At 44.2% G+C, this 72,089-nt stretch overlaps 2 protein-coding genes and 1 long non-coding RNA gene across 3 annotated transcripts; 2 read left to right on the top strand and 1 right to left on the bottom strand.

Moving 5' to 3' along the window:
• The first annotated feature begins 27,870 nt into the window (after nucleotides 1–27,870).
• On the top strand, nucleotides 27,871–28,398 carry LOC127323310 (uncharacterized). Its single transcript, XM_051351475.1, has one exon. It carries the CDS (start codon nucleotides 27,871–27,873, stop codon nucleotides 28,396–28,398), a length of 528 nt encoding a protein of 175 aa, XP_051207435.1.
• Nucleotides 28,399–31,523: 3,125 nt separating this feature from the next.
• Nucleotides 31,524–33,015, top strand: LOC127323246 (uncharacterized). The gene has a single exon (XM_051351413.2). It carries the CDS (start codon nucleotides 31,780–31,782, stop codon nucleotides 32,728–32,730), a length of 951 nt encoding a protein of 316 aa, XP_051207373.1. The 5' UTR covers nucleotides 31,524–31,779; the 3' UTR covers nucleotides 32,731–33,015.
• A 4,721-nt stretch (nucleotides 33,016–37,736) lies between these two features.
• Nucleotides 37,737–44,294, bottom strand: LOC139830607 (uncharacterized). Its single transcript, XR_011743373.1, has 2 exons — nucleotides 44,090–44,294; nucleotides 37,737–37,972 (listed from the first exon to the last, which is right to left on the bottom strand). It is a non-coding gene; the product is annotated as an uncharacterized lncRNA (long non-coding RNA).
• Between the last annotated feature and the right edge of the window lie 27,795 nt (nucleotides 44,295–72,089).

Here is a 72,089-nt window from a genome sequence, read left to right as displayed (position 1 = left end):
GTTTTAACCAAGTGTCACAAAGGGGTACCTCTATGCCGCCTGTACAAAGGTCTAAGGAGAAAGCTCGCATTGGATTTCTCGCTATTGATTATTCTCAACTTAGACATCTGATGCGTGTGGTTGGCACGTCCGTTGGGAACCCCAAGAGGAAGGTGTGATGCGCACAGCGGCAAGTTTCCCTCAGTAAGAAACCAAGGTTTAATCGGACCAGTAGGAGTCAAGAAGCACGTTGAAGGTTGATGGCGGCGAGATGTAGTGCGGCGCAACACCAGGGATTCCGGCGCCAACGTGGAACCTGCACAACACAACCAAAGTACTTTGCCCCAACGAAACAGTGAGGTTGTCAATCTCACCGGCTTGCTGTAACAAAGGATTAACCGTATTGTGTGGAAGATGATTGTTTGCAGAAAACAGTAGAACAAGTATTGCAGTAGGTTGTATTTCAGTAAAGAGAATTGGACCGGGGTCCACAGTTCACTAGAGGTGTCTCTCCCATAAGACGAATAGCATGTTGGGTGAACAAATTACAGTTGGGCAATTGACAAATAAAGAGAGCATGACCATGCACATACATATCATGATGAGTATAGTGAGATTTAATTGGGCATTACGACAAAGTACATAGACCGCCATCCAGCATGCATCTATGCCTAAAAAGTCCACCTTCAGGTTATCATCCGAACCCCATCCAGTATTAAGTTGCTAACAACAGACAATTGCATTAAGTATTGCGCGTAATGTAACTAGTGACTACATCCTTGAACATAGCACTAATGTTTTATCCCTAGTGGCAACAGCACATCCATAACCTTAGAGGTTCTTGTCACCCCTCCAGATTCACGGAGACATGAACCCACTATCGAGCATAAATACTCCCTCTTGGAGTTACTAGCATCAACTTGGCCAGAGCATCTACTAATAACGGAGAGCATGCAAGATCATAAACAACACATAGATATAACTTTGATAATCAACATAACAAGTATTCTCTATTCATCGGATCCCAACAAACGCAACATATAGAATTACAGATAGACGATCTTGATCATGTTAGGCAGCTCACAAGATCCGACAATGATAGCACAATGGGGAGAAGACAACCATCTAGCTACTGCTATGGACCCATAGTCCAGGGGTAGACTACTCACACATCACACCGGAGGCGACCATGGCGGCGTAGAGTCCTCCGGGAGATGATTCCCCTCTCCGGCAGGTGCCGGAGAGGCGATCTCTGGATCCCCGAGATGGGATCGGCGTTGGCGGCGTCTCTGGAAGGTTTTCCGTATCGTGGCTCTCGGTACTGGGGGTTTCGTCACGGAGGCTATTTGTAGGCGGAAGGGCAGGTCAAGAGGCGGCACGGGGGCCCCACACCACAGGGCCGCGCGGCCAAGGGGGGGGCTGCGCCGCCCTAGGGTGTGGCCCCCTCGTGGCCCCTCTTCGTCTCTCCTTCGGACTTCTGGAAGCTTCGTGGAAAAATAGGCCCCTGGGCTTTGATTTCGTCCAATTCCGAGAATATTTCCTTACTAGGATTTCTGAAACCAAAAACAGCAGAAAACAGCAACTGGCACTTCGGCATCTTGTTAATAGGTTAGTTCCAGAAAATGCACGAATATGACATAAAGTGTGCATAAAACATGTAGATAACATCAATAATGTGGCATGGAACATAAGAAATTATCGATACGTCGGAGACGTATCAGCATCCCCAAGCTTAGTTCTGCTCGTCCCGAGCAGGTAAAACGATAACACAGATAATTTCTGGAGTGACATGCCATCATAATCTTGATCATACTATTTGTAAAGCATATGTAGTGAATGCAGCGATCAAAACAATGTATATGACATGAGTAAACAAGTGAACCATAAAGCAAAGACTTTTCATGAATAGCACTTCAAGACAAGCATCAATTAAGTCTTGCATAAGAGTTAACTCATAAAGCAATAATTCAAAGTAAAGGCATTGAAGCAACACAAAAGAAGATTAAGTTTCAGCGGTTGCTTTCAACTTGTAACATGTATATCTCATGGATATTGTCAACATAGAGTAATATAATAAGTGCAATAAGCAAGTATGTAGGAATCAATGCACAGTTCACACAAGTGTTTGCTTCTTGAAGTGGAGAGAAATAGGTGAACTGACTCAACATTGAAAGTAAAAGAATGGTCCTCCATAGAGGAAAAGCATCGATTGCTATATTTGTGCTAGAGCTTTGATTTTGAAAACATGAAACAATTTTGTCAACGGTAGTAATAAAGCATATGCATCATGTAAATTATATCTTATAAGTTGCAAGCCTCATGCATAGTGTACTAATAGTGCCCGCACCTTGTCCTAATTAGCTTGGACTACCGGATCATCACAATGCACTGTTTTAACCAAGTGTCACAAATGGGTACCTCTATGCCGCCTGTACAAAGGTCTAAGGAGAAAGCTCGCATTGGATTTCTCGCTATTGATTATTCTTCAACTTAGACATCCATACCGGGACAACATAGACAACAGATAATGGACTCCTCTTTTATGCATAAGCATATAACAACAATTAATAATTTTCTCATTTGAGATTGAGGATATATGTCCAGAACTGAAACTTCCACCATGGATCATGGCTTTAGTTAGCGGCCCAATGTTCTTCTCTAACATATGCATGCTTAACCATAAGGTGGTAGATCTCTCTTACTTCAGACAAGACGGACATGCATAGCAACTCACATGAAATTCAACAATGAATAGTTGATGGCGTCCCCAGTGAACATGGTTATCGCACAACAAGCAACTTAATAAGAGATAAAGTGCATAATTACATATTCAATACCACAATAGTTTTTAAGCTATTTGTCCCATGAGCTATATATTACAAAGGTGAATGATGGAATTTTAAAGGTAGCACTCAAGCAATTTACTTTGGAATGGCGGAAAATACCATGTAGTAGGTAGGTATGGTGGACACAAATGGCATAGTGGTTGGCTCAAGTATTTTGGATGCATGAGAAGTATTCCCTCTCGATACAAGGTTTAGGCTAGCAAGGCTTATTTGAAACAAACACAAGGATGAACCGGTGCAGCAAAACTCACATAAAAGTCATATTGAAAACATTATAAGACTCTACACCGTCTTCCTTGTTGTTCAAACTCAATACTAGAAATTATCTAGACCTTAGAGAAACCAAATATGCAAACCAAATTTTAGCATGCTCTATGTATTTCTTCATTAATGGGTGCAAAGCATATGATGCAAGAGGTTAATCATGAGCACAAAAATTGCCAAGTATCACATTACCCAAGACATTAATAGCAATTACTACATGTATCATTTTCCAATTCCAACCATATAACAATTTAACGAAGGAGAAACTTCGCCATGAATACTATGAGTAGAAACCAAGGATATACTTGTCCATATGCTACAGCGGAGCGTGTCTCTCTCCCATAAAGTGAATGCTAGGATCCATTTTATTCAAACAAAACAAAAAACAAAAACAAACCGACGCTCCAAGAAAAAGCACATAAGATGTGATGGAATAAAAATATAGTTTCAGGGGAGGAACCTGATAATGTTGTCGATGAAGAAGGGGATGCCTTGGGCATCCCCAAGCTTAGACGCTTGAGTCTTCTTGATATATGCAGGGGTGAACCACCGGGGCATCCCCAAGCTTAGAGCTTTCACTCTCCTTGATCATGTTGCATCATACTCCTCTCTTGATCCTTGAAAACTTCCTCCACACCAAACTCGAAACAACTCATTAGAGGGTTAGTGCACAATATAAATTGACATATTCAGAGGTGACACAATCATTCTTAACACTTCTGGACATTGCATAATGCTACTGGACATTAGTGGATCAAAGAAATTCATCCAACATAGCAAAAGAGGCAATGCGAAATAAAAGGCAGAATCTGTCAAAACAGAACAGTTCGTATTGACGAATTTTAAAATGGCATCAGACTTGCTCAGATGAAAATGCTCAAATTGAATGAAAGTTGCGTACATATCTGAGGATCATGCACGTAAATTGGCTTAATTTTCTGAGCTACCTACAGGGAGGTGGACCCAGATTCGTGACAGCAAAGAAATCTGGAACTGTGCAGTAATCCAAATCTAGTACTTACTTTTCTATCAACGGCTTAACTTGGCACAACAAAACACAAAACTAAGATAAGGAGAGGTTGCTACAGTAGTAAACAACTTCCAAGACACAAAATAAAAACAAAGTACTGTAGGTAAAAACATGGGTTGTCTCCCATAAGCGCTTTTCTTTAACGCCTTTCAGCTAGGCGCAGAAAGTGTGCATCAAGTATTATCAAGAGACGAAGTGTCAACATCATAATTTGTTCTCATAATAGAATCAAAAGGGTACTTCATTCTCTTTCTAGGGAAGTGTTCCATACCTTTCTTGAGAGGAAATTGATATTTTATATTACCTTCCTTCATATCAATAATAGCACCAACAGTTCGAAGAAAAGGTCTTCCCAATATAATGGGACAAGATGCATTGCATTCAATATCCAAGACAACAAAATCAACGGGGACAAGGTTATTGTTAACGGTAATGCGAACATTATCAACTTTCCCCAAAGGTTTCTTTGTAGAATGATCAGCAAGATTAACATCCAAATAACAATTTTTCAGCGGTGTCAAGTCAAGCATATTATAAATTTTCTTAGGCATAACAGAAATACTTGCACCAAGATCACATAAAGCATTACAATCAAAATCTTTAACCTTCATCTTAATGATGGGCTCCCAACCATCCTCTAGCTTTTTAGGAATAGAGGCTTCGCGCTCTAATTTCTCTTCTCTAGCTTTTATGAGAGCATTTGTAATATGATGCGTGAAAGCCAAATTTATAGCACTAGCATTAGGACTTTTAGCAAGTTTTTGCAAGAACTTTATAACTTCAGAGATGTGGCAATCATCAAAATTCAAACCATTATAATCTAAAGCAATGGGATCATCATCCCCAATGTTGGAAAAAATTTCAGCAGCTTTATCACAGGCAGTTTCAGCGATTTTAGCGATTTCGAGCAATTTTTCGCGCTTTGCATTAGAAGTGGAAACATTGCTAACACCAATTCTTTTATTAGTATTAGTAGGGGGTGCAGCAACATGTGTAGCATTAGCATTACTAGTGGTGGTAATAGTCCAAACTTTAGCTACATTCTTCTCTTTAGCTAGTTTTTCATTTTCTTCTCTATCCCACCTAGCACGCAGTTCAGCCATTAATCTTATATTCTCATTAATTCTAACTTGAATGGCATTTGCTGTAGTAACAATTTTATTATGATGATTCTCATTAGGCAAAACTTTTGATTTCAAAAGATCAACTTCAGCAGCAAGACTATCGACTTTAGAAGCAGGTATATCAATTTTCCCAAGCTTTTCTTCAACAGATTTGTTAAAAGCAGTTTGTGTACTAATAAATTCCTTAAGCATGGCTTCAAGTCCAGGGGGTGAACTCCTATTATTGTTGTAAGAATTCCCATAAGAATTACCATAGCCGTTGCCATTATTATAAGGATATGGCCTATAGTTGTTACTAGAATTGTTCCGGTAAGCATTGTTGTTGAAATTATTATTTTTAATGAAGTTTACATCAACATGTTCTTCTTGTGCAACCAATGAAGCTAACGGAACATTATTAGGATCAATATTAGCCCTATCATTCACAATCATAGACATAATAGCATCAATCTTATCACTCAAGGAAGAGGTTTCTTCGACAGAATTTACCTTCTTACCTTGTGGAGCTCTTTCCGTGTGCCATTCAGAGTAATTGATCATCATATTACCAAGAAGCTTTGTTGCTTCACCAAGAGTGATGGACATAAAGGTACCTCCAGCAGCTGAATCCAATAAATTCCGTGAAGAAAAATTTAGTCCTGCATAGAAGGTTTGGATGATCATCCAAGTAGTCAGTCCATGGGTTGGGCAATTTTTAACCAGAGATTTCATTCTTTCCCAAGCTTGAGCAACATGTTCAGTATCTAATTGTTTAAAATTCATTATGCTACTCCTCAAAGATATAATTTTAGCAGGGGGATAATATCTACCAATAAAAGCATCCTTGCATTTAGTCCATGAATCAATACTATTCTTAGGCAGAGATAGCAACCAATCTTTAGCTCTTCCTCTTAATGAGAAAGGGAACAATTTTAGTTTAATAATATCACCATCTACATCTTTATATTTTTGCATTTCACATAATTCAACAAAATTATTAAGATGGGAAGCAGCATCATCAGAACTAACACCAGAAAATTGCTCTCGCATAACAAGATTCAGTAAAGCAGGTTTAATTTCAAAGAATTCTGCTGTAGTAGCAGGTGGAGCAATAGGTGTGCATAAGAAATCATTATTATTTGTGGTTGTGAAGTCACACAACTTAGTATTTTCAGCGTTGGCCATTTTAGCAACAGTAAATAAAGCAAACTAGATAAAGTAAATGCAAGTAACTAATTTTTTTGTGTTTTTGATATAGCAAACAAGATAGCAAATAAAGTAAAACTAGCAACTAATTTTTTTGTATTTTGATTTAGTGCAGCAAACAAAGTAGTAAATAAAACTAAGCAAGACAAAAACAAAGTAAAGAGATTGAGAAGTGGAGACTCCCCTTGCAGCGTGTCTTGATCTCCCAGAGCAACGGCGCCAGAAATGTGCTTGATGCGTGTGGTTGGCACGTCCGTTGGGAACCCCAAGAGGAAGGTGTGATGCGCACAGCGGCAAGTTTCCCTCAGTAAGAAACCAAGGTTTAATCGGACCAGTAGGAGTCAAGAAGCACGTTGAAGGTTGATGGCGGCGAGATGTAGTGCGGCGCAACACCAGGGATTCCGGCGCCAACGTGGAACCTGCACAACACAACCAAAGTACTTTGCCCCAACGAAACAGTGAGGTTGTCAATCTCACCGGCTTGCTGTAACAAAGGATTAACCGTATTGTGTGGAAGATGATTGTTTGCAGAAAACAGTAGAACAAGTATTGCGGTAGGTTGTATTTGGTAAAGAGAATTGGATTTGGGGTCCACGATTCACTAGAGGTGTCTCTCCCATAAGACGAATATCATGTTGGGTGAACAAATTACAGTTGGGCAATTGACAAATAAAGAGAGCATGACCATGCACATACATATCATGATGAGTATAGTGAGATTTAATTGGGCATTACGACAAAGTACATAGACCGCCATCCAGCATGCATCTATGCCTAAAAGTCCACCTTCGAGGTTATCATCCGAACCCCCTCCGGTATTAAGTTGCTAACAACGAGACAATTGCATTAAGTATTGCGCGTAATGTAACTAGTGACTACATCCTTGAACATAGCACTAATGTTTTATCCCTAGTGGCAACAGCACATCCATAACCTTAGAGGTTCTTGTCACCCCTCCAGATTCACGGAGACATGAACCCACTATCGAGCATAAATACTCCCTCTTGGAGTTACTAGCATCAACTTGGCCAGAGCATCTACTAATAACGGAGAGCATGCAAGATCATAAACAACACATAGATATAACTTTGATAATCAACATAACAAGTATTCTCTATTCATCGGATCCCAACAAACGCAACATATAGAATTACAGATAGACGATCTTGATCATGTTAGGCAGCTCACAAGATCCGACAATGATAGCACAATGGGGAGAAGACAACCATCTAGCTACTGCTATGGACCCATAGTCCAGGGGTAGACTACTCACACATCACACCGGAGGCGACCATGGCGGCGTAGAGTCCTCCGGGAGATGATTCCCCTCTCCGGCAGGGTGCCGGAGGCGATCTCCTGGATCCCCCGAGATGCGATCGGCGTTGGCGGCGTCTCTGGAAGGTTTTCCGTATCGTGGCTCTCGGTACTGGGGGTTTCGTCACGGAGGCTATTTGTAGGCGGAAGGGCAGGTCAAGAGGCGGCACGGGGGCCCCACACCACAGGGCCACGCGGCCAAGGGGGGGGCCGCGCCGCCCTAGGGTGTGGCCCCCTCGTGGCCCCTCTTCGTCTCTCCTTCGGACTTCTGGAAGCTTCGTGGAAAAATAGGCCCCTGGGCTTTGATTTCGTCCAATTCCGAGAATATTTCCTTACTAGGATTTCTGAAACCAAAAACAGCAAAAAACAGCAACTGGCACTTCGGCATCTTGTTAATAGGTTAGTTCCAGAAAATGCACGAATATGACATAAAGTGTGCATAAAACATGTAGATAACATCAATAATGTGGCATGGAACATAAGAAATTATCGATACGTCGGAGACGTATCAACATCCATACCGGGACAACATAGACAACAGATAATGGACTCCTCTTTTATGCATAAGCATGTAACAACAATTAATAATTCTTCTCATATGAGATTGAGGATATATGTCCAAAACTGAAACTTCCACCATGGATCATGGCTTTAGTTAGCGGCCCAATGTTCTTCTCTAACAATATGCATGCTTAACCATAAGGTGGTAGATCGCTCTTACTTCAGACAAGACGAACATGCATAGCAACTCACATGAAATTCAACAAAGAGTAGTTGATGGCGTCCCCAGTGAACATGGTTATCGCACAACAAGCAACTTAATAAGAGATAAAATGCATAATTACATATTCAATACCACAATAGTTTTTAAGCTATTTGTCCCATGAGCTATATATTGCAAAGGTGAATGATGGAATTTTAAAGGTAGCACTCAAGCAATTTACTTTGGAATGACGGAAAATACCATGTAGTAGGTAGGTATGGTGGACACAAATGGCATAGTGGTTGGCTCAAGTATTTTGGATGCATGAGAAGTATTCCCTCTCGATACAAGGTTTAGGCTAGCAAGGCTTATTTGAAACAAACACAAGGATGAACCGGTGCAGCAAAACTCACATAAAAGACATATTGTAAACATTATAAGACTCTACACCGTCTTCCTTGTTGTTCAAACTCAATACTAGAAATTATCTAGACCTTAGAGAAACCAAATATGCAAACCAAATTTTAGCATGCTCTATGTATTTCTTCATTAATGGGTGCAAAGCATATGATGCAAGAGCTTAAACATGAGCACAACAATTGCCAAGTATCACATTACCCAAGACATTATAGCAAATTACTACACGTATCATTTTCCAATTCCAACCATATAACAATTTAACGAAGAAGAAACTTCGCCATGAATACTATGAGTAGAAACTAAGGACATACTTGTCCATATGCTACAGCGGAGCGTGTCTCTCTCACATAAAGTGAATGCTAGGATCCATTTTATTCAAACAAAACAAAAACAAAAACAAACCGACGCTCCAAGCAAAGCACATAAGATGTGATGGAATAAAAATATAGTTTCAGGGGAGGAACCTGATAATGTTGTCGATGAAGAAGGGGATGCCTTGGGCATCCCCAAGCTTAGATGCTTGAGTCTTCTTAGAATATGCAGGGGTGAACCACCGGGGCATCCCCAAGCTTAGAGCTTTCACTCTCCTTGATCATGTTGCATCATACTCCTCTCTTGATCCTTGAAAACTTCCTCCACACCAAACTTAGAACAACTCATTAGAGGGTTAGCGACAATAAAAATTAACATATTCAGAGGTGACACAATCATTCTTAACACTTTTTCACATTGCATAAAGCTACTGGACATTAATGGATCAAAGAAATTCATCCAACATAGCAAAAGAGGCAATGCGAAATAAAAGGCAGAATCTGTCAAAACAGAACAGTTCGTATTGACGAATTTTATCGAGGCACCAGACTTGCTCAAATGAAAATGCTCAAATTGAATGAAAGTTGCGTACATATCTGAGGATCACTCACGTAAATTGGCATAATTTTATGAGTTACCTACAGGGAAAACAGCCCAGATTGGTGACAGCAAAGAAATCTGTTTCTGCGCAGTAATCCAAATCTAGTATGAACTTTTCTATCAACGACTTTACTTGGCACAACAAAACATAAAACTAAGATAAGGAGAGGTTGCTACAGTAGTAAACAACTTCCAAGACACAAAATAAAAACAAAGTACTGTAGGTAAAAACCATGGGTTGTCTCCCATAAGCGCTTTTCTTTAACGCCTTTCAGCTAGGCGCAGAAAGTGTATATCAAGTATTATCAAGAGACGAAGTGTCAACATCATAATTTTTTCTAATAATAGAATCAAAAGGTAACTTCATTCTCTTTCTAGGGAAGTGTTCCATACCTTTCTTGAGAGGAAATTGATATTTTATATTACCTTCCTTCATATCAATGATAGCACCAACAGTTCGAAGAAAAGGTCTTCCCAATATAATGGGACAAGATGCATTGCATTCAATATCCAAGACAACAAAATCAACGGGGACAAGGTTATTGTTAACGGTAATGCGAACATTATCAACTTTCCCCAAAGGTTTCTTTGTAGAATGATCAGCAAGATTAACATCCAAATAACAATTTTTCAGCGGTGGCAAGTCAAGCATATTATAAATTTTCTTAGGCATAACGGAAATACTTGCACCAAGATCACATAAAGCATTACAATCAAAATCTTTAACCTTCATCTTAATGATGGGCTCCCAACCATCCTCTAGCTTTCTAGGAATAGAGGCTTCGCGCTCTAGTTTCTCTTCTCTAGCTTTTATGAGAGCATTTGTAATATGTTGTGTGAAAGCCAAATTTATAGCACTAGCATTAGGACTTTTAGCAAGTTTTTGCAAGAACTTTATAACTTCAGAGATGTGGCAATCATCAAAATTCAAACCATTATAATCTAAAGCAATGGGATCATCATCCCCAATGTTGGAAAAAATTTCAGCAGCTTTATCACATGCAGTTTCAGCAGTTTTAGCAGTTTCGGGCAGTTTCTCGCGCTTTGCATTAGAAGTGGAAACATTGCTAACACCAATTCTTTTATTAGTATTAGTAGGAGGTGCAGCAACATGTGTAGCATTAGCATTACTAGTGGTGGTAATAGTCCAAACTTTAGCTACATTCTTCTCTTTAGCTAGTTTTTCATTTTCTTCTCTATCCCACCTAGCACGCAGTTCAGCCATTAATCTTATATTCTCATTAATTCTAACTTGGATGGCATTTGCTGTAGTAGTAATTTTATCATCTAAATCCTCAGGTTTAGCAGCCATTTTATTAATTAAAGAAGATTGTGATGCAGACATGTATGAGATTCGGTTTTCAGCATTAGCAAGTTTAGTTTGCAACCCCGAGATCTCCCTATTCAGATTTTCAAGTTGATTCCCTATATTCTTCAACAAGGTAGATTGCTAATTCATAGTTTTAGTAAACAATTTATTTTGCTCATATTGTGATTGCATAAAGCTCTTGGTGGATCTTTCAATTTCTAGCATCTTTTCTTCATTAGGTGAAACATATCTACCATAAGAGTTACCATTAGCAGGATATGGCCTAGAATCATTGTGATTGTTATTTTTAATGAAATTCATATCAACATATTCTTTTTGAGCAACCAATGACGCTAACAGAACATTATTAGAATTAACATTAGGCCTACCATTCACAAGCATAGACATAATAGCATCAATCTTATCACTCAAGGAAGAGGTTTCTTCGACAGAATTTACCTTCTTACCTTGTGGAGCTCTTTCCGTGTGCCATTCAGAGTAGTTGATCATCATATTATCAAGAAGCTTTGTTGCTTCACCAAGAGTGATGGACATAAAGGTACCTCCAGCAGCTGAATCCAATAAATTCCGTGAAGAAAAATTTAGTCCTGCATAGAAGGTTTGGATGATCATCCAAGTAGTCAGTCCATGGGTTGGGCAATTTTTAACCAAAGATTTCATTCTTTCCCATGCTTGTGCAACATGTTCAGTATCTAATTGTTTAAAATTCATTATGCTACTCCTCAAAGATATAATTTTAGCAGGGGGATAATATCTACCAATAAAAGCATCCTTGCATTTAGTCCATGAATCAATACTATTCTTAGGCAGAGATAGCAACCAATCTTTAGCTCTTCCTCTTAATGAGAAAGGGAACAATTTTAATTTTATAATGTCACCATCTACATCTTTATATTTTTGCATTTCACACAATTCAACAAAATTATTAAGATGGGCAGCAGCATCATCAGAACTAACACCAGAAAATTGCTCTCGCATAACAAGATTCAGTAAAGCAGGTTTAATTTCAAAGAATTTTGCTGTAGTAGCAGGTGGAGCAATAGGTGTGCATAAGAAATCATTATTATTTGTGGTTGTGAAGTCACACAACTTAGTATTTTCAGGGTTGGCCATCTTAGCAACAGTAAATAAAGCAAACTAGATAAAGTAAATGCAAGTAACTAATTTTTTTGTGTTTTTGATATAGCAAACAAGATAGCAAATAAAGTAAAACTAGCAACTAATTTTTTGTATTTTGATTTAGTGCAGCAAACAAAGTAGTAAATAAAACTAAGCAAGACAAAAACAAAGTAAAGAGATTGGGAAGTGGAGACTCCCCTTGCGGCGTGTCTTGATCTCCCGGCAGCGGCGCCGAAAAAGAGCTTGATGGCGTGTAACTCACACGTTCGTTGGGAACCCCAAGAGGAAGGTATGATGCGCACAGCAGCAAGTTTTCCCTCAGAAAGAAACCAAGGTTTATCGAACCAGGAGGAGCCAAGAAGCACGTTGAAGGTTGATGGCGGCGGGATGTAGTGCGGCGCAACACCAGGGATTCCGGCGCCAACGTGGAACCTGCACAACACAACCAAAGTACTTTGCCCCAACGAAACAGTGAGGTTGTCAATCTCACCGGCTTGCTGTAACAAAGGATTAACCGTATTGTGTGGAAGATGATTGTTTGCAGAAAACAGTAGAACAGTATTGCAGTAGATTGTATTTCAGTACAGAGAATTGGACCGGGGTCCACAGTTCACTAGAGGTGTCTCTCCCATAAGATAAACAACATGTTGGGTGAACAAATTACAGTTGGGCAATTGACAAATAAAGAGGGCATGACCATGCACATACATATTATGATGAGTATAGTGAGATTTAATTGGGCATTACGACAAAGTACATAGACCGCCATCCAGCATGCATCTATGCCTAAAAAGTCCACCTTCAGGTTATCATCCGAACCCCCTCCAGTATTAAGTTGCAAAGCAACAGACAATTGCATTAAGTATGGTGCGTAATGTAATCAACAACTACATCCTTAGACATAGCATCAATGTTTAATCCCTAGTGGCAACAGCACAACACAACCTTAGAACTTTCTGTCCTTTGTCCCGGTGTCAATGTAGGCATGAACCCACTATCGAGCATAAATACTCCCTCTTGGAGTTACAAGCATCTACTTGGCCAGAGCATCTACTAGTAACGGAGAGCATGCAAGATCATAAACAACACATAGACATAACTTTGATAATCAACATAACAAGTATTCTCTATTCATCGGATCCCAACAAACGCAACATATAGAATTACAGATAGATGATCTTGATCATGTTAGGCAGCTCACAAGACCCGACAATGAAGCACAATGGGGAGAAGACAACCATCTAGCTACTGCTATGGACCCATAGTCCAGGGGTAGACTACTCACACATCACTCCGGAGGCGACCATGGCGGCGTAGAGTCCTCCGGGAGATGATTCCCCTCTCCGGCAGGGTGCCGGAGGCGATCTCCTGGATCCCCCGAGATGGGATCGGCGGCGGCGGCGTCTCTAGAAGGTTTTCCGTATCGTGGCTCTCGGTACTGGGGGTTTCGCAACGGAGGCTTTAAGTAGGCGGAAGGGCAGGTCAGGAGGCGGCACGAGGGTCCCACACCACAGGGCCGCGCGGGCAAGGGGGGGCCGCGCCGCCCTAGGGTGTGGCCCCCTCGTGGCCCCACTTCGTCTCCTCTTCGGACTTCTGGAAGCTTCGTGGCAAAATAGGACCCTGGGCGTTGATTTCGTCCAATTCCGAGAATATTTCCTTACTAGGATTTCTGAAACAAAAAACAGCAGAAAACAGCAACTGGCACTTCGGCATCTTGTTAATAGGTTAGTTCCAGAAAATGCACGAATATGACATAAAGTGTGCATAAAACATGTAGATAACATCAATAATGTGGCATGGAACATAAGAAATTATCGATACGTCGGAGACGTATCAGCGATGGAGAGAATTTATAGGCGAAGGGGCAGAGTCGGGAGGCGCCCGAGGGGCCCACCCCATAGGGCGGCGCGCCCAAGGGTGGGGCCGCGCCCCCTAGGGTGTGGCCGCCTCGTCGCCCCTCTTCGTCTCCTCTTCGGACTTCTGGAAGGCTCCGTGGAAAATAAGACCGTGGGCTTTTGTTTCGTCCAATTCCGAGAATATTTTCTGTGTAGGATTTCTGAAACCAAAAATAGCAGAAAACAGGAACTGGCGCTTCGGCATCTTGTTAATAGGTTAGTGCTGGAAAATGCATCAAAATGATGTAAAGTGTATATAAAACATGTGAGTATTGTCATATAACTAGCATGGAACATAAGAAATTATAGATACGTTTGAGACGTATCAAACACGCACCCGATAAGGAAGATGCTACTATTACAAGAAGGTCAAGATTTTTCTGGTGAAAATGAAGATTCAAGCAGAAGACACATTTTTAGTCCCTGCCCGAAGAAACTTCGGCCAGTCACTCGGGGGCTACTGATGTGGGCATTACCCTTCGGGTAACTATTATTGTACTACCTCCTACGGCCCAGCTAGGGGCCCATGAAGAGACTCGACGACCAGGTGGGCCGTAGCGTCGGTTCCGAAGAAGGATTCTTGAAAGATAAGGCAAGAAGACGAAGAATACAAGGAAAGTTTAGATCTAGGGCTCTTTGTAACCTAGTCGTACCCGGACAGTACTCTCGAGACCTGGCTCCCAATATAAGGGCCAGGAGAGGGGCTGCCGAGGGACACGCACAACCATAGTAATCATAGCCACCGTAAGTCTAGAGTCTCTCGACGAGATCACAGCCGAAACCTTCGGCACCCCATTGTAACCCGATATTTTCATAATCAAGATCAGACAGGCAGGACATAAGGGTTTTACCTCATCGAGGGTCCCGAAGCTGGGTAAATTGCTCTCCCCGCTTGTTTGATAACCGATGTCTCGTGTCAGCCTACAAGATTCCATCAAGCCTAAGCCCCGCACGGAGGGCATTGCCGAGGAGTACCCTCGACATGCTTGTTTTACACCAATTCATATATGTTTTGTTTACACTTCGTTGCACTTTTACATGATTTCCGGCACTAACCTATTAACAAGATGCCACAGTGCCAGTTCCCTGTTTTTTGCTATTTTTGTATTTCAGAAAAGTTGTACAGGAAATATTCTCGGAATTGGACAAAACAAAAACCTAAGTCAATATTTTACCGAAACGAAGACGAAGTCCAGAGGGGGGACGATGATGTGGGCATAGCCCTTTGGGTACTCGACATTGGCATACCCGATGCTAATTATGAAGATGGACCAGCACAAGGACTTGACAAGCTGGACCCGCAACGAATATCAACTTGGACTACAAGGAAAGAAGACTCCAATACGAATCCTACTAGGACTCTTGTAAACCCTAGCTTGGCTGATATATAAAGCCAGGCAGGGGCACCCCTGAGGACACGCATATTCAGAAACATAAATATAGAGGCGACTCGCCTAGACATCGCAACCCGCGAACTAGAACTAGACTAGATACAACCACTCCGCCTATGGCGGCCCCCTGTACACATATATTCATATAGTGGATTGCTAGCAGGACGTAGCGATTCTCCACTGATGTCTACTTCCCCCTCCTTTTCCTGTAGACAGTGTTGGGCCTCCAAGAGCAGAGGTTTGTAGAACAGCAGCAAGTTTTCCCTTAAGTGGATCATCCAAGGTTTATCGAACTCAGGGAGGAAGAGGTCAAAGATATCCCTCTCATGCAACCCTGCAACCACAAAGCAAGAAGTCTCTTGTGTCCCCAACACACCTAATAGGTGCACTAGTTCGGCGAAGAGATAGTGAAATACAGGTGGTATAAATATATATGAGCAGTAGCAACGGTGCCAGAAAATAGCTTGCTGGCGTGTAGTTGATGGTGGTAGTATTGCGACGTGATAGTAACGCAGTAAAACAGTAAACAAGTAGCGATAGCAGTATTTAGGAACAAGGCCTAGGGATTAGACTTTCACTAGTGGACACTCTCAACATTGATCACATAACAGAATAGATAAATGCATACTCTACACTTTTGTTGGATGATGAACACATTGCGTAGGATTACACGAACCCTCAATGCCGGAGTTAACAAGCTCCACAATTAATGTTCATATTTTAGTAACCTTATAGTGTAAGATAGATCAAAATACTAAACCAAGTACTAACATAGCATGCACACTGTCACCTTCATGCATATGTAGGAGGAATAGATCACATCAATACTATCATAGCAATAGTTAACTTCATAATCTACAAGAGATCATAATCATAGCATAAACCAAGTACTAACACGGATGCACACACTGTCACCATTACATCGTGCAGGAGGAATAATACTACTTTAATAACATTGCTAGAGTAGCACATAGATAAATTGTGATACAAACACATTGCAATCATAAAGAGATATAAATAAGCACCTCACTATGCCATTCATCAGTGAATAAGTATTCTGTGAAATATAGCCTAAGAGACCCACACGGTGCACACACTGTCACCTTTACACACGTGGGACAAGAAGTCTCCGGAGATCACATAAGTAAAACTCACTTGACTAGCATAATGATATCTAGATTACAAGCATCATCATATGAATCTCAATCATGTAAAGCAGCTCATGAGATTATTGTATTGAAGCACATAGGAGAGAGATGAACCACATAGCTACCGGTACAGCCCCGAGCCTCGATGGAGAACTACTCCCTCCTCATGGGAGCAGCAGCGGTGATGAAGATGGCGGTGGAGATGGCAGCGGTGTCGATGGAGAAGCCTTAGGGGCACTTCCCCGTTCCGGCGGCGTGCCGGAACAGAGACTCCTGTCCCCCAGATCTTGGCCTCGCGATGGCGGCGGCTCTGGAAGGTTTCTGTGGGTTTCGTCGAACGTATCAGGGTTTTCGATCCAGGGGCTTTATATAGGCGAAGAGGCGGCGCAGGAGGGTCGAAGGGGCGACGACACCATAGGGCGGCGCGGCCAGGGCCTGGGCCGCGCCGGCCTATGGTGCAGGGGCCCAGTGCCCCCTACGGTCCTTCCGGGTGTTACGGATGCTTCCGGTGAAAATAGGAACTTGGGCGTTGATTTCGTCCGATTCGAGAATATTTCGTTACTAGGATTTCTGAAACCAAAAACAGCAGAAACGAGGCGGCACTTCGGCATCTTGTTAATAGGTTAGTTCCAGAAAATGCACGAATATGACATAAAGTGTGCATATAACATGTAGAAATCATCAATAATGTGGCATGGAACATAAGAAATTATCGATACGTCGGAGACGTATCAGCATCCCCAAGCTTAGTTCTGCTCGTCCCGAGCAGGTAAAACGATAACACAGATAATTTCTGGAGTGACATGCCATCATAACCTTGATCATACTATTTGTAAAGCATATGTAGTGAATGCAGCGATCAAAACAATGTATATGACATGAGTAAAAAAGTGAATCATATAGCAAAGACTTTTCATGAATAGCACTTCAAGACAAGCATCAATAAGTCTTGCATAAGAGTTAACTCATAAAGCAATAATTCAAAGTAAAGGCATTGAAGCAACACAATGGAAGATTAAGTTTCAGCGGTTGCTTTCAACTTATAACATGTATATCTCATGGATAATTGTCAATGTAAAGCAATATAACAAATGCAATATGCAAATATGTAGGAATCAATGCACAGTTCACACAAGTGTTTGCTTCTTGAGGTGGAGAGAAATAGGTGAACTGACTCAACATTGAAAGTAAAAGAATTGTCCTCCACAGAGGAAAAGCATCGATTGCTATATTTGTGCTAGAGCTTTGATTTTGAAAACATGAAACAATTTTGTCAACGGTAGTAATAAAGCATATGTATCATGTAGATTATATCTTACAAGTTGCAAGCCTCATGCATAGTATACTAATAGTGCCCGCACCTTGTCCTAATTAGCTTGGACTATCGGATCATCACAATGCACATGTTTTAACCAAGTGTCACAAAGGGGTACCTCTATGCACTTTGTACAAAGGTCTAAGGAGAAAGCTCGCATTGGATTTCTCGCTATTGATTATTCTTCAACTTAGACATCCATACCGGGACAACATAGACAACAGATAATGGACTCCTCTTTTATGCATAAGCATGTAACAACAATTAATAATTCTTTCTCATATGAGATTGAGGATATATGTCCAAAACTGAAACTTCCACCATGGATCATGGCTTTAGTTAGCGGCCCAATGCTCTTCTCTAACAATATGCATGCTTAACCATAAAGTGGTAGATCTCTCTTACTTCAGACAAGACGAACATGCATAGCAACTCACATGAAATTCAACAAAGAGTAGTTGATGGCGTCCCCAGTAAACATGGTTATCGCACAACAAGCAACTTAATAAGAGATAAAGTGCATAATTACATATTCAATACCACAATAGTTTTTAAGCTATTTGTCCCATGAGCTATATATTGCAAAGGTGAATGATGGAATTTTAAAGGTAGCACTCAAGCAATTTACTTTGGAATGGCGGAAAATACCATGTAGTAGGTAGGTATGGTGGACACAAATGGCATAGTGTTGTTTGGCTCAAGGATTTGGATGCATGAGAAGTATTCCCTCTCGATACAAGGTTTAGGCTAGCAAGGCTATTTGAAACAAACACAAGGATGAACCGGTGCAGCAAAACTCACATAAAAGACATATTGAAAACATTATAAGACTCTACACCGTCTTCCTTGTTGTTCAAACTCAATACTAGAAATTATCTAGACCTTAGAGAAACCAAATATGCAAACCAAATTTTAGCAAGCTCTATGTATTTCTTCATTAATGGGTGCAAAGTATATGATGCAAGAGCTTAAACATGAGCACAACAATTGCCAAGTATCACATTACCCAAGACATTATAGCAATTACTACATGTATTATTTTCCAATTCCAACCATATAACAATTTAACGAAGAAGAAACTTCGCCATGAATACTAAAAGCCAAGAACACATGTGTTCATATGCAACAGCGGAGCGTGTCTCTCTCCCACACAAGCATGATGTAATCCAATTTATTCAAACACAAACAAAAATAAAAGCATACAGACGCTCCAAGTAAAGCACATAAGATGTGACCGAATAAAAATATAGTTTCAAGAGAAGGAACCTGATAATTTGTCGATGAAGAAGGGGATGCCTTGGGCATCCCCAAGCTTAGACGCTTGAGTCTTCTTGATATATGCAGGGGTGAACCACCGGGGCATCCCCAAGCTTAGAGCTTTCACTCTCCTTGATCATGTTGCATCATACTCCTCTCTTGATCCTTGAAAACTTCCTCCACACCAAACTTAGAACAACTCATTAGAGGGTTAGTGCACAATAAAAATTAACATATTCAGAGGTGACACAATCATTCTTAACACTTCTGGACATTGTATAATGCTACTGGACATTAATGGATCAAAGAAATTCATCCAACATAGCAAAAGAGGCAATGCGAAATAAAAGGCAGAATCTGTCAAAACAGAACAGTTTGTATTGACGAATTATAAAATGGCACCAGACTTGCTCAAATGAAAATGCCCAAATTGAATGAAAGTTGCGTACATATCTGAGGATCACTCACGTAAATTGGCATAATTTTCTGAGTTACCTACATGGGAAAACAGCCCAGATTCGTGACAGCAAAGAAATCTGTTTCTGCGCAGTAATCCAAATCTAGTATGAACTTTTCTATCAACGGCTTTACTTGGCACAACAAAACACAAAACTAAGATAAGGAGAGGTTGCTACAGTAGTAAACAACTTCCAAGACACAAATATAAAACAAAGTACTGTAGCAAAATAACACATGGGTTATCTCCCAAGAAGTTCTTTTCTTTATAGCCATTAAGATGGGCTCAGCAGTTTTAATGATGCACTCGCAAGAAATAGTATTTGAAGAAAAAGAGAGCATCAAGAGGCAAATTCAAAACACATTTAAGTCTAACATGCTTCCTATGCAAAGGAATCTTGTAAATAAACAAGTTCATGAAGAGCAAAGTAACAAGCATAGGAAGATAAAACAAGTGTAGCTTCAAAAATTTCAGCACATAGAGAGGCATTTTAGTAACATGAAAATTTCTACAACCATATTTTCCTCTCTCATAATAACTTTCAGTAGCATCATGAGCAAACTCAACAATATAACTATCACATAAAGCATTCTTATCATGAGTCTCATGCATAAAATTATTACTCTCCACATAGGCATAATCAATTTTATTAGTTGTAGTGGGAGCAAATTCAACAAAGTAGCTATCATTATTATTCTCATCATCAAATATAGGAGGCATATTGTAATCATAATAAAATTTATCCTCCATAACAGGCGGTAACAAAAGACTTCTATCATTATAATTATCATAAATAGGAGGCAAAGTGTCATCAAAGAAAATTTTCTCCTCAATGCTTGGGGGACTAAAAAGATCATGAAAACCAGCTTTCCCAAGCTTAGAACTTTCTATATCATTATCAACAATGGTGTTCAAAGCGTTCATACTAATATTACTACCAGCATGCAAATAAGATTCCATAGGTTTTTTAATTTTCGCATCAAACAATCCATGTTTTAAATCAGGAAACAGAAATAGAAGCTCATTCTTGTCCATTATGCCAAACTAGTGTAAACAAGAAACAAAAAGATGCAATTGCAGGATCTAAAGGAAATAGCTTTGAGTACTTACGGCGCCGGGAAATAGCTTAGTAGCCGAGGTCCGGAGTGTGAGTACCTTTTACCTTTCCTCCCCGGCAACGGCGCCAGAAAATAGCTTGATGTCTACTTCCCCCTCCTTTTCCTGTAGACAGTGTTGGGCCTCCAAGAGCAGAGGTTTGTAGAACAGCAGCAAGTTTTCCCTTAAGTGGATCACCCAAGGTTTATCGAACTCAGGGAGGAAGAGGTCAAAGATATCCCTCTCATGCAACCCTGCAACCACAAAGCAAGAAGTCTCTTGTGTCCCCAACACACCTAATAGGTGCACTAGTTCGGCGAAGAGATAGTGAAATACAGGTGGTATAAATATATATGAGCAGTAGCAACGGTGCCAGAAAATAGCTTGCTGGCGTGTAGTTGATGGTGGTAGTATTGCGACGGTAGTAATGCTTGTGATAAAACAGTAAACAAGTAGCGATAGCAGTATTTAGGAACAAGGCCTAGGGATTAGACTTTCACTAGTGGACACTCTCAACATTGATCACATAATAGAATAGATAAATGCATACTCTACACTTTTGTTGGATGATGAACACATTGCGTAGGATTACACAAACCCTCAATGCCGGAGTTAACAAGCTCCACAATTAATGTTCATATTTTAGTAACCTTATAGTGTAAGATAGATCAAAATACTAAACCAAGTACTAACATAGAATGCACACTGTCACCTTCATGCATATGTAGGAGGAATAGATCACATCAATACTATCATAGCAATATTTAACTTCATAATCTACAAGAGATCATAATCATAGCATAAACCAAGTACTAACACGGATGCACACACTGTCACCATTACATCGTGCAGGAGGAATAATACTACTTTAATAACATTGCTAGAGTAGCACATAGATAAATTGTGATACAAACACATTGCAATCATAAAGAGATATAAATAAGCACCTCACTATGCCATTCATCAGTGAATAAGTATTCTGTGAAATATAGCCTAAGAGACCCACACGGTGCACACACTGTCACCTTTACACACGTGGGACAAGGAGTCTCCGGAGATCACATAAGTAAAACTCACTTGACTAGCATAATGACATCTAGATTACAAGCATCATCATATGAATCTCAATCATGTAAAGCAGCTCATGAGATTATTGTATTGAAGCACATAGGAGAGAGATGAACCACATAGCTACCGGTACAGCCCCGAGCCTCGATGGAGAACTACTCCCTCCTCATGGGAGCAGCAGCGGTGATGAAGATGGCGGTGGAGATGGCAGCGGTGTCGATGGAGAAGCCTTCCGGGGGCACTTCCCCGTTCCGGCGGCGTGCTTGGAACGAGAGACTCTGTCCCCGGATCTTGGCCTCGCGATGGCGGTGACTACGGAAGGTTTACGTGGGTTTCGTCGAACGTATCGGGGTTTTCGATCCGGGGGCTTTATATAGGCGAAGAGGCGGCGCGGGAGGGTCGAAGGGCGACGACACCATAGGGCGGCGCGGCCGGGGCACAGGCCGCGCCGGCCTATGGTCTGGGGGCCCAGTGCCCCCCCTCTGGTCCTTCCCGGGTGTTCTGGATGCTTCCGGTGAAAATAGGAACTTGGGCGTTGATTTCGTCCGATTCCGAGAATATTTCGTTACTAGGATTTCTGAAACCAAAAACAGCAGAAAACAGGAACTGGCACTTCGGCATCTTGTTAATAGGTTAGTTCCAGAAAATGCACGAATATGACATAAAGTGTGCATATAACATGTAGAAATCATCAATAATGTGGCATGGAACATAAGAAATTATCGATACGTCGGAGACGTATCATCCACCGCGGGGACGTGAACCTGGGTACGTCGTGTACCGCCTCACTCCCGGAACTTTCGTCGTCGCCTTTCTCTAAAAACCCAAGCCCCTCATGGTGGGCATTGCCGAGGAGCCGCCTCGTCAATTGGCACCGTCTGTGGGAATCGCGACGCTGGATTTTGTCATCTGGACGGGATCCTTCGTTATCAACAACATCTGAATCGTGTCTGCAGCACTTCTGATATGCGTCGGCCCACGCGCCTCGAAGCGCCCAATTCCGTCATCGACATGCAGCGCAACTTCGTCGTCAAGCGTCCGGAAAATGAAGGCCACCTGCGATTGAATTTATTGATGGCGCTTCTTCCGCAGCGCCCTGCTCCAATCAAGTTTTCAATGACAGCAGCAAGTTCCAAGGAAAAGACATTCACGTGAAAGCTGGGAAATCAATTCTTGATTAGCTACTGGAAGGAAGTATCACGTAACTAGGAGCTTGACAAAAATCGAGTATGGACTCGTCGGAACAAACCATGGCAGCGCTACTCTAGAAGCGGCATTGCACAACATCAACAACCACCTCAGCCAGATCCGTCCATCTCGTCGTTCGCGAATTTACTAAAGAAAAGAAGAAGATGAGGAGTATAATAAATCTGTCGTCGATTGCACACATCCGGCCGGCACGCAGCAGCCATGAACCCGATATCAATACTGGATGACACCTTAACCGATCGGATCAATCAGCGTATCACAGGTCTCACAAGGAAAAAAGAGCAAGAAACGGTATTCATGTACGGTGCATGAGAATCAATTATCGCAGATCCTGCACAAGCCACGTGTGCGCGTGAAATTCCCTTCATACGCGCCCATGAGATTTGCAAGAGAAACAATACGAGAATATATCATCTAGAGAACTACATCGTGGGGATCAGTTCTGGTTTTTGTTGAGGCCGACTTTACTTGCCGTCCAGATAAATATTGTTTCATCACCAACGGCTCCGACGGGATTGCTGATCGAGCTTCAAACCCTCCATCAACAAAGTGCATCGCGCCAACTACTCCAGATTAAAACAAAGTTTTGACTGCTCTGCTCGGTCGGCCGCGCCCGCCATCGCGCACTCAGGGCTCGCCTATCTTGGACCCAATATTGCGGACTCGACTTCTCGGGAGCTCGCCTGCTGCGGACCCGACGTTATGGACTCGATATATTCGGGTGCTCGCCCGTGGCGGATTGGACATATCGACTGCACCCGCCGTATGGACTATCTTTGGCGGCGCAACTATTTCGGCTGCGCCAGCAGCATGGACTATCTTTGGCGGCGCAACTATTTCGGCTGCGCCCGCCGCATGGACTATCTTTGGTGGCGCAACTATTTCGGCTGCGCCCGCCTCATGGACTATCTTTGGTGGCACAATTATTTCGGCTGCGCCCGACACCTCAAATATTGATTACTTCGCCTGCGTCCGCAATGCGACCTGCTGGCCTCGCTGCAGCCGAGCTAATGGACCTGACTTCTTCGGCTCTGGTTATAATTTGTTCGGCTCTGGATATATCATCCATGATTACTCGATGGACTTATCTTCTTCGGCTCTGGATATATCTTCTTTCGATGCACTCTCGGGTCAGTGGATTCATCGTCTGGAATATTTAATGGATATCATCTTAAATAAATGATCCGATGCACTCCCGGGTCGATGGCTTCATCATCTATGGTTATCAATGGATATCATCTTATATAAATGATCCGATGTACTCCCGACACTGGAATTACTCGGAGCTCCTGGAAGATCTTCAACTATTATGTCTATTCCCATTGGGAGCGCCGGTTCGCTGGGCGCTGGTTCGCTGGGCGCTGGTTCGCTGGAACCCAAAAAGATATGAAGACTATTACTCCCATCGGGAGCGCCGGTTCGCTGGAACCCAAGAAGATATGAAAACTATTACTCCCATCGGGAGCGCCGGTTCGCTGGAACCCAAGAAGATATGAAGACTATTACTCCCATCGGGAGCGCCGGTTCGCTGGAACCCAAGAAGATATGAAGACTATTACTCCCATCGGGAGCGCCGGTTCGCTGGAACCCAAGAAGATATGAAGACTATTACTCCCATCGGGAGCGCCGGTTCACTGGAATTCAAGAAGATATGAAGACTCAAGTTTTGAAGAATTGCAGTAATTCGGGACACCCGAACTACATCGTCAGGATCCTTGTTCGTATATTACAACGAACATCGGTGCGATGGAAAACACGCCCAGAGATTGCACTCTAAAAAAGCCTCTGAAACTACGAGTGCTATGATGCAAAATCGACGGGGACCTTGCTCTTTTCCTTTGCTATAGATGCCTCAAAGAGTGCCGCAGATAGCAAGGATCATGAAACACGTACGAAAACGACCCACGCTCGATACTTTAAATTACAGAATTATCAAAGAGCGACGGAGTCATCGGCAGATCTAGTGCCACCGATCTATTCGGGAGCTGCTATCAAGTCATACATCGGTTGAAAGCAAAGTTGCACATACAACAGGTTTAGCAAAACCTGCAACACGAGCTGATCACTCAAATAATTTGCTGCCGATAAACTTACAAACAATGGCATCAACGATGCTCAAGGTAAATTAAGAATTGCCCCTTGAAATAAACAACAATGTGTCAACAGCACCTGAAGAAAACTATAAACATCGGGTTGCTCGACTTGAGTCTACTCACGGTTGCAAGCATCCGTGCCCAGACTTGGGGGCTACATCCATCGGGAGCGCTGGACGCGCACCCGATAAAATTATCAGTTCCCCCTAGATATCACCCAAATCATCGGCTCCTCTGGGACATCATCCAAATCATCGGCTCCTCTGGGATATCACCCAAATTATCATCTCCTCTGAGATATCACCCCAATCATCAGCTCCTCTGGCACATCATCCAAATCATCCGCTCCTCTGAGATATCACCCCAATCATCGGCTCCTCTGGGACATCATCCAAATCATCGACTCCTCCGAGACATCTACGGTATTTGACTTAGCATTTTTTACACCCTATACATAACTATTTCATATTCATCTACAGGCTCGGGGGCTACTCCCATCGGGAGCGCTAGTTGCGCACCCGATAAAAAATGGAAGCCTCGTCGACAATGAAGAATAAACCCGAAGACATCAACATCAAGATCTTCGAGTAGTACAACTTGAGTCTATGCGTGGCTGCAAGCATCCGCCCATAGACTCGGGGGCTACTCCCATCGGGAGCGCTTCGCGCACCCGACAAAAAGAAACTTCGACTCTGCATCAAGCAAAAGATTCAAAACTCAGCAGATGATCAAGACATTCGGACGATGACAACTTTAGTCCCTACCCAAAGCTTCACTTCGGCTAGACACTCGGGGGCTACTTATGTGGGCATAACCCTTTGGGTACTCGACATTGGCATACCCGATGAAAATTATGAAGATGGACCAGCACAAGGACTCGACGAGCTGGACCCGCAAGGAATATCAACTTGGACTACAAGGAAAGAAGACTCCAATACGAATCCTACTAGGACTCTTGTAAACCCTAGTTTGGCTGATATATAAAGCCAGGCATGGGCACCCCTGAGGACACGCATATTCAGAAATATAAATATAGAGGCGACTCGCCTAGACATCGCAACCCGCGAACTAGAACTAGACTAGATACAACCACTCCACCTATGGCGGCCCCCTGTACACATATATTCATATAGTGGATTGCTAGCAGGACGTACCGATCCTCCACCGCGGGGACGTGAACCTGGGTACGTCGTGTACCGCCTCGCTCCCGGAACTTCCGTCGTCGCCTTTCTCTAAAAACCCAAGCCCCTCATGGTGGGCATTGCCGAGGAGCCACCTCGTCAGACAAAGAGGCGCAATAGGTCGGCCAGACCACCCCTAGGCGCGGCCTAGACCTGGCCCGCGCCTAGGGTAGGTCTGGGTCCACCAGGCGCCCAATTGACCTCAATCCTCCGCCTAGTTGCACATCTTCTCGGGAAAACCCTGGATACCCGAGCCTCCATCCACAAAAAATTCTGTCGCGGCCGGCATCGCCGAAACCATCTCGGGGGGTTTTGAAGCTCTTCCCGGCACCCTGCCAGAGGGGGAAATCATCGCCGGAGGCATCTACATCGCCATGCCCGCCTCCGAAGTGATGCGTGAGTAGTTCATCCCTGGACTATGGGTCCATAGCAGTAGCTAGATGGTTGTATTCTCCACTTTGTGCTTCATTTATCGATCTTGTCAGTTGCCCTATATGATCAAGATCATCTTTATGCAATCCTCTATGTTTGGTTTGCTGGGACCCAATGAATGTTGAATGCTATGTTGAGATTGATTATATATTCATGTCATATGTTATTTCTGATCTTGCATGCTCTCCGTTGCTAGTAGAAACTCTGGCCAAGTGGACACTTGTGACTCCAAGAGGGGGTATTTATGCTCGATAGTAGGTTCATGCCTCTAGTTTCCTGAGAGAGAGAGAGACTTTATAACTTCTAAGGTTGTAGATGTGTTATTTCTACTAGGGAGAAAACAACAATGTTTTATCCAAGGATAATTCTATAGTTTACTTTACACATATTGCTTAATGCGATAGTCTGTTGCTTGCAACTTTATACTGGAAGGGGCGCGGACGCTAACCTGAAGGTGGATTATTAGTCATAGACGCAGTTGGATTACAGTCTATGTATTATGTTGTAATTCCCAATACCAGATATCACAGTGATCATCTTATCATGTATCGATCGATATTCTGTCAATTACTCAGCTGTAATTTGTTCACTCAACATGCTATTTCTTTATGGAGAGACACATCTAGTGAACTGTTTACTTTCTGCAAACATCTACTTCCATTCGATACGTCTAATCCTTTGTGTTCAACAAACCGGTGAGATTGACAACCTCACTGTAAGTTGGGGCGCAGTACTTTGATTGTGTTGTGTGCAGGTTCCACGTTATTGCTGACGCCGGTAGTGCGCCCTGCCACTAGTCAGCCAGCAACACCTTCAGAAGTCACGCTTTTATCCTACTGGTCGATTAAACCTTGATTTCTTACTGAGGGAAAACTTCCTGCTGTGCTCATCACACCTTCCTCTTGGGGTTCCCCAATAGTGTGTCCGCATACGCCGAGTACACGCCATCACCAGCCACAAGAATTGATCACCGGTGGCGGGCCCTGTTCATCTTCCTCTTCCAATGCTTTATATGCTCCACCATTCTTCACCATTGCCACACACACTCTCTCCATCCTCCTCTCCTCATCCACCATTGCAAAAGCTCTCTCCCCTCTTCGTCGATGGAGCACCTCGTGCGCGACCCGGATCTTCGGTCTCGGGTGTACCACCTCAAGGCCGAAGGGATGGCGTTCAAGGTCACGGTCGCGCTCCGTGCAAGAAGGGTGGAGAAGTGGATCCGCGGCGTGAAGAGGGACTTTCTCGGCGCCGCAACGACCAAGTGCGTCGGCTTGGACTGCGAGTTCACCGACCCTCGCATGGGTAATCAGCGCGTCGCCGTCCTTCAACTCTCGGTGGCGTCCAAGACGTTGGTGTTCCAGATTATTCATGCCGATGAAGTGCCACAAGTGCTCAAGGATTTCTTGCAGGACGAGAACATCAGATTCTACGGCATTCATATCACTTCCACGCACGACCTCCAGAAGGCAGTCCCGAACCCCACCAACAATCCCATTCCAAGTCTATATGATTTGGAAACTATACCATTGAGACAAACCTTGAGAAGAAGAAGTACAACAAGAAGAAGATGGACGTCGCCACGTAATAAAAAGAAGATGAACTCATTTTTGGATGGGCCAATTATCCATTGAGCTACGAGCAAATGCACTATGCAGCTCTAGACGCTTGCCTGGGCTTCGAGATTGCTAGGAAGCATTGGATGCTAGTTGGCTACAATAGCCATGTTGATCGTCTCAATATTTAGAGATGATGAGTAGTGGTGGTCTTCTATATTTGTATGAACTATGAATCGTTTCAATATATATGAACTATGTGTCTTTCAACATATATATATGAACTATGTGTCTTTCATATATATGAACTATGTGTCTTTCATATATATGAACTATATGTGTCTTTCAATATATATGAAGTATGTGTCTTTCAATATATTCACTCCATGCCGCCTCCTCCACATCCACATTATATGAATCATATATTCGCTACTTCGCCGTCTTTTTGGTGAACGGATGAAGCCTGGTTATCAGGGGGATACGTGAGCACCCCTTCTCTGCTCGACAAGTGTCTAACGACGTTTGCATTGTACACACATCGACGCGGTCCAACGCGTTGAGTGGAAGGGCGGAGAGACGCGGGAAAGGTGCACGGAGATGCGCTTGGCCGGGGAGACACTGGCGCAATCTCAGATGCACGAGGTGGAGGCCGGCGAGGTGGAGGCCAGCGAGGTAGTGGCCGTTAGTGGCCGAGCGTGTTCTACCCCGACATGGAGAACATGATGAACCTTGGCGCCCTGCTCATTCAGCACTTCCGCCGACAGAGAGCGGCAAACTCAGGTGATATCCGTTGTGGTGGGTTAGTTGCCCAAATTGCTTACTCTCGTCATCTCACGATGCCTTCGTGCAATCAGATAATGGGCAATAAGTATTTGGATGCTAACCATATGGCTAGCACCAAGTTTCTTGGGGTTTACAGGGAGAACTCCCATTATCGTGCATATAAGTTTTATTTTGAGGTCAACGGTGAAATAGTCCGTGAAATACCGGTGCTTTTGGTCTTCCAGTGAAGAACACTTGGGTGCTTTCACCGGAAGAGTTCCATGCTTTGAGGGTGGCAGCTAGACGAGCGCCTACCCCCGGAGGAGACGCTGCCTGGGAGCAGCATAATGATGTTTTTATAGATTTCAAGATATTAATTATTTTGCCATATTATATGAATAATGCATATATTATTTGATAATAATAATAATAAATGAATAAAAACATAATTACTTCATATTCAAACACACTCATATTTTTATAATAATAAATCATATATTATTTGTCCAATTTCGATTTACAGATTTCAAGATATTAATTATTTGGCCATATTATATGAATAATGCATATATTATTTTATAATAATAATAATAAATGAATAAAAACATAATTAGTTCATATTCAAATCACTCACATTTTTCTAATAATAAATCATATATTATTTGTCCAATTCCGGTTTATAGATTTCAAGATATTAATTATTTGGGCATATTATATGAATAATGCATATATTATTTGATAATAATAATAAATGAACAAAAACATAATTATTTCACATTCAAATCACTCACATTTTTCTAATAATAAAGCATATATAATTTGTCCCATTCCGGTTTATAGATTTCAGATATTAATTATTTGGCCATATTATATGAATAATGTATATATTATTTGATAATAATAATAAATGAATGAAAACATAATTTTTTCATATTCATATCACTCACATTTTTCTAATAATGAAGCATATATTATTTGTTCAATTTTGGTTTATAGATTTCAGTATATTAATTATTTGGCCATATTATATGAATAATGCATATATTATTTGATAATAATAATAAATGAATAAAAACATAATTATTTCATATTCAAATCACTCATATTTTTCTAATAATAAATCATATATTATTTATCCAATTCCGGTTTATAGATCTCAAGATATTAATTATTTAGCCATATTATATGAAAAATGCATATATTATTTGATATAACAATAATAAATGAATAAAAACATAATTATTTCATATTCAAATCACTCACATTTTATAATAATAAATCATATATTATTTGTCCAATTCCAGTTTACAGATTGTTTTTGGTTTCAAAAAATACAGAAATATGACACAATGGTATAAGAGTTAATATGATTGATATGGTAGTATTTACAACAAGATACAACCACATTCGCGGGAGCGCAGCATGAAAGAACCAAGGAGTTAAACGTGCTGAGGGTGGAGTAGTGTGCGGATAAGTGACCGACCGAAAAGTGATGACCAAGTCTACAAGTTGACTATAGATTAAGTGTATTAAAAATGGTCCAAGTGAGAGAGTAACAAATCAAACAAAAAGAAAAAATGAAAAATAAAAGTAGGAAAATAAAATTAGAAAAATGAAAACCATAATTATTGAAAATAATATTTAGTCGCAGTTGGGATTGCGGGCCGGGACCAAAGGTTTTCCAGCCAAACCCTGTATCGCTGCCATGTGGAGAACTATTTATCCCGGCTGGTAACTGGACCAGGACTAAAAGCTTCCCGCATGTATAGTCTCGTTTGGCTAACCAGGACTAGAATCCGTTACAGACGGCGGCTGAATACTCTGTCTCCACTAGTGTATCTAATATAATATGTATCAGAGTAATATTTGTTGGTATATCAATTTTAAATATGTGCTACAGTTCATAAAAAATAAACTGGACCGTGATACGCGGGCCTTGTGTATTCAGATGGATACGGTACTAGAGTGGGTAGCGAGTTAATGCGTTGCTCAGTTCCCCATGGTGCATGGGTGATTGGCTGATTGCTTCTCTACCTTGTCTCAATAACAGCGCGATTCAAGCTATATTACCTGCCGTACCTAATCATTGTTAATCCCTTGAGGGACCCGCTGACTCCAACATCAACATGCATTGGCCTAGCATTGATGCGGCTATGTATACGTGGCGCACTATAATACCAACAATTGCTGGCTAATTAATTTTGTTCCCCTTTAATTGTTTGATCGCGACCGTTTATTTGTTGATCACGTATGAAAGTAGTATGGGTTTTCATTCACGTATAGTACGAGCTGTACTATACGTACGTACTCCTACCCACTGGTGTAGTAGGCTGTTGCAGCGCAGCCCGGATGATTGAGCAGTACTGTGCCCAGCAGCGGAAGTAATAGCATGCACAGCTGCTGGGAGTTAGAGCAGTGATGGCGCCAGCTCGCTGGCGGATTGACCACAGTTATTGTAAAGCAACTAACGTGCAGCGAGAGAGATGAGGGCGGTAGTTGACCCCATGGATTTATAGGCATCAATGGCCGATCCCGATTCCTTCCTCCACCTCCTGCAGATGCCTTCATCATCTCGATGAGCGCCATCGTCTAATTGACTCTGACCTACCACCCTCCCGCGCGCGCCACCGCCGCATCGCCATTACTCTCTCTCCATCCATTGCATTATTCCTTGTGAAGCATATAGGCACGCCGGCCATGGGTAGCTGCGTGAGCAAGAAGGCCGCCCGCGCCGGTGCTGGAGCCAAGGTGGCGGCACCGCTCCTGCCAGAGAAGGACAATGCCCTGCCGCCGCCCGTGGTGGTGGTTGAGGAAGAGGTCAAAGAGGTGCTGCCAGAGACGGCAGTGCAGCGGCCAAGGCCGCCGGAGCCGGAGCCGGAACCGGAGCACGAGAAGGTGAAGAGGATCCAAGAACACGAAGAAGGCGAGGCATCCGATACCGTGTCGGTGGGGTCCTCCTCTGTGGTGGACAAGCCGATGGTCAAGTCCGGAAGCGAGCAGGAGGTGGAGAAGAGGACGCTGGACGTGCCGGAGAAGGAGAAGGCTAAAATGAAGAAGGCACCGGATCAGAGGAATCCCAATGACGTCACCAACGGGAGGGCGAGGTCGCCGTCTCCTGCGTCGAAGCAGAGGAGGCAGTCGGGGGTAGCTGTTGTCGAGCAGCCGGTGGCGGCGCGGCCGCGGCGCGAGCAGCCCGCGGTGGTGTCCGGCATCGGGTGCCGGAGCGGCAGGTTCTCCCCTTCCGCGGCGAGGAGGGCCGCCGAGAGCGCTGTCAGGCGGACCTACTCCGCCAGGGAGGCCGACATGGCGCTGCCGTCGTCGACTGCCAAGCGATCGCTCAACGCGAGCATCACCGGCGTCAGGAGGGATCCCGGGGAGCGCTCAGGCAGGAGGCCGGACTCCCCGGCTCGGCGCACACCTTCTTCTCCTGCTGCGAACGGCACCATCAGCCGCCAATCCAGCGCCACGCGTAAGGTGCCCAAGGAGAATACCAGTCCGGAGCAACCCAAGCGACAATGTAGCCGCGCACGGCCCACAGAGGAGATCGGACTTGGAGACGAACACGACGAGGCGCCACTGGCAGGAAAAGGGCACAAGGAGGCGGCGGAGAACCCCTCGGTGGCCATGGAGTGCTTCATCTTCCTCTAGCGCTCTTTCCATTGATTCCTTGATGTTCCTTTTCTTTCACTCACTGTGCCACTCTCGTTAGTTGTTGTATAATTTCTTGGTCGCAATCTCTTTTTTACCATAGATTTGAAGTTTCCCACCACGGTCGCTATCCCGCCGTCGTTATCAGTTATCACGGCTGCCGACCGCGTGGCAATGCGGTGGGATAGTGTTGTCATCAATCCATAATCTCACTACTACATTGTTGGCAAATCAGAGATGTTACTGCTCAAGATCCGATGAGGAAAGCTTTGCACTTCTCTTGTCTGGCTCTGGTAATCCTTGTCACGTACCTGCTGTCAATGTCATTTGGTAGGTATTTAGGTGGCAACTGCTATGTTTGCGTCTTCAAGATCACCGATCTCTATCACGAGGAGCATCATTCCACAAGGTTACAGCAAGTGAACTTGGTTGATGCAGGCAAGGGATCGGGCGAGGGGACGCTTACGTGTCGTTTATCTCTTAGGACCTCGCCTTGGATGTACCCCGGTGAGAGGGAGTTGATCAGCGGCGGCGAGCTGCAAGACAACCTTGGCTAGCTATGTCATACAAGCGGATCACGACTTCGGATTGGTGAGCTCCAGGTGAAAACGCTGCACTGACCTTGGTTGATGCCAGAGAAAGCGGCGTTCTTGGACATTGCTCCCCTCCTTAGCGTTGTCCGGTTTTTCGTCTTAGCTCTACGGCTCTAGGGCCGGCATGGATGTTGAAGCTGCGGCTCCGGTTTAGCGTCTCCGCCATATTGCCTTGATGTGTTTGGTGTCGACTTCAGTTGCTTGAGTGACTTTTTCATCAGCTCGTGTGGAGCGCAGCCGCAAGGCCAACATGTTGACTTTTGTGTTGTATCTGTTTTTGTCAGTTTTCTTCATGAAGTTGCCAACTCTATTCTACTTTATCAATGAAAAGGCAAATATTGTTTGTTGTTTGGAAAATTGACATGTACAAATGCATATTTCAATTTGATGCAATATAAATGTGCTATTTTTGTAAAGAGTTAATCAGGGACGTAAAGTGGGAAAATCCCTTAATATAAAAAATATTAGTTGGAAAATTGATAATCCTAAAGAGCAGTGGATCAATGTAGCACAATTCGATAAGTATTTGAACGTCGAACTCATGCGAAACTCATAGTAAACTACTTGTTCTCCAAAACCTTATAACCAACTTATATGACCTTACATGTAATGCAATAAAATAAATACGCAAGGTTTCAATTTGTTGAAAGTAATAACTAGAGAGCTGAAAACTAAAACAACTAAGTGCTACAACTAGAGATGCAAGAAGCTTAGGTAAGGTTGAGTGGATGAAGGTAACTCAAGGGAGCAAACATTCCAGTCATATGGTTGTTTCATTTGTTTTGGTTATCAAAATTAGTGAAGCACATGTTTTATACCAGCTAGATGTATTAGTACGAAAATCCGTGAAGCATAAAGAACTCGATGATTAAAACCACATGCGTAGAACCTAGCGTACAATGGGTTCATAAATGAAATGTGTCTAGTAGTATTAGACTAGTCACAATGGGAAGTATCATACACTAGTATCATGCACATGATACTAGTTTATGATACTACCCCCATAATGCATAGTATCATGTAGTAGTATCATATGTTACATGTATTTAATGATTTGTAGAATCTCAGTACAAAAGTGTGTACAAGATTTGTTTGGCATTAATTTTTCTAGTTTTACGTGCTATGATACGGTATCTACCTATGATATCACTATCATCTCTTTCATCATTAATTGATGTGACACATCAGCTTTTTGCATGCATGTAGTGCATGATAGAACTCGTCAAACTGATTGAAGTTCCACCTAAGCTCTAGTTTTACGTGCTATGATACAGTATCTACCTATGATATCACTATCATCTCTTTCATCATTAATTGATGTGACACATCAGCTTTTTGCATGCATGTAGTGCATGATAGAACTCGTCAAACTGATTGAAGTTCCACCTAAGCTGATGACTTAGAATTATTTCATGATGATGCGTGTCACAACTTTGATATGACCATTGGTAAAAGTCTATTACTAAGAGGGTAGAAGTAAGACTCGTAAATAAAAGTGAACAACACAAAGGCACCCCTTTAAAAAAATAAATAAAACTTGATGCTTAACTCTTCTCTAGCCATCAATAAACACATGTGCTGAATAATTCTCTAGCAGATGATAAATACACAATATATTCAATGTTTACCTTATTATATCCCACCAAATCTCATCGTATCTTGATCATGATGTCATCAATAATCACTTGTAATTGACACTTGTAAATAATCAAATAAATTCTCAAGTCACTAACTCAAGTATTGACTTTCCAAAACCTTGATCATCTTAAACCCTAATCAATTAGATTCCTTCTTTTTAAGGCCACAAATTCCAATCTTGTGAGAGAAGAGGTTTAGCAATACGATCAAGTCATTAAGTTTACCTTGTTGTATCAAACACATACGAAGTAGCTTTATTCCTTAGATCATGAGATCATGCCAATCACTAACACCGGAAGAGTGCTTTGATGACATCAAACGTCACACTTTAACAAGAAGACTATAAAGGTGGATTTGGGTACTATTAAAGTATTGGTTGAGGCTCGTGCATCAAGAGTGGGATTTATCCATCCTGATGACAGAGAGATATGCTCTGAGCCCTCTTGGTGATATCACACTGACACCGCTTGCAAGCACGTGACTAGGTCACGTGGATGTTGATGCCCGCAACAACACATGTTCGTCAGAGTATCCTCGTGGAAGGATGACATCCGGTTTAATATTGATCCCAACGAGGATCTTAGGTGAGTGTTTATCTGCGGTGTTTCTGTCACACCCAAGGTGTCACTAGTCTTGAGTGAATTGACTATGAGTGTTGAAAGGTGAAAGAGTGAGTTTAAGTTGAGTTTGAGATTATGTGGTGAAAGATGCTTAAAAGTAAATAACATAAAAAGTAAAGATAATTGAAGCATACTGAGTTCCTGCAAATGAGAAGTTAGGTGCAGAGAGATTCAGTTCATTATGACATTGATAGTGCCAATGGAATAAATGGACTAAGTGGATTATTATGCATCATACAATTCAAGTAGGCAAGAAACCCATAATAACCTTGACTCCTCAGGCAAATTTTGTCCAGCCCTCATGATTTGACAGTGCGTCTCTCAGAAGCCATGGCTAGCACCGTGATTAAGGTCGCGAGACCGAATCAAGGCTCTGTGGTTTCTTGTTGTTCCTCGAGTGCCTAGATGTATAGGGGATCGGTGAAATATTCGATGGGATGTATTACCCAAATTTAAAGTTCGACTCAAGGGGAACACAAGAATATCAATAAGAATTTAGCAATGGAAACGTCACTCTCAACCACACCTTTATATCAATAAACTTACAAAGAAAGTGGTGATTTATATCAGTTTATTCAAAGTAATAGAACAAGTAGTAAACAATAGCCACAGATTTCCAGTTTTCACCGGAAGTAGTGATGTGTAACTTTCAGTGGCTAAAGGCGTAGGCATGAGGTGATAGCGGGGTGTTGGATGAATTGTATTGAAAAAATAATGTAATCCCGGTAACATAGCATTTATCTCTAATTCAGTTGTGTGTATGTGAGATGATGAGGACATCCCTACCTCACTACCACCTCCGTCATTACCAACTGAAGATGAACCTGCTGTGAAGCTCAAGTCCAATGAAGTCAGGATTGGACCAATGACACGCGCTCGTGCGAAGCTACTTAAACAACAGGTGAACTTGTTCCTAAACGATACCTTGATTGATGAGAACTTTATACTACCTAAGTCCTATTACTTATGTATCATCAGGTATGAAGAGGAGACAAGCATCGCACGAGGAGGAGAGGAGCAGCTGGACGTGAAGATGGACGTGGAGCTGGATAAGGAGCTGGACATGAAGATATCTCATGGACGCGCGAGGGAGGAGCGGGAGGCATGCGCGAGAGGAGAAGAAGTCCAGGCCAGCCCTGCACCCGGTCAGACCGGCCGCCACGCCGCGCGCCCGGTCCCTGGCCCGGTCCAACCGGGCGGCAGACCGGATTCGACCGGCGCCAACCGGGCGTTCCACTGACTGCAACCGGGCGGGGTACTGAGCCACATGTCCCGCCACCCGGTCGTCATCCGGTCTCTGGCCCGGTCCAGACCGGACCGACCGGTCCCAGGCCCGGTAGACCGGCCCCCAGACCGGCCGTGTCCGAGTCTGTCTCGACCAGATCTATTCTGGGTCGGTTATTCTCGTAGTTTTTCGACCAGAAGTCGTCCTGGACGCCTATATATGTCCATAGGACGCCCCTCTAGCTGCTTTAGACCACGTTTAAGATAAACCCTAGTTCTTAGTTGTTTGCTCTGCAAAACTATTGAATTCCCTACACCATATTGTTTGATATCATGTAGATCCTGTTAAAGTCTTGTGTGATCTGCTATTCCATTGGGAATTAGACGGTTGCAACTTACCGCTTCGTGGTCGGCGGCTACGTGCGCAAGTGTGTGGAGTTGCGAATATCTTGCAGGGTTGAGAGCTGTTGCATTGGCGACAGGGACCAATCGAGAGATCTCGTTGCGTCATACAAGTTATCATCCACTTCATCAAGTTACCTCCGCTGCTATCACCCCGTGATCATCATCACCACCGTTGCTTACTGAGAAGATCGGGCCACCCCTTATCATGTGTGATCCAAATATAGTTATACATACTAACCAAGAGAATTTGCATAACATCTTTTGTCTTGCCTGACCATTTCACCAGGCCAAATTGGAACTATAGGAAATTAAGGTCTATCCTTTCGAATAGCCCAGAACAAAGCATTAACACTTCATGAACACACAATATCCTCAAAGTATCGCATATTTGTGACGCCCCGAAACCGGTACCATGAGGATTCCAGCGATCCCGCCGAAATCCGCACGATATCGATCCAGAGACGCCCTCCGACACGACGTGCGCGACGAATCACACACGTGATGCTAGAGGAATTAACACGAGCGGTAACATTACAACAGGATTACAACAGAGCCCACAAGATACATATATTACAACAGCGACTCCAACGAGTCAAGATACGAATATACAATACAAAGATCGAAATCATACAGAAGATCAGATACATCCGAGTACGGACAAGATACAAATTGGACTAAGAGTCCTGAAGATGAACGATGGCGTCCATAACGCTGCCCAGGCCAAGCCGGAAGGGTAACCTTGCTAACGTCATCATCTTGTACCTATCGAAGTCGGGCCATCGGTTGCCGACAAAAGGGAGGAAGCAAAAGAGAAAGGGAAAAGGCGAGAGTAAGTACCAAGGAACGAACTCCGGCACGTACTTAGCGAGACTAGAAATGGCTATGCTCGCCGGGCGAATACATATATCGCCTGGGGCTATATGGTAGGTTTAGCGGCAGCAAAACTATAACCAATAGAGACACGCTACAACATCCGTCTACTCAGAGAAGATAAGAGAGCGCACAAGGTAACATATAAATACTGCACAAACATAACCCAGCCGATTACACATATCCCCTTCAACAAAGCGAAGAGGCGATGTAAAAGGCACTCAACGGTGGACAAGTTTTATTAGGTATCGGTTGTAGTAATGCTATATTACTAATCAAGTTATTATCAGATTATTAACAACAAGTATAAGGTGCAAGTTGTTCTATGATCAAGTCATACAATTACAGGTCGTCCATAACCGCGGACACGGCTTATCGATAAGATGTACACCCTGCAGGGGTTGCCCAAATGTAACCATACGCATGCTCGACCCCACTTACTACAGGTGAAGTCTCACAACAAGACCGTTCCCAATGCAAGAGAAACTTTAATGGGAGCCACCCAACTAAGCTACCCGTGACGAAGTTCGGCCGTACTCCGATACGGACCCAGAGGTTTGCACCGGCGGCTAGGCGTGTGAACCACACGCTTCGCTAAACGTCCCACAAGGTACAGTACAGAATATAAACACCCGAAGGCAACAGGAAGTAAACACCCGAAGGCAACAGTAAGTAAAGCATGGCATAGGCAAATAAAACCAAGGTTGTGGCTCCCAATTAAACTGACTCGAGGAAAGGTAATGGGTGAGGGGGGGTCCCGATAAGCGTCCCCACGTACGGGTACAACGCTCAATCCCGGAACAGATAACAAGAACTCGGGTCCTAGGGGACATTAGCAAGTCAAAGTTCCGATGCTTTCGCAAAGGGGCTCACAGATGCCTCTGCTTACAATTTTAGTTGTTAACATTAAAGTAAAGCATGAGTATCTCCAACAACTGATATAACATGTGATAACCTCCCAACAACCCAACATATCCCGATAACAGATCGAGATAAACAACAGAGACTAAACACGCCTACGACTCGCAAGGCTCAAACATCAAGCAACGGCTATGGGTGAGGAATGATGCATATAGGATTATTAGGGTAAACAAGTGGAATGGGACACGTGACTCGATAAAGAAGCGCAACATAAGGATAGCAATGCGAGGGAGAGTGTATAATAGGTGAAGAGAGAGGGCTCGCCTGTGGAAAGCTGTAGAAGAACTTGTCGGAGAACTCGTCGTATCTCACATCACCACTTCGTGATCCTATCTGGGAAGAAGCAAATGCTGGACAAACAACGGCTGCAAGTCTTACTACTACGGAAGAAGAACCAGCATGACCAAGATGATATGCATGGCATGGCAGCGATGGTGCAATGCAACTTATCCATATTAATCGGAGTCGGAACCCCGGACAAGCAAATTAAAGTTGGAGTTGCATTTTCTACCGACAAATTTAAGGGTGGATTAGCATAGCAAACATGGCAGGGGTGAGCTACATCAAAGTTAAATGGAACCGGGGCAACATATATATAATATCCCACACATTCCATATGTTCCATATTAGGTGATAATGCAAACTATCACGAATTTATATGATGCAGGATGCAACAGCAAGCATGGATGGCATATTCATGTTCAGCACATTTTTCTGATCAAAATTCATATACAACACTTTTAATTTCGAGTTACCAATTAAAAGTTATTAACAGATTAGTTTTTATTATTTAAAATAGATAAATAGATTTATTTTTAAAAAGGAAAAGGGGTCCGGTTTTAATTTCTGAAAGGGGGAGGGACCCGGGTTCTTTTCAAACATATGCAGGGGGTTAACTTTAAAAGTAACAGAGGGAGGGGCCACGGGTTAGACAGCAAAAGGTGCAGGGGCCTAAGAGCAAAACTAGTCAGATCCGATCTGGGGAGGGATTCTCACCGCGCTGGGTGCTAGCCAGAGGCGCTGACGGGTGGGGACAATGCGCCACGCTGGACGCTAACATGGCGAAGATTGCTGGCGCGCGGAAGGTGTTCGGCGCGGTGCCTGCCGCACGCGTTCCAGACGCGGTGGTCACCGTGGTCATCAAGGATGCGTGCGGGCGCTGCAGGGAACTCCAGGAAGCGAATGTGGTCGCGTCGGGTTCGCCTCAGTGCGGTGAACCTGATGGTGGCCGGACTTGGAGCGGGGGGGGGGGGGGGGGCACCGGAGCAGCACCGGAGACGGGGATCTGCGGCGGAGACGGGGTGGTCAACAACGACAACAAGGGCGAGGACGAGAATGAGACGAGGAAGAGGTTCAGGAGGTGCGCCTGCTTACCAGGAACACGCAGGTAGGCTCGGTTTGGACGGAGGAGGTCGAGGTTGGTCGGAAAGTTCGCCGGAGCTCGCAGATGCCGAGGAGAAACGGTGAAATTGAGGGGGAAAAAGGGCGCCTCGGGTTGATTCCTTGCAGGGAGGACGAAGATGAGGACGGCGCTTCTCCTGGTGCCCTTGGCGCGTCGCGGGAGGACCTGTAGCGGCGGGGCCATGGGGAAAGAGGTGCGGTGGCGCTCGGTGGTTTCCTCACAGAGAAGAAGAAAAGAGGGGAAGTTGCTGGTGGCGGCGGCACGAGGAGGAAACGTAGAGGAGGCTAGGGTTCCAGGGGGATTAAAAGGGGAGGAGGAGCAGGTGGGGTGGTGCGGTGGTGGTTGAGAGGGAGAGGACCACAGGCTCTCTCCACGCCATCTTCGTGAGGAGGAAGACGACAAGCGTCGAGACGAAAAAGAAAAGGGAGTGGGCTGCCAAAACGGTATGGGGAAGGTGGGCTGCTCGGGCTCGGAGGGAGAGATGGGCCACCGGGTGAGAGAATGAAGAGAGGAAGATGGGCCAGGGGAGAGAGAGGCCAAGGGATAGAGGGAAGGGGTTTTCTTTTGTTTCCATTTTATAAACTATTTGAAAATTGGATTCAATTCTGTTTTGAATTTGAACCAGGAGAGAGAGTGAGCTTCAAAAACTAGTTTTAAAAATATTTAATTTATTTGTAACCAAAATAAAGCAAATTTATATTTAAAATTTATTTGTTGAAAAGGCTTAATTATAAAATAAGAATTATGAGAGAGAGATTAAGGTTTTATTTAAAAGAGAAGACAAGGGGGTTTATAAAATAATTTTATTTGATAAAACATGGATGATATGATGCATATGCCATGATGAACTTGGAACGACACGGAAAAACAAACACGGAGAAAAACTAATCTATGGGGTTTTTCCGGGTCGTTACAATATTCCCATTGTTCTCCCTAACTATCACTTTAGGGTCCGCAAGTTCAACATAATAATAGGCAATACACTTTGCAGATAGATATGAAACTCATATATATGATGGGGCAATAGAATTTCAGTATTGAAATCATGTCAATCAGGCCCTAGCAACAAGCATTAAACATAACAAAGGTGTACCAACACTCATACAAGAATATCCTCAAGACAAATACCTCAAATCTTGATACATATGGATGATTACATGATCAATCACATCCAATCCCCATCCACCTCACATGCCTGCAAAGAACTAATCACACATGATGATGAAGACTGGGCACATGGTTGTTGGTGATGACGTTGGTGGCGATGATGGTGAAGAAGACCTCGAAATCCCCCTCTCTGGCGTGAAGAGTAGGATCAATCTGACCCCGAAAAGAATATTGTGGATGTGGCGACGCTCTATTTCACGAAAATCTCCGTGCTTCTGGATACCTAGGTTTTTTAGGTATGTGTGGGTGTACTCCAAATGGGAGGCCGAGACAACGCTCCAGGCCCGAAAGGGCATGGGTGGCGCGCCTAGTAGAGGGCGCGTGACACCTGTGCTCAATTAGGCGCTTGTTTTGGTGTAAAACCTCCATGGTAGTTTTCCTCGATTTTATTTCTTGCAAAACAGACAGAAAGAAGACTTTTTCCAAAAACATCGTCAAATTCAGCAGTTTTACCCGAGTATGGTGAGATTCCAGAGCAAATCATCGATCAAATACTTGGAAAAGTAGATGAAAGAGCAAAATCTATACCTCGTGTTTTGTGTGTTTGATAACAACACTTGAATAAATTTCACCATGTGCATAGCTTGCTTTTGATAGATTTGCAGGTGCACGGTGCCCTCGCTGAACGCATCAGGATCAGAAGATTCAAGCGTAGCTTATAGGTTTTCTAGTTTTGTGTGTGTGTCGCTAGGTGACATGGTTGGAGAAGGAAAGAGGAAAAAGCAGTTTCTGCCTGACCGGTACTACCGGTACCAAGAGCGGTAGTACCGCTATCGCTATTGGTACCGGTCAGTGGTACAACTCTAAGCTTTGCACTGAGAAAGGCTCACAGTACGTGTCACAACGCCCCGGAACCGGTACCATGAGGATCCCAGCGATCTCGCCGAAATCCGCATGATATCGATTCAGAGACGCCCTCCGACACGACGTGCGCGACGAATACCACACGTGATGCCAGAGGAATTAACACGAGCGGTAACATTACAACAGGATTACAATAGAGCCCACAAGAAACATATATTACAATAACGACTCCAACGAGTCAAGATACAAATATACAATACAAAGATCGGAATCATACAGAAGATCGAATGCGTCCGAGTACAGACAAGATACAAATTGGACTAAGAGTCCTGAAGGTAACCAGTGGAGTCCATAATCCTGCCCAGGCCAAGCCGGAAGGGTAACCTTGCTAACGTCGTCATGTCATACCTGTCAAAGTCGGGCCATCGGTTGCCGACAAAAGGGAGGAAGCAAAAGAGAAAGAGGGAAGGCGAGAGTAAATACCAAGGAACGAACTCCGGCACGTACTTAGCAAGACTAGAAATGGCTATGCTCGCCGGGCGAATATATATATCGCCTGGGGCTATATGGTAGGTTTAGCGGCAGCAAAACTATAACCAATAGAGACACACTACAACATCCTTCTAATCAGAGAAGATAAGAGAGCGCACAAGGTAACAGATAAATACTACACAAACATGACCCAGCCGATTACACATATCCCTTCAACAAAGCGAAGAGGCAATGTAAAAGGCACTCAACGGTGGACAAGTTTTATTAGGTATCGGTTGTAGTAATGCTATATTACTAATCAAGTTATTGGCAAATTATTATCAACAACATAAAGGTGTAAGTTATTCTATGATTGAGCTATACAATTCCAAGTCGTCCATAACCGCGGACACGGCTTATCGATAAGATGTACACCCTGCAGGGGTTGCCCAAATGTAACCATACGCATGCTCGACCCACTTACGACAGGTGGATGTCTCACAACAAGACCGTTCCCAGTTCAACAAGAAAGTCTAGGGGGGGCACCCGACTAAGCTACCCGTGACGAAGTCCGGCCGTACTCCGAAGCGGACTCAGGGTTTGCGTTAACGGCTAGGCGTGCAAACCACACGCTTCGCTAAACGTTCCGCGGGGTACAGTACAGAATATAAACACCCGAAGGCAACAGGAAGTAAACACCCGAAGGCAACAGTAAGTAAAGCATGGCATACATGGCATAGGCAAATAAAACCAAGGTTGTGGCCCCATTTTCAACTGACTTGAGAAAAGGTAATGGGTGAGGGGGGGGGGTCCCAATAAACGTCCCCACGTAGGGGTAGAGCGCTCAATCTCGGAACAGATAACAAGAACTCGGGTCCTAGGGGACATTAGCGAGTCAAAGTTCCGATGCTTTCGCAAAGGGGCTCACAGATGCCTCTGCTTATAATTTTAGTTGTTAACAATTAAGTAAAGCATGTGTATCCCCAACAACTGATATAGCATGTGATAGCCTCCCAACAACCCAACATATCCCGATAACAAATCGAGATAAACAACAGAGCCTAAACACGCCTACGACTCGCAAGGCTCAAACATCAATCAACGGCTATGGGTAAGGAATGATACATATAGGATTATTATGGTAACAAGTGAAATAGGACACGTGACTCGATAAAGAAGCGCAACATAAGGATAGCAATGCGAGGGAGAGCGAAATATAAAATAGGTGAAGGAGGTGGGCTCGCCTGTGAAAAGCTGCAGAAGAACTTGTCGGAGAACTCGTCGTATCTCACATCAACACTTCGTGATCCTATCCGGGAAGAAGAAAATGTTACAACAAACAACGGATGCACCACTTACTACTACGAATAAAGAAGATCCAGCATGATCAAGATGATATGCATGACATGGCAATGATGGTGCAATGCAACTTATCCATATTAATCGGAGTCGGAACCCCGGACAACAAATTAGAGTTGGAGTTGCATTTTCTATCGACAAATTTAAGGGTGGATTAGCATAGCAAACATGGAAGGGGTGAGCTACATCAAAGTTAAATGGAACCGGGACAACATTTAGATAATATCCCACATATTCCATATGTTCCATATTAGGTGATAATGCAAACTATCACGAATTTATATGATGCTGTTGCGGTCAGAAACCCACCGGCGAGCAGCGATGGGCAACACAGGAGAGCCGGGAACAACCTAGGGCTGCGGCTGGCCCTGGTCCCTCCGAGCGATGGCCCGCAAAGACTCCGGCACGCACGTCCGATGCTAGTGCAAGGGCGTGCCACCTGACCTATACCTGGTCAGGAAGGTGATGGATGTGCCTCACTTAGTTTCCTGCATGGCATACACGTAAACATTAAATACGAGCCTCGATCGGCTCTCAGGTTGTCCTGTGAATCGGCTCAAAAGAGCCGATCCACCCATGATTCGCACGAGGTGTACGAATATATGGTGGTCCTGCTTGATCAGAATAAAGCTAAAACGATCTACGACGATTTAGGGTTTTCACCGCATAATCGGAACATCCTACTCGTGATTGAGCCTCGCGGCCGCGCACGGTGATCGTAAGCCGACCCTAGACAAGGCCTAAAAACCAACACGAAGTTGATCCCCGGAACATCCTGTCTAGGGCTAGCAAACTACACCCTACGCGCCGCTGGATCCTTCAACCCTTTGTAAGGCCTAACTATGCAGATATTAAACTAATCCTTGAATAACAAGGAGCAACCATAACGGATCGGATCTACTAAATAATGATCAAGCGGGGTGCCGCCCCTACACCTAAGATAGGTGTAAGGGCGGCTAGATATCTAAGGGTTGCACGACGATAGCATATGATACGATGAACAATGCTAACCCTAACACATCTAAGATAACTACGTTGCTCGCCATCAAAAAGGCTTCAGTACGAGCAACGCATGGATAACGAATAAACTTGTACTGCCTAGATCGCAAGATGCGATCTAGGCAGCATGATGCTTACCCGGAAGAAACCCTCGAGACAAGGGAGTTGGCGATGCGCCTAGATTGGTTTGTGGTGAACGTGATTGTTGTTTATTTCATAAACCCTAGATACATATTTATAGTCCGTAGACTTTCTAACGTGGGAATAATCCCAATCGTGCACGAGCCAAACTCTAACTAACCGACACGTATCCTACTATATTACAGATACATGGGCAAACTAGCCCAAACTTTGCATATAAGGCCAATTCACATATACTCTTCCATGTATATATTCTTCAAGCCCATCTTGATCACGGCCCACCTTTGACTCGGTCAAATTCTGGTGATAACACATGCCCCCCTGGTTTTGGAATTGATAATTCCAAAATCACTCTGCTTTTCTTCGTCGGGTCATGTCGTGGCAGAACAGAACCGTCGCAGTATTCTTCATCATGATGCCTTGCCTTCTCAACTTCTCTGCAAAATTTGATAGCTTTAGCATCACTTCCTTGGAAACTGCAATGGCATTAAATCTCCACTAGGCTCCCCCTTATTTAACTGTGCCGACTGATTCGCCTTTTCATCCCCCTCCTCTGTTCTAACTATCGGCACCGAAAAGCCCTCTTTCCCTGTAGCAATGTCTTCCTCTTCCTCCGTCTCCTCCGGCCTCTCCCTCCAGTCTTCCTCCTCGAGCGAGCCGGAGTGGAACTTTGATCATGTGCCAGACGGCCCACCCGAAGCACTCGTCGGGTCAGATGGCGACCTACCTCTGACCGACGGGGAAGACGACCTCAAGTTCCTCATCGAAGGGGAGCTGAAGAGCGAAAGCGAAGACGACCTCCACCCCTGGGCGAAACCCACCTCCTCCGACGGGGAGGAGGAAGAAGTAGAGGAAGAAGAGGAAAAGGAGGAGGATGATTCCTCCTCCTCCGCTGGGTATCCGCCGGTAAAGCGATTCCGCGCTTGGGCGGACAGCGAGGACGATGATGATGACGAGGAAGAAGAGGAAAAGGAGGAGGATGACTCCTCCTCCTCCGCTGGGTATCCGCCGGCAAAGCGCTTCCGCGCTTGGGCGGACAGTGAGGATGATGATGATGACGAGGAAGAAGAGGCTCCGGCCGAGGGCTGGGGTAGCAGTGACGAGGAACTCTCTGGAAGCAGCGCCGACGGCAGCGATGCCGACGACGAGGCCAGCGAGGACTAGTAGAGTAGGACTAGTAGCCCCTGAGCAATCGGCTCTTCTTTTGTTTTCCATTTCTTGAGCAATCGGCTCTTCTTTTGTAAAAATCCCTCTTATTATGAAGAAGAACTTCTCAGCTGATTCTGTCCTTTCACCAATTTTACCGATTACTAAAATAAGTCAACAAATTACGAGCCGATGGTAGCGCACCGGTCCTTGCCATGAAAACGCAAGCAGAGCCAACTCTATTATTTATCCAAATGGTAATCCGTGGCCTGTCCGCAAGGGCAAAACCCAATTCCCCAAAACGCCACTTGAACAGATCCAACCCACGGCCATACGAACCTCAGATGTCAATCGCGCAGGTTCGCAACTGCAATGAATCCATGGGCAGCACCATCCAAAGCCCACGCTATGGTTCCCAGCCTGAAGGTGATCCTTAACTGCCCCTTACTGTCCGAACATAGCGCCTTGCTCTATCTTTTCGCAGCAACAAAGACGGTTCTGACTCTGTAAATGATGGCGGCTTCCTTTTCAGCAGCTCTAGTAGTCTTCTACTGCAACAACTCACCGCTTTCGAAGAAGGTTATGATGCAGGGTCAGCCGACGACACTCCAATCGGCTTCTAAAAACAGAGCATCTACCAAGCCAGCTGCCCCCGAGCCTCAGTCAAGGCGAGAATAGCGGTGAGGATGCACAGATCAAACAAAGGGCTTTAAACTCAGGTAATCTGGTAATCTGAGACAGCCACCATGAAGAGTCAGCCAAACTTGCCCCCATTGATCAGCTTTCTTCCGCTGAAAGCCGATGTTGTAGACGAAACACCAACAGCTTAATGAGAAAGAGGCTGCCTTGCATGCCAAAACTGATGCTTCTGATAGTACTGCTGAACTGGCGCAAAGGGTTGAAGTCCTCGAAGAGCAGGTTCGGGCACCACAATCGGCTCATTGCAGCTGAGGAAGCTCTCATTGTTCATTCGCTTCAAGGAAACAGAAGGCCTTGAAGCTGAACTGAAGACCATCTTGGCGAAAATCCGCGTCTTGAGCACATAGCTGGTAGATCTTGTGTAATTTGTACTAGAGTCGATGGCTGTGCATCGGCTTTGTTTCTTAGCTCTAAAGTCGGTGTCCGTGCATCGGCTATACATCATGAGGAAAAAAAAATTTTACTGGCCGATTTTCTATCGGCCCCCAATATTTTACTGCACATGTATCGCACATGTTCATCCGATTAGGTGCCCCCGAGCCGAATCTGTCAGGTAACTGCAGATACCGGCTCTGTAGTTAGCCAAGGCACTGCATTTGCACGTCGGCTCCGGTAGGACAAATGTTGATTTTTTCCAGCTCATCAGCCGACGTAAAACCGCTGCCCATTAGATCGACGTCGAACACAGGCGGAATGTGTGGTGAGGATAATTTTGGCCGATTGCTGGAATCGGCCTCCACGTTGATTGAATCGCTCAATGAAGGTTTCGCAATGTTCCTCCATAGATCTTTGGGGCCGATCCCAAGGATCGGCCTCGCCACGTTTGCCCATCAGTTTGTTCTTGCTACACGGTCAGGCCGGTGGATAAGACCAGCCTAACCCCATCCTTTGTCACGTCGATGCGCTCGCAGCCATCCAAATTGATGCCTGAGAGCGGCTCTTGGCCTGCTGTTTCCCAAGCGTTCATGCCAGCCATTGAAATCTCGGCTGAATCATCTGCATGGACGACCTCTACCTCATCTCCATCCTACTATATTACGCATTGGTGCATCGTGGATGGAATGCAACAGTTGGCGTGGATCCAATCTCTTCCTAGCAGAACAGCATAGGTGCTCTTGCTATCAACAATGAAGAACGTCGTAGGGATGGTTTTCCTTCCTACGGTCAGATCCACGTTCAGAACACCTTGTGCGTCAGACGCTTGGCCGTTGAAATCGCTCAATGTCACGTTGGTCTTGATCAGATCCGATCTAGAGCGTCCCAACCGACGTAGCATGGAGTATGGCATAATGTTGACTGCCGCTCCGGTGTCCACCAGCATCTTGTTGACAGGCTGCCCATTGATATAACCTCGCAAGTACAGGGCCTTCAGATGTCTGTAGCTTCTTTCTCGTGGCTTCTCAAAGATAACCGGCCGTGGGCCGCAGTCAAGTTGTGCCACAGGTGCTTCGTCTAATCCTGGAGCACTAAACTCCGTCGGAAGGATGAACACCATATTCGTGCCAGCCGATGTTTCATCATCGGCTTTCCTTTGCTTGGGGCGCCACTCCATTTTTTGTGGTCGACCCTCTTCATCCAGGGTTGGTTGAATTTTCGCGGCCAGATCAGGCCGCGCCTTCCTTAGCGTGTGCAGGTATAACCTTTCGGCTTCCTCCAAGCCACGCAGTCGCTGAACCCTACGCTTTTGGGAACGGCTGAGTCCATCAGGGCACCACCTTGGCCGGTGGTACCTGTCTTCTTCTTCTTCATCATCGTCTTCCAAATCCTCGAGATCTTCCACCCGAGGGGACTCAGCGTGCTTGTTCCGAGGCGGGAGAGGCCCTAGACGTTTGAACACGGACACGTTAGCTGCATCCTTCCTCTTCTGTCTACATTACGGCGATTGCCGATTGTAGGCAATCGGCTCATTCCTGAATCCCAGCAGTGCCTGAAGAAGGGACAGTCCCAGTGCCTATCCTCGTCGTCTTGCTCCCTCGACTTTTCCTTGGCACGGCGCTCGTACTCCTCCTCATCGCGATCATGCCGACGATGCCTCCTGGCGTCCCTAGCCAGATGATCTCTTTCACCATCGTCGTTGGGTCGTCGGCGTTGGTCATATTGACTCACATACTTGTTGAGGAGGTGATCAGAGAGAGGTCGCTGATATCTCACATTCCTCACTTGTCCCTCTGTGATGTAGCGCTTGCCATCGTGACGGAGCCGATCGCGTGGAGCGGCTTCCTCTGTGTCCTTGCTACGAGAGCAGCTGCCCTCGTCTCCGTCCTTACCAGAGTGGTGTCCAGGTCCTACCATGTTGATGTTGAACGAGAATCCTGGCTGGCACCCTCCAGGGTAAGTGCACTCCACCATGTTAACGGCGGGGAAGGGGTGAGTGTCGACTTTCATGGCGTACTGGTTGAAAATTAGACGTCCTTGTTCTATCGCCATTTGGATCTGCTGACGCCACACCCTGCAGTCGTTGGTGGTATGGGAGAACGAGTTATGCCATTTGCAGTATGGCTTTCCGTTCAGCTCCTGTACCGTGGGGATTTTGAGGCCTTCGGGTAACTTCAACTGCTTCTCCTTAAGTAAGAGGTCAAAAATTTGCTCAGTTTTAGTTACGTCGAAATCAAACCCTCTGGGCGGACCTGGTGGCTTAACCCATTTGCAGGATACGGGGGTTGCCCCCCGAGTCCATTCAGCCACTGCTACCTCTTGATCTCCCACAGACCCTTCATCTTCATCTGCTTCAACCAAGACTACCGCACGCTTGAATTTGTCTTGGTACAAGTCTGGGTGGCGCTGTTCATATAACGTCAGTTTCTGAACCATGTGCGCTAGTGAAGGGTAGTCTGCTTGGGAGGCCATATCCTTGATTGGTGATGCAAGGCCCACCACTGCCAACTCGACTGCTTCTTTTTCAGTCACACGAGCCGAATAACATCGGTTCCTAACAGTTCTGAAGCGCTGGACGTATTCTGCCACAGTTTCTCCACGCTTCTGACGTACTTGAGCTAGATCGGCAATGCCGGCCTCGGAAGCCTCTGAGTGATACTGCATGTGGAACTGCTCTTCCAACTGCTTCCACGTCCGGATTGAGTCTGGTGGCAGCGATGTGTACCACCCGAAAGCCGATCCTGTGAGGGACTGTGCGAAGAACCTCACACGTAGCTCATCTGCTGCTGAGATCGTGCCCAGCTGTGCCAAATATCGGCTCACATGCTCGATGGAGCTGGAACCATCTGATCCATTGAACTTGGAGAAATCAGGGAGCCGATATTTGGGTGGTAGTGGGATCAACTCGTACTCGTTGGGGTACGGCTTGGAATAGCCGATTGTCCTCCTTTTCGGCACCATGCCGAACTGGTCTCTCAGGATCGTACTGATTTGATCTGCGGTGCTGGCTGCAGGAGTCGAACTCTGAAGATTCGCCAGAGTGGCATACTTAGCCAGCCATGCTTGCTTTTCCAGCTCTGAGCCAACTGCAGGAGCTGAGCTCTGGAGGTTTGTCGGAGTGGCATACTTAGCTAGCCACGTCTGCTTCTCAAGATCTGTTGCTGAAGTTCCTCCTGTTTTTCCAGAAGTCCCTGCTGTTGCAGTCTGGTTTGTGAGTGCCCAGTTACTGCAGTCTGGCACGTATGTGCACGTGTATCCGTGAGGGATCTCCTTAGGCGCCTCATGCAAGAACTGGTAGTCACTAGGGTCACCACCGATCTTGTAGACGACATATGCCGGTGAATTCGGCACTTCTGGTGCTGCCAACGCGAATGGCAGCGGTGGACGGGACTGGAGTGGCATCTCTCCTTGGTAAGTCCCGAGAGCTGGTCCTGACGGAAATGCGATGCCTCATGATTTCCTGGATCACCCGAAGAGCGACACGCTCCAAAGTGTTCACCAGGTTCTCAGAATGGCGGTGCAGCGAGTGAGCTACCATGTAGTTAATCTCCTGACGCAGGGACCTGGTGCGTTCTTCTGACGGGGCGGACAGGTCCACTCCATCGAGCGCGCCTTCAGGTGAGAACCCTTTCCACCTGACGCCATGTGAACGGGTTCTGTGAAAAGAGCCGATGAGGTCGGCTTCGAGGATTGCTTTGACCTCGTCATACTTCTTCTTGAGCTCCTCGGTCAGATCCTCATACGTGACTGGAGTGCCGTCCGCCATCTCAGATGTAGATGGCGATGTGGTTGATGTCGAAGATTGTCCCACCGGGCGTGCCAGAATGTGTTGCGGTCAGAAACCCACCGGCGAGCAGCGACGGGCAACACAGGAGAGCCGGGAACAACCTAGGGCTGCGGCTGGCCCTGGTCCCTCCGAGCGACGGCCCGCAAAGACTCCGGCACGCACGTCCGATGCTGGTGCAAGGGCGTGCCACCTGACCTATACCTGGTCAGGAAGGTGATGGATGTGCCTCGCTTAGTTTCCTGCATGGCATACACGTAAACATTAAATACGAGCCTCGATCGGCTCTCAGGTTGTCCTGTGAATCGGCTCAAAAGAGCCGATCCACCCATGATTCGCACGAGGTGTACGAATATATGGTGGTCCTGCTTGATCAGAATAAAGCTAAAACGATCTACGACGATTTAGGGTTTTCACCGCATAATCGGAACATCCTACTCGTGATTGAGCCTCGCGGCCGTGCACGGTGATCGTAAGCCGACCCTAGACAAGGCCTAAAAACCAACACGAAGTTGATCCCCGGAACATCCTGTCTAGGGCTAGCAAACTACACCCTACGCGCCGCTGGATCCTTCAACCCTTTGTAAGGCCTAACTATGCAGATATTAAACTAATCCTTGAAGAACAAGGAGCAACCATAACGGATCGGATCTACTAAATAATGATCAAGCGGGGTGCCACCCCTACAGCTAAGATAGGTGTAAGGGCGGCTAGATATCTAAGGGTTGCACGACGATAGCATATGATACGATGAACAGTGCTAACCCTAACACATCTAAGATAACTACGTTGCTCGCCATCAAAAAGGCTTCAGTACGAGCAACGCATGGATAACGAATAAACTTGTACTGCCTAGATCGCAAGATGCGATCTAGGCAGCATGATGCTTACCCGGAAGAAACCCTCGAGACAAGGGAGTTGGCGATGCGCCTAGATTGGTTTGTGGTGAACGTGATTGTTGTTTATTTCATAAACCCTAGATACATATTTATAGTCCGTAGACTTTCTAACGTGGGAATAATCCCAACCGTGCACGAGCCAAACTCTAACTAACCGACACGTATCCTACTATATTACAGATACATGGGCAAACTAGCCCAAACTTTGCGTATAAGGCCGATTCACATATACTCTTCCATGTATATTCTTCAAGCCCATCTTGATCGCGGCCCACCTTTGACTCGGTCAAATTCTGGTGATAACAGATGCATGAGGCAACAACAAGCATGGATGGCATACTCATGTTCATCACATTTTTCTGATCAATTTACATATAAAATACTTTGTATTTCGAGTTACGGTTCAAAAGATATGATTTATGCAAGGATTATACATTTTCTACCATTTCCAGAAAACAGAAAAGATGTTGGGGTTTTTCTCACCGAGGCAGAAGCTAGCCCGGGTCGCTGACCTGCGGGGCCAGAGGGAAGGACGTGGCGCTAACTGGACTGGACGCTGCTGACGAGGCAAGGACCGCGTGTTAGCTTTTTGAGAACTCCAGGGGGCAAACTGAAAAACGGTCAGATCTGGATCTGGGAACGGTTTCTCATCGGGATGGATCTGAGCCATAGAGGATGACGAAGGGGCCCACTGGCCACGTCGGCGCCAGCGTGGCGGAGCTTCCGTGCGCGCACGCGGGGTGTTTGGTGCCATGTGCGGCGCGGGGAACGACGGTGACCACGCAGGGCGTCGCGCGTGCGGGCGATGTAGGGCGCCCGAGGAAGCGAGTCCGGGCGCGTTGGACGCGTCTCGCCGGCGCGGACTGGATGGAGGCGGCGGCATCGGCTGGAGGTCGTCGGAGAGGCGCCGACGTCGAGGTGCGGCGGAGGAGGTGATTGGCACAAGGTGAAAAGAGCGAACCAGAGGAGGGGAAAGGAAACCGAGGGGTCCAGGAGGTGCGCCTGCTCACCAGGAATCTTATGCCGTGCTCAGAAGGGGCGGAGGAGGCCCACGGTGGCCTGAATCGAGCAAGTTGTGTGGCGGCCGGCGAAGGGGAACGGCGAGCGCGGCGACGAACTAGGACCTCCCAGGTCGATTCCTTCGACGGGGTTGCAAAGGAGAACGAGGCGGAGCCGGTGGTGGTCTCGATTCATCACGGGGTGGCCGGAGATGGCGGATTGACGGCGAGGAGGCGCGGTGCTGTGGGGTTTCTCCTCTCCCGTTTCGCTTGCAGAGGAAGAAAAGGGGAGGGCGAGAGAGACGTGATCGAGGGGAAAGGGAAAGAGGGACGTGGTCCAAGGGAGTCATCCTCAGAAGATAAGGAGGGGAGCAGGTGAGCGAGCGAGAGGGGGAAGGACCACTGCCTCCACCACGCCATGTGCGTGAGGAGCTCGGGTCGTTGTCCTGGCGAAAAAGAAGGAGGGGAAAAGTGAAGGGGTACGATGGGGGTCAGGGTCCGGCTAAGAAGGAAGAAGGCCAGATGTGCTGGGCTGAAGGGAGAGAGGGATGGGCCACCGGGTGAGAGAAGGAATAGAGGAAGATGGGCCAGGGGAGAGAGGTGGCCTGGATTAGAGGGTTAGGGTTTTGTTTTCAAATTCTTTTCCTTCTTCTCATTTCAAAACTGGTTTCAAAACAAAGTTCGAATTCATCTTAAGTTGAATTCAAACAGAGAGGTGAGAGAGAGAAAACGAAATAACTTAAAATAATTTGGTTTTAGGGTTTTGTTAAATAAAAAGACTAGAGAGGTTTTATTAAACCATATGAGAGGGAAACGAAATAGTTTAGGGTTTATAAAATAATTTTATTTTATTAAATAAAACATGCATGATGTGATGCATGATGACATGATGATGCAAAAAGAAAAGAACAAGCAAAATCTATTAGGGGTACTACCCGGGGTCGTTACACCCGTCCCTAGCTCAACAGAATAGTGCAATGGGTGTTTGTTTTCTGGAGTTATTCAGTTTATTCTATGCTTGATCCATGTGCTGCCTGTTTCTGTTTTTGTAACATTCGTTTGTATCTCACAATATCACCTTAGTGTATCCAATGCCTTGTATCAAAATTCATGATGCCGACTCTTACATATTGGGGAATGAATTAATTCCGTGATCGAAAGCTGCAGGTACATTAAGCTAAATTATTGCTTTGGTAGTAGTTGTTTGAATGCTAAATTCCTATTTCGGTAGTTGTTGATCCTTTCTGCACAACATGGGTTGCCTAATTAGTTATATGTTCTGCATCAAAATGCTCTGCAGAAATCAGATGGCAATCATGTAAAGTCTCTCTTCACAGAGTCCCATCGAACATATAAGTTGGATGCATTTATGTGTTTCTTTCGAGGGACCTGAATACGATGATAAAGGACAAACTCCTATGGAGCTATTCAGGGAGACACACTGCGGCAAGGTGAAGGGATTATCCCCTGCAGTAGAAGATGCACTTGTAAGTCAGCATGGAAAGTATGTTTGCTTATTTTTTGCTGCATCTGATAGACATGCATATTCATTGCAAATCAAGGCGGCGATGCATACAGAGCTCTCTGTACCTAATGAAGATGGAGAAAGGAAAACTGAGGCCCAGGTTATGTCCAAGGTCCTTGCTAAGAAAACTAAGAAACCTATGTTTCTTCAGAATGTGGGGGTCGAGCATAAGCCCTATACATCATGTATGAGCACTCTATCTGCACAACTTGACATAGAGAAGATGGGGAGCACAGACCTGTGGGACATTCTCAACAACCAGCGGCATGAAATGGAGGAACTGACCAGCCAGATTGAGGAAAGTGAAGAGAAACATTGTGAGTTGGAGCAAAAGTTGTAGGTTTTGACCAGATTGTTTGATCAGCAAAGGTAGCCTTTCAAATAGCCAATCTCTAACATGGGAATGGTGCGATGCGGACCGTTTCTTTTATGCGCTCCTGCTTCTGATGGTGAACGTTCCACTTGTAATTGCCTTCTGCTCCGCGTGCGATGGTTCATTTGTGCCATTTCGAGACTACGCAAATTGTAGCTGTCTAGATGATGTATTTTTTATGCATGTAACCATTTTATTAATCATGTAATATTTGCTTTATTATTGTTGTTGGTGTGTCGCCCTTCACTGGCACTACAAGAAAAGTTGCCATGGCCGACGAAGTTGAAGTCGCGCCGTGGTTGCTGGTGACCATGGCCGACGATTTTTGGTCTCTCCGTTGTGCATGTCAAAACGTTTTTTTTCTCGTTTTTGAGGCCACCTAGCCCGACGAAAACGGCCAAAACGTGGCGTATGGTGGCCCGGGACATGGTGCATCTCGAAATCTCGGGTTCGCCGGCCGAGTCAACGCAAATCCGCACCGCCGAGGGATGTAGGGCCTAGATGGCAGCCTCTCTGGCATTGTTTTTTTTCTTGATCGCGCCATCTCGTTCAATGCTCTCCGATCGAGCCGTTTACGATGCAGGATCATGGGTCCCACATGTCATCCTCTATGAACCAAAATTCTTTCTATTCTTGTATTTTTTTGACCCCCTGATTTCTGGCTACTTCCTTTTTCTTTTGATCCCTTGCCGCCTTGGAAACGTTGAGACCGCTGCTGCTAAATGGGACCCACATGTCATCCTCTATGTGCAATCAACTTTCTTTTCTTGGAGTTTTTTTTGGCACCTCATATTTGGTCACTTGCCTTTTTCTTTCGATCCCCTGCCGCCTCTCAAACGGTGATACCGCTGCTGCTAAATGGGACCCGCATGTCATCCTCCATGTACTATAAAACTTTCTTTTCTTGAATTACTTTTGGCTCCTCATATTTGGTCACTTGCCTTTTTCTTTCGATCCCCTGCCGCCTCTCAAACGGTGATACCGCTGCTGCTAAATGGGAACCGCATGTCATCCTCTATGTACTATAAAACTTTCTTTTCTTGAATTATTTTTGGCTCCTGATATTTGGTCACTTGCCTTTTTCTTTCGATCCCGTGTAGCCTCTCAAATGGTGATACCGCTGCTGCTAAATGGGGCCCGCATGTCATCCTCTATGTACTATAAAACTTTCTTTTCTTGAATTATTTTTGGCTCCTGATATTTGGTCACTTGCCTTTTTCTTTCGATCCCGTGCAGCCTCTCAAACGGTGATACCGCTGCTGCTAAATGGGACCCGCATGTCATCCTCTATGTACTATAAAACTTTCTTTTCTTGAATTATTTTTGGCTCCTCATATTTGGTCACTTGCCTTTTTCTTTCGATCTCATGCCACGTTTGAAACGTTGAGGAACCTGCTGGCTCATGGGACCCGCATGTCATCCTCTATGTGCTATAAAAGTTTATTTTCTTGGATTTTTTTTCACCCTCTGATTTTTGGCTATTTCCTTTTTCTTTTGATCCCCTGCCGCCTTGGAAACGTTGAGTAAGCTGCTGACTCATGGGACCTGCATGTCATCCTCTATGTACTATAAAACTTTCTTTTCTTGAATTATTTTTGGCTTCTCATATTTGGTCACTTGCCTTTTTCTTTCGATCTCATGCCACGTTTGAAACATTGAGGAACCTGCTGGCTCATGGGACCCGCATGTCATCCTCTATGTGCTATAAAAGTTTATTTTCTTGGATTTTTTCACCCTCTGATTTTTGGCTATTTCCTTTTTCTTTTGATCCCCTGCTGCCTTGGAAATGTTGAGTAGGCTGCTGACTCATGGGACCCACATGTCATCCTCTATGTACTATAAAAACTTTCTTTTCTTGAATTATTTTTGGATCCTGATATTTGGTCACTTGCCTTTTTCTTTCGATCTCATGCCACGTTTGAAACGTTGAGGAACCTGCAGGGTCATGGGACCCGCATGTCATCCTCTATGTACTATAAAAGTTCATTTTCTTGGTTTTTTTCCACCCTCTGATTTTTGGCTATTTCCTTTTTCTTTTGATCCCCTGCCGCCTTTGAAACGTTGAGGACTCTGCTGGCTCATAGGTCCCACATGTCAGCCTCTATGTACAATCAAGTTTCTTTTCTTGAATTATTTTTGGATCCTGATATTTCGTCACTTGCCTTTTTCTTTCGATCTCATGCCACGTTTGAAACGTTGAGGAACCTGCTGGCTCATGGGACCCGCATGTCATCCTCTATGTACAATAAAACTTTCTTTTCTTGGATTTTTTTGGCACATGATATTTGGTCACTTGCCTTTTTGTTTCGATCTCATGCCGCCTTTGAAACATTGACTAAGCTGCTGGCTCATGGGTCCCGCATGTCATCCTCTACGACAATAAAAGTTTTCTTTCTTGGAATTATTTTTGACCCCTAATTTCTAGCTATTTGCCTTTTTCTTTTGATCTCCTGCCCCCTCTGAAATGATGAGGACGCTGTTGGCAGGTCGGTCCCACATGTCAACCTCTATGAACAATAAAAGTTTCCTTTGATGGATTTATTTTGAACCCCTAATCAATTTCTGGATATTTCCTTTTTTTCTTTTGATCCCCTGCCGCCTTGAAATCGCTGAGGATGCTGCTGCCTCATGGGTCCCGCATGTCATCCTCTCAGAACGGTAAATGTTTCTTTTCTTGGATTTTGTTGACCAAACAATTTTTGGCTTATTTTTTCTTTCGATCTCCTGCAGCCTTTAAAACGTTGAGGACGCTGCTGGCTCATGGGTCCCACATGTCAGCCTCTATGAACAATAAACGCTGAGGATGCTGCTGCCTCATGGGTCCCGCATGTCATCCTCTTAGAACGAAAATGTTTCTTTTCTTGGATTTTTTACCAATAGATTTTTGGTTTATTTTTTCTTTCCATCCCCTGCCGCCTTTAAAACGTTGACGACGCTGCTGGCTCATGGGTCCCCGATGTCAGCCTCCCCGTACAACAAACATGTGATATCTTGATTATTTTGCAGACAATAAACAGTGTATTGCGCTCTGAGCTATTTCAAACGGATAAAATAAATCTTTATTTTTACATAAACAAACTTATATGTTGAATCTCCTTGTTTTTTTTGTTTTTGCGAAGCATAGGACTTTCCTGTTTTTTTTAGAAAATTCCGAACTTTCCTATTTTGGAGTGGGCTGAAATTGTACGAGTCAAAAGGCCAAGCAGGATAGTTCGAAGGCCAAGATGTCCAGATGCAGCCCAATTGAAATCTTTCTTCTTGGATTTTTTTTCACCCCCTGATTTCTGGCTACTTCATTTTTCTTTTGGTCCTTTGCCGCCTGGGAAACGTTGAGACCGCTGCTGCAAAATGGGACCCGCATGTCATCCTCTATGTACAATAAAATTTCTTTTCTTGGATTATTTTTGGCACTCATGGGTCCCGCATGTCATCCTCTATGAACCAAAATTCTTTCTATTCTTGGATTTTTTTTGACCCCCTGATTTCTGGCTACTTCCTTTTTCTTTTGATCCCTTGCCGCCTTGGAAACGTTGAGACCGCTGCTGCTAAATGGGACCCGCATGTCATCCTCTATGTACTATAAAACTTTCTTTTCTTGAATTATTTTTGGCTCCTCATATTTGGTCACTTGCCTTTTTCTTTCGATCTCATGCCACGTTTGAAACATTGAGGAACCTGCTGGCTTATGGGACCCGCATGTCATCCTCTATGTACTATAAAAGTTCATTTTCTTGGTTTTTTTTCACCCTCTGATTTTTGGCTATTTCCTTTCTCTTTTGATCCCCTGCCGCCTTTGAAACATTGAGGACTCTGCTGGCTCATAGGTCCCACATGTCAGCCTCTATGTACAATCAAGTTTCTTTTCTTGAATTGTTTTTGGATCCTGATATTTGGTCACTTGCCTTTTTCTTTCGATCTCATGCCACGTTTGAAACGATGAGGAACCTGCTGGCTCATGGGACCCGCATGTCATCCTCTATGTCCATCAACTTTTTTTCTAGGATTTTTTTTGGCACCCTAATTTCTGGCTACTTTCTTTTTCTTTTGATCTCAAGTCGCATTTGAAACGTTGGGACCGCTGCTGCAAAATGGGACCCGCATGTCATCCTGTATGTACAATAAAAGTTTCTTTTCTTGGATTATTTTCCACCCTCTGATTTTTGGTCACTTGCCTTTTTCTTTCGATCTCATGCCTTGAAAGGTTGAGGAACCTGGTGGCTCATGGGACCCGCATGTCATCCTCTATGTGCTATAAAAGTTTATTTTCTTGAATTTTTTTTCACCCTCTGAATTTTGGCTATTTCCTTTTTCTTTTGATCCCCTGTAGCCTTTGAAACGTTGAGTAAGCTGCTGACTCATGGGACACGCATGTCATCCTCTATGTACAATCAACTTTCTTTTTCTTTTGATCTCAAGCCGCATTTGCTGCTAAATGGGACCCGCATGTCATCCTCTATGTAAAATAAAGTTTATTTTCTTGGATTATCTTTGGCTCCTGATATTTTGTCACTTGCCTTTTTCTTTCGATCTCATGCCGCCTTTGAGACGTTGAGTAAGCTGCTGGCTCATGGGTCCTGCATGTCATCCTCTACGAACAATGAAAGTTTCCTTTCTTGGAGTTATTTTTGACCCCTAATTTCTGGTTATTTGCCTTTTTTTTATCTCCTGCCCACTTTGAAACGATGAGGACGCTGTTGGCAGGTCGGTCCCACATGTCATCCTCTATGAACAATAAAAGTTTCCTTTGATGGATTATTTTGAACCCCTAATTAATTTCTGGATATTTCCTTTTTTTTCTTTTGATCCCCTGCCGCCTTGGAATAGTTGAGGATCTTCTTGCCTCATGGGTCCCGCATGTCATCCTCTCGAAACGGTAAATGTTTCTTTTTCTTGGATTTTGTTTACCAAATGATTTTTGGCTTATTTTTTCTTTCGATCTCCTGCCGCCTTTAAAACGTTGAGGACGCTTTCGGCTCACGGGTCCCACATGTCGGCCTCTATGAACAATAAACGCCGAGGATGCCGCCTCATGGGTCCCGCATGTCATCCTCTTAGAACGAAAATGTTTCTTTTCTTGGATTTTTTACCAATAGATTTTTGGTTTATTTTTTCTTTCCATCCCCTGCCGCCTTTAAAACGTTGACGACGCTGCTGGCTCATGGGTCCCCGATGTCAGCCTCCCCGTACAACAAACATGTGATATCTTGATTATTTTGCAGACAATAAATAGTGTATTGCGCTCTGAGCTATTTCAAACGGATAAAATAAATCTTTATTTTTACATAAACAAACTTATATGTTGAATCTCCTTGTTTTTTTTGTTTTTGCGAAGCATATGACTTTCCTCTTTTTTTTTAGAAAATTCCGAACTTTCCTGTTTTGGAGTGGGCTGAAATTGTACGAGTCAAAAGGCCAAGCAGGATAGTTCGAAGGCCAAGATGTCCAGATGCAGCCCAATTGAAATCGTGCTTCTGGGATTTTTTTTCACCCCCTGATTTCTGGCTACTTCATTTTTCTTTTGGTCCTGTGCCGCCTGGGAAACATTGAGACCGCTGCTGCAAAATGGGACCCGCATGTCATCCTCTATGTACAATAAAATTTCTTTTCTTGGATTATTTTTGGCACTCATGGGTCCCGCATGTCATCCTCTATGAACCAAAATTCTTTCTATTCTTGGATTTTTTTGACCCCCTGATTTCTGGCTACTTCCTTTTTTATTTTGATCCCTTGCCGCCTTGGAAACGTTGAGACCGCTGCTGCTAAATGGGACCCGCATGTCATCCTCTATGTACTATAAAACTTTCTTTTCTTGAATTATTTTTGGCTCCTCATATTTGGTCACTTGCCTTTTTCTTTCGATCTCATGCCACGTTTGAAACGTTGAGGAACCTGCTGGCTTATGGGACCCGCATGTCATCATCTATGTACTATAAAAGTTCATTTTCTTGGTTTTTTTTTCACCCTCTGATTTTTGGCTATTTCCTTTCTCTTTTGATCCCCTGCCGCCTTTGAAACGTTGAGGACTCTGCTGGCTCATAGGTCCCACATGTCAGCCTCTATGTACAATCAAGTTTCTTTTCTTGAATTATTTTTGGATCCTGATATTTGGTCACTTGCCTTTTTCTTTCGATCTCATGCCACGTTTGAAACGATGAGGAACCTGCTGGCTCATGGGACCCGCATGTCATCCTCTATGTCCATCAACTTTTTTTCTAGGATTTTTTTTGGCACCCTAATTTCTGGCTACTTTCTTTTTCTTTTGATCTCAAGTCGCATTTGAAACGTTGGGACCGCTGCTGCAAAATGGGACCCGCATGTCATCCTGTATGTACAATAAAAGTTTCTTTTCTTGGATTATTTTCCACCCTCTGATTTTTGGTCACTTGCCTTTTTCTTTCGATCTCATGCCTTGAAAGGTTGAGGAACCTGGTGGCTCATGGGACCCGCATGTCATCCTCTATGTGCTATAAAAGTTTATTTTCTTGAATTTTTTTCACCCTCTGAATTTTGGCTATTTCCTTTTTCTTTTGATCCCCTGCAGCCTTTGAAACGTTGAGTAAGATGCTGACTCATGGGACCCGCATGTCATCCTCTATGTACAATCAACTTTATTTTTCTTTTGATCTCAAGCCGCATTTGCTGCTAAATGGGACCCGCATGTCATTCTCTATGTAAAATAAAGTTTATTTTCTTGGATTATCTTTGGCTCCTGATATTTTGTCACTTGCCTTTTTCTTTCGATCTCATGCCGCCTTTGAGACGATGAGTAAGCTGCTGGCTCGGGTCCCGCATGTCATCCTCTACGAACAATATAAGTTTCCTTTCTTGGAGTTATTTTTGACCCCTAATTTCTGGTTATTTGCCTTTTTTTTTTATCTCCTGCCCACTTTGAAACGATGAGGACGCTGTTGGCAGGTCGATCCCACATGTCATCCTCTATGAACAATAAAAGTTTCCTTTGATGGATTATTTTGAACCCCTAATTAATTTCTGGATACTTCCTTTTTTTTCTTTTGATCCCCTGCCGTCCTGGAATAGTTGAGGATGCTGCTGCCTCATGGGTCCCGCATGTCATCCTCTCAAAACGGTAAATGTTTCTTTTTCTTGGATTTTGTTTACCAAATGATTTTTGGCTTATTTTTTCTTTCGATCTCCTACCGCCTTTAAAACGTTGAGGACGCTGCTGGCTCACGGGTCCCACATGTCAGCCTCTATGAACAATAAACGCTGAGGATGCTGCTGCCTCATGGGTCCCGCATGTCATCCTCTCAGTACGAAAATGTTTCTTTTCTTGGATTTTTTACCAACAGATTTCTGGTACTCCCTCCGTTCTTTTTTAATTGAATCAGATTTAGTACAACTTTGTACTAAATTTGAGTCAATTAAAAAGGAACGGAGGGAGTATATATTTTTCTTTCCATCCCCTGCCGCCTTTAAAACGTTGACGACGCTGTTGGCTCATGGTCCACGATGTCAGCCTCCCCGTACAAGAAACATGTGAGATCTTGATTATTTTGCAGACAATAAACAGTGTATTGCGCTCTGAGCTATTGCAAACGGATAAATTAAATATTTATTTTTACATAAACAAACTTATATGTTGAATCTCCTTGTTTTTTGTTTTTGCGAAGCATAGGTCTTTCCTGTTTTTTTTTTAGAAAAATCCGAACTTTCCTGTTTTGGAGTGGACTGAAATTGTACGAGTCAAAAGGCCCAGCAGGATAGTTCGAAGGCCCAGACGGCCAGATGCAGCCCAATTGAAATCTTTCTTTTCTTGGATTTTTTTCACCCCCTGATTTCTGGCTACTTCATTTTTCTTTTGGTCCTGTGCCGCCTTGGAAACGTTGAGACCGCTGCTGCAAAATGGGACCCGCATGTCATCCTCTATGTACAATAAAATTTCTTTTCTTGGATTATTTTTGGCTCCTGATATTTGGTCACTTGCCTTTTTCTTTCGATCCCGTGCAGCCTCTCAAACGGTGATACCGCTGCTGCTAAATGGGACCCGCATGTCATCCTCTATGTACAATCAAGTTTCTTTTCTTGAATATTTTTGGCTCCTGATATTTGGTCACTTGCCTTTTTCTTTCGATCCCGTGCAGCCTCTCAAACGGTGATACATTCTTGCTAAATGGGACCCGCATGTCATCCTCTATGTACAATCAAGTTTCTTTTCTTGAATATTTTTGGCTCCTGATATTTGGTCACTTGCCTTTTTCTTGCGATCTCATGCCACGTTTGAAACGTTGAGGAACCTGCAGGCTCATGGGACCCGCATGTCATCCTCTATGTACTATAAAAGTTCATTTTCTTGGTTTTTTTCACACTCTGATTTTTGGCTATTTCCTTTTTCTTTTGATTCCATGCCGCCTTTGAAACGTTGAGGACTCTGCTGGCTCATAGGTCCCACATGTCAGCCCGTATGAACGATAAAGCTTTCCTTTCTTGGAGTTTTTTACCCCTAATTTCTAGCTACTTTCTTTTTCTTTTGATCTCAAGCCGCATGTCAAACATTGAGACCGCTGCTGCAAAATGGGACCCGCATGTCATCCTCTATGTACAATAAATCTTAGATTGTTTTTGGCACCTCATATTTGGTCACTTGCCTTTTTCTTTCGATCTCATGCCGCCTTTTGAAACGTTGAGTAAGCTACTGGCTCATGGGTCCCGCATGTCATCCTCTACGAACAATTAAAGTTTCCTTTCTTGGAGTTATTTTTGACCCCTAATTTCTGGCTATTTGCCTTTTTCTTTTGATCCCCTGCCCCATTTGAAACGTTGAGGACTCTGTTGGCAGGTCGGTCCCACATGTCATCCTCTATGAACAATAAAAGTTTCCTTTGGTGGATTTATTTTTGACCCCTAATTAATTTCTGGCTATTTCCTTTTTTTTCTTTTGATCCCCTGCCGCCTTGGAAACGTTGAGGATGCTGCTGCCTCATGGGTCCCGCATGTCATCTTCTCAGAACGATAAATGTTTTCTTTTCTTGGATTTTTTTACCAACTGATATTTTTATATTTTCGATCCCCTGCCGCCTTTGAAACGTTGACGACGCTGCTAGCTCATGGGTCCCGCATGTCAGCCTCCCCGTACAAGAAACATGTGATATCTTGATTATTTTGCAGACAATAAACAGTGTATTTCGCTCTGAGCTATTGCAACGGATAAATTAAATCTTTATTTTTACAACTTATATGTTGAATCTCCTTGTTTTTTGTTTTTGCGAAGCATAGGACTTTCTTGTTTTTTTTTTGAGAAAAATCCGAACTTTCATGTTTTGGAGTGGCCTGAAATTGTACGAGTCAAAAGGCCCAGCAGGATAGTTCGAAGGCCCAGATGTCCAGATGCAGCCCAATTGAAATCTTTCTTTTCTTGGATTTTTTTCACCCCCTGATTTCTGGCTACTTCATTTTTCTTTTGGTCTGTGCCGCCTTGGAAACGTTGAGGCTAGCTGTGCCAAAATGGGACCCGCGTGTCATCCTCTATGTACAATAAAGTTTCTTTTCTTGGATTATTTTTGGCTCATGATATTTGGTCACTTACCTTTTTCTTTCGATCTCATGCCACGTTTGAAACATTGAGGAAGCTGCTGGCTCATGGGACCCGCATGTCATCCTCTATGTACAATAAAAGTTTAATTTCTTGGATTTTTTTTCACCCTCTGATTTTTGGCTATTTCCTTTTTCTTTTGATCCCCTGCCGCCTTTGAAACGTTGAGTAAGCTGCTGGCTCATAGGTCCCACATGTCAGCCTGTATGAACGATAAAGCTTTCCTTTCTTGGAGTTTTTTACCTCCTAATTTCTTTTTTCCTTTGATCTCAAGCCGCATTTGAAACGTTGGGACCGCTGCTGCAAAATGGGACCCGCATGTCATCCTCTATGTACAATCTAGTTTCTTTTCTTGGATTATTTTTGGCTCCTGATATTTGGTCACTTGCCTTTTTCTTTCGATCTCATGCAGCCTCTGAAACGTTGAGGAAGCTGTTGGCTCATGGGACCCACATGTCATCCTCTGTACTATAAAAGTTTCTCTTCTTGGATTTTTTTCACCCTCTTATTTTTGGCTATTTCCTTTTTCTTTTGATCCCCTGCCGCCTTGGAAACATTGAGTAAGCTGCAAAATGGGACCCGCATGCCATCCTCTATGTACAATCAACTTTCTTTTCTTGGAGTTTTTTTACCCCCTAATTTTTGGCTACTCTTTTTCTTTTTATCTCAAGCCGCATTTGAAACGTTGACACCGCTGCTGCAAAATGGGACCCGCATGTCATCTTTTATGTACAAAGTTTCTTTTCTTGGATTATTTTTGGCTCCTGAATCCTGATATTTCGTCTCTTGTCTTTTTCTTTCGATCTCATGCCGCCTTTGAAACGTTGAGGAAGCTGCTAGCGCATGGGTCCCGCATGTCATCCTCTATGAACAATAAAAGTTTCCTTTCTTGGAGTTATTTTTGACCACCAATTTCTGGCTACTTCCTTTTTCTTTTGATCCCCTGCCGCCTTGGAAACGTTGTGTAAGCTGCTGACATAAGGGGCCCGCATGTCATCCTCTATGTACAATCAACTTGCAAGATCTTGGAGAGCTTGTATAAGTGGGACCCATATGTCATCCTCTATGTACAATAAAAGTTTCTTTTCTTGGATTATTTTTTGCTCCTGATATTTGGTCACTTTCCTTTTTCTTTCGATCTCATGCCGCCCCTGAAACATTGAGTAAGGTGCTGGCTCATGGGACCCGCATGTCATCCTCTATGTACAATAAAGTTTCTTTTCTTAGATTTTTTTACCCCCTAATTTTTGGTCACTTGCCTTTTTCTTTCGTTCATATGCCGCCTTTGAAATTGAGGTCGCAGGTGGCTCATGGGTCCCACATGTCAGCATCTATGAACAATAAACCATTCCTTTGTTGGAATTATTTTTTACCCCTAATTTCTGGCTATTTGCCTTTTTCTTTTGATCCCCTGCCCCCTTTGAAACGCTGCTGGCAGGTCGGTCCCACATGTCACCCTCTATGAAGAATAAAATTTTCCGTTTTTGGATTTATTTTTGACCCCTAATTTCTGGCTATTTGCCTTTTTCTTCTGATCCCTGCCGACTTCGAAATGATGAGGATGCTGCTGGCAGATCGGTCCCACAGGTCAGCCTCTATGAACTATAAATGTTTCCTTTCTAGGATTTATTTTTTACCCCTATTTTCGGGCTACTTGCCTTTTTCTTTGAAACGTTGAGGACGCTACTGTCTCATGGGTCCCACGTGGCATCCTCTCTGAACGATAAACCTTCATTTCTTGTTAACGACAGGTTTATCAGTATTATTTTTGCAGACTAATACAAGCTCTTTCGCTCCAAGATCTTGCAAGTTGATAGATTAAATCATGGAATTATCAGGATATGTTTTAAATTTCAAATCCACTTTATGAATTTTTAAAAATACCGTTATCCATGCGGGTATGGAGCGATCATGGATTTTCATATTGGGCATGAGCAGTTTCAAAAATTGGAACCCAATAATTCAAAATAAATAAAAACAACTTTTATGTAGAATCTCCGTGTTTTTTTTTGCCAATCATAGGATCTGTGTTTCATTAGAAAAGGGCCGAAATTGCATGAGCAGAAAGGCCCATTTGTAGTTATTGGGCTTCGACAGCCGAAGCAAGTAGACCAATAACAATTACCATGTAGATGTTCGTTGGCAACCCAAAAGTGAAATATTGGGCCCAACAGGGGAAGGTTGAACAATACTTTTTCTATTGGGAAGGTGGTACATGGGGTTATCCTGACAAAAAAAAATGGAACATGGGTTACTGAAGGTTGCCCATTTGTGCCTAATATGTTTGTCAGCAGGAGCTTTACCTTCCGCCGCCGCCGCTCCGCTTCCGCCTCCGCCGCCATGGTCGAGCTAGCGGTACGGCGGCGTCTCGAGCTCGGGGTAGCGCAGCGTCCGCGCGCGCCCCAAATTAAGGTACCTATTAAGCGGAGATACGTACCGGCGACGAGCACATCGGCCTCGCGACGGCACCTACGATAGGCTCGGCTGGCCTTGGGCCATTTACCCCTAGCCTCTTCCATGCTCAAGTTTTAGAAATGTTTGTGGCTCTGTTCAACACTGGATCAAATTTGTCAACATGACCATTTTTATGGAGTAGCAACGAGTTGAATCTCTCAAAACTCTTTAAGTTCTGCAATATAACGACTAATTGGTACTACCTTATACAAAATGATTACATATACTTATTTTGGAAGCAAGCAATCACACACTTATAGTTTGCTAGTCAGCTGCATGTAACGTTAAAAATCGGCAATTATAATGAATAAACCTGTAATTTTCACTCAAAATGCATTAAGGAGCATCAAATTTGACAAATCAAACCATGTCTTACTGAAAATTGACATGTCTTTCTCATGCAGAAATGTAAAATTATCCATGCATGTGCGTTTATATAGGTTAAGTTTTGCACGTATTATTTTTTGTAACTTTTCTGACTACCTTCAAAGCTCCAATCCTTCTTCATCATCTTTGTTGTACCGCACTGATGCAAGTGAATGCGAGCTGCTCGCCAGACGCGACTTCGTGTCCGATATGTGTACTATGCCTTCTCCATCTAGTGCTAGTTACGCCTCTGTGCTAATTAATTCTATCCCAGTGCCTACATCCAGCACAAACCTTTGTCATTGCAGCAGTGACTCACCTCGACCATTGGAGCCCAATCACAAGAGCGAGCTCAGTCTCAACCAGAGAGGCATGTGTCTCATGGTTAGCTATCTACAACTTGCTGTCTTACTAAAACCGTGCCTATCATAGAGATCACCTCGCTGGTGTAGCAATGGCTGCAAGTAGCTGCTAGCATGAGCGAAGGGGATAAGGAAGAAAATATTAAAAAAATGGGGTGGGGCCAACAAGCAGGAAAGCTATCTATAGCTTTATGGATGTTTCTGGAAATGGGTAGAAAATAGTAGATGACACTGTAGCAGCGAATCCCAGAGACCAAGGCCGTTGGATGATGTCTAATGAACGGCAGAACTGTGTTCAAGAAAAAAATGGCAGAACAAAATAGGCAAAATTAGCTTGAATTTTGATATAAATCTTGGGCATTTTCCCTCGAACATGATGTACTACTACTACTGTACTCAACTTTGGGTAGTCTCTGGACTAGTCTCCCTCGTCCACCAATTATTATTATACTAGTGCGGAAAGTTGAGGGGAGTCCCTAGTCCCGAGCACTTCGCCCACTTCCCCTGGCCTCATCCCAGAGATCTCACACCAACCACCTCACCGTCGACTAGCCGCCAGTCTACACCCCTCCGAAGAATCCCCAATGGCGGCGACGCCCCTACTAGAGCGCTCCTCACGCGAGCGCATCATCGAGTCTGGCCCACATGTCTTCCATGCCTGCCGTGTGTCGGCAAGCACGACCGACTTCTCCGTCGGCGAGCCGCCGGCCGTGGGCGAGGGCGAGGCGTCCCCGTACACTATGACAGTGCACATCTTCTTCTCGAGGACGTACGAGCTCAGGAGGATGGCCGGCCCCCTCCCTGCCCCACTGGATGAGGACAATATCACCACTACACCCTGCGAAGAGGTGGTGCTGGATCTTGGCTTGCCTCCGAGGGAGCTGCGTAGTGGGGGCTATGTCGTGCGAACTATGCGCGAGATTCTTGCCCGTGTATGGCTGCTCAAGAACCTGAACCTCACGGAGGAGGAGTGGGACATCATCATGCCTTACGATGTTATGCACCTGATGTGGCAGCAGGCGTGTCGTCGGGTCGGTGGCCTCCACTTCGACCTCACCCTTAGAGTGGACCACCGGCTCATCGTCAACTTGCCGGTGCTGCAAGACAGTTGGGTCCTAGTTGCGCCAGAGGACGGCCACTGCAGCATATGCATGCTGGGGCTGTGGCGGCGCACAACTGTGCGTCTCCGGGGATGCAAACACCCGTTCCATAGGAAGTGCATTTTCTCCTGGTTTGTAACGAACGCCAGCTGCCCTATCTGCCGCGATAAAGTGCTGACCCATCTTATTTTCGATTTGTAGCATAGTATGAATAAAAACCCTGTATGATAGGGATGCCATGCCAATTTGAATCCTATCTCAAGAGAAATTCTATTTGATTGTGGTTATAAGATATTTTGCATTAGTTTGATCTATTATCATTCTATTTTCCTATGGGATATGACCCTATGAATCAAACAGCCTGGGATTACTTCCACACAATTAAGTTTGACCAACTTTTAGTAGGACAACAAACATAAATAATTAGTCATCATGGGATTACAATCCAACAGATAATTGTCTTCAAGACTCATACGTTTTCCAAATAGAAAAATCAAAACAAATCATGGTTCTTCATCTCATAGCATGATACAGAGACAAGAGTCTAATCATCATCATCATCATCATCATCATCACCTCCGTCTTCATTCTGATATTCGTGCATGGTCTCATCCTGCTCGTCGTGTCCATTCTCCTCCTGAGATTCACCAGGTAGCTTCAGTTTATCCATCTCTTTGTCGACTATACTAACCTCAACAGTGAAATCTACTTCTCCATCATGTGCAGGGATACCTGTATCCAACGAGGTTTCATCAATGTCAGCAACTTTAGTTTGCCTAGAACCAGCGAAATCATCTTGCTGGGCACCAATTATTGGATCCGCATTCTCATCCAAATCATATATGTTCCTTGCCACAAACTTTTGCACATACTGCCATCCTTTTCTAGATCTGTCTTCCAAGAAAAATACCTTGGCCGCTTGAGGTACCAAAATATAAGGATCATCCTTGTACCACTGAGCAGTAGTATTGACTGATATGAAATACCCATCATTTCTGGCACCTTTGCCCTTGTTTGGATCTTGGTTGTACCAGTAACACTTAAATAGAACCACAGATCGGACAGTAACCTTATCACTATAGAACAACTGAATAACCTCTTCTATGTGACCATAATGGTCAAATGACTCTGATCTCTTCTTTCTGGTTGTCAAGTGATCTCCACTGGTTGTGATGCCACTATTTCGTGTCTTCAAATGTTGTTCACGCTCATAGGAGCTGTAATGGACACCATTGGCATTGCAAGCTGCAGCTACCAACACCCTCTTATCTGGACCACGTGATAGGACAAGGAGATCAGCACTAACAGCGCCTGGATTCTCCGCATGGAGTTTCGAGATCTACGATTACAAAATAGACAAGAGGTCATCTCATGTGAAAACACATAGACAAGTCAGAGTGCAATTGAACATCTTACATGTTTCTCAAACCAGTCCTGAAACCCACTCCCACGTGCCGATAGCTTTCCATTCGTTTCCATGTACAACCTGCAAAACATAGCCAAGTCAGCTGAATATATTTCATTTTGATACAATTTCATAGTATATGCGAGGAACTGAGGATTTCGTGTGCATAGTACTCACTTAACATATTCATCAGCCTCTGCAGCATTATTCAGCACATACCAAGACAGTTGTTCAAATTCAGACTGCTCTAATGTTTTTTCGGTCCTCTTTCCTATTAGCTCAACACCATGATTAAAAACAGATCCTCCAACTTCCAAAATTCTGCGACCCCGGTTGAATCTGGTCTCAATATCAGGAATATATCTTGATGCAAATGTATATGCTTCAGCAGCAATATACGCCACTGCAATGCAAGCCTCAGGTCTAGCTTTGTTCCTAACTGTATTCTTGAAAGTGCACGATCGACGTTCTATAGGGTACATCCATCCATACCGCCGGACCTCTTAAAAGTGCCTCATCAGGTAGATGAACAGCCAAATGCACCATCACATCAAAGAACGCTGGAGGATATATCAGCTCCAGCTTGCACAGGATTACTGCTATGTCCACCTTAAGACGTAGTGCAACAGCTCTGCTTAGAGTTTTACTACATATTTCCCTAAAGAACCTTCCCAACTCTGCAATCACGTTGTACATATTTGGCTTCACTAAATCTTTAATGCCAATAGGTAAAAGCCTTTGCAGCAGGATGTGACAATCGTGAGTTTTCAACCCTTGGAGCTTGTTTCCTTCAGCATTGAGACAATTTGCAATGTTGGAAGCAAATCCGAACGGGAACATCACACCTCGGAGGTACTCACAAAATAATCTCCTTTTAGGCATCGGCAATGTGAATTTCGCGCCTCGAAATTTATAATGTTTTTCCTTGCCTTTGTTCACTTTGTCATTACGATCCAGTTGCAAGTGCCTGTTAACATTCAATGTTGCACAATCAATCCTAGCATTTGAGCTATCTTTTGTCTTGGATGGAATGTTGAGTAATGTGCCGACAATGCTGTCACATATATTTTTCTCCATGTGCATGATATCAATATTATGCCGAAGCTTCTTACCAGCCCAATACGGCAAGTCCCAAAGAGTGGCCCTGCGCTTATAAAATATTCTCGGTCTATCATTTTCCATTTCCTTCCTCTTGGTACATGCTGCTATTTCACCTCCCATCTTCCTTTTGGTAGCTGCTAGACTCAGTTCATCTCCTCTCTTCTTCCTTTTTCTACCTGCTACTACTGCTGCTGCATCTTCTGTATTCTTCTCTGCTGTGGCGGCTGGTGGTTTTCCTGGTTTAACATTTCTGACTGCTTCTAGGTGCGCCTCCAACTCGTGACTCGTAAATTGCTGCGGTTCAGTCTTTGCATAGGCCTGATCACCAAGAAATTGCAATTTTTTGCTATTTTTTCAGAAACTGTGACCTATTGGAAGGAAACGGCGATGGCCCATATAGCATATCTTGTTTATTATCCTCACTGCCAGCTGATCTGTATCACAGTGAACACATGCATTATAACCTGATGTTACTCTGCCTGACATAGTGCCCAAAGCTGGATAATCATGGGTGCAATACGATGCAAAGACACGTAATAGAAAATTTTGTTCTTTAGGTTGACACACATCCCGTGTAGGGACACCCTCCCATAATGTTTGCAAGTCTC

Source organism: Lolium perenne, chromosome 4 (genome assembly GCF_019359855.2).
Source record: "Lolium perenne isolate Kyuss_39 chromosome 4, Kyuss_2.0, whole genome shotgun sequence".
NCBI classification, from domain to species: Eukaryota; Viridiplantae; Streptophyta; class Magnoliopsida; order Poales; family Poaceae; genus Lolium; species Lolium perenne.
This window is presented reverse-complemented; position numbering and strand designations above follow the sequence as displayed.

Coding starts and splice junctions, on each gene's coding strand:
- LOC127323310 (XM_051351475.1), top strand. CDS start 27,871: ATGGAGCACCTCGTGCGCGACCCGGATCTTCGGTCTCGGGTGTACCAC.
- LOC127323246 (XM_051351413.2), top strand. CDS start 31,780: ATGGGTAGCTGCGTGAGCAAGAAGGCCGCCCGCGCCGGTGCTGGAGCC.